Source organism: Ambystoma mexicanum, unplaced genomic scaffold, assembly GCF_040938575.1.
Source record: "Ambystoma mexicanum isolate Mex_15411 unplaced genomic scaffold, UKY_AmexF1_1 Mex_scaf84, whole genome shotgun sequence".
Classification (NCBI taxonomy): domain Eukaryota; kingdom Metazoa; phylum Chordata; class Amphibia; order Caudata; family Ambystomatidae; genus Ambystoma; species Ambystoma mexicanum.
Window position 1 is genome coordinate 705,996 of NW_027182504.1, and position 72,089 is coordinate 778,084.

The window sequence follows — 72,089 nt, forward strand, 5'->3', positions numbered from 1 at the left end:
TAAAATACAGTGAGGTTTCCATTGCAAGAATTCATACATTTCGTATCACATGTAGATCTTGGAACATGGAAAAAAAACTTTTGTCAAATGGACAAATTCTGCAAAACGTCACTGCTTCTCTACTGCAGTTTGTTGATTTTGTGCCAAGAGCATAGTTAAACCCAATTGTTCATGTTTTGTATTTGAAATGATGATATATTTTATTGTTTATTACAGTCCATTGGGTTGAAAAACATTTTAACAGGATCTATTGAAGAGGGGATATGGTTATGAAACAGGGACTTCTTGAACTGCATTCCTACGCTATACAACTGAGTTAAACCCTTGAATGCTGAAAACTGCCCTTTTTTAAAAAGGTATTAGAGTGGGTGACTGTATGGAACTTGTAGAACTAATGACATCAGAGCACTTCTGATCAGCTGTACAAATTAATACATTTCATTAAGGGCATATTATTGGTTTCCACCACAGTTTTATAACATTCATATGAGCTTCCAATGGACTATTTCAAACTAATCATATCACCAGTAGAACTTGGGTGAATGTAAAACACAGCTTCTATCATATGAAGAAATCCTAAACAGCTTAATGGTGTTTACCCTATGTTTCAGGTGATGATCAGGAGTATTTCAAATGTAGAAATGTGTTGCTCATTACATAAAATGCTAAGATTGTAAATGTTTACTTCAATTTATTTAATTAAAAAAATATTTCTACAGGTAACACAGTTGGACAAGGGGGCACCCAGATTTGAACTAGGGACCTTTTGATCTGCAGTGAAATGCTCTAACCCTGATCTATACCCCCATTTCTGAAATGTTCAACTTTACTTATTCAGTAATATGTACAAAGTGGAAGCAACATGCAATCACCATCAAAGCAATGCATTTTCAGCCACCAAACCCACCTTATAAGTATAAGGGGTACAAAAGATGTCCTTTATCTGCCTTGGTAAAATACAGTGAGGTTTCCATTGCAAGAATTCATACATTTCATATCACATGTAGATCTTGGAACATGGAAAAAAAATCTTTTGTCAAATGCACAAATTCTGCAAAATGTAACTGCTTCTCTACTGCAGTTTGTTGATTTTGTGCTAAGAGCATAGTTAAACCCAATTGTTCATTGTTTTGTAAATGAAATGATGATCTATCCTATTGTTTCTTACAGTGCATTGGGTTGAAATACATTTTAACAGGATCTATTGAAGAGGGTATATGGTTATGAAACAGGGACTTCTTGAACTACACTCCTACGCTCTACCACTGACATAAACCCTTCAATGTTGAAAACTGCCCTTTTTTAAAAAGGTGATAGAGTGGGTGACTCTATGGAACTTGTAGAACTAATGACATCAGTGCACTTCTGGCCAGCTGTACAAATTAATACATTTCATTAAGGGCATATTATTGGTTTCCACCACAGTTTTATAACATTCATATGAGCTTCCAATGGACTATTTCAAACTGATCATATCACCTGTAGAACTTGGGTGAATGTAAAACACAGCTTGTATCATATGAAGAAATCCTAAACAGATTAATGGTGTTTACCCTATGTTTCAGGTGATGATCAGGAGGATTTCAAATGTAGAAATGTGTTGCTCATTACATAAAATGCTAAGATTGTAAATGTTTTCTTCAATTTATTTAATTAAAAAAATATTTCTACAGGTAAAACAGTTCAACAAGGGAGCACCAAGATTTGAACTATGGACCTCTTGATCTGCAGTCAAATGCTCTACCACTGAGCTATAGCCCCATTTCTGAAATGTTCACCTTTATTTATTCAGTAATATGTACAAAGTGGAAGCAACAGGCAATCACCATCTAAGCAATGCATTTTCAGCCACCAAACCCTCCTTATAAGTATAAGGGGTACAAAAGATGTCCTTTATCTGCCTTGGTAAAATACAGTGAGGTTTCCATTGCAAGAATTCATACATTTGGTATCACATGTAGATCCTGGAACATGGAAAAAAACTTTTGTCAAAAGCACAAATTCTGCAAAACGTAACTGCTTCTCTACTGCAGTTTGTTGATTTTGTGCTAAGAGCATAGTTAAACCCAATTGTTCATTGTTTTTTATATGAAATGATGATATATCCTTTTGTTTCAATCAGTACATTGGGTTGAAAAACATTTTAACAGGATCTATTGACGAGGGTATATGGTTATGAAACAGGGACTTCTTGAACTGCACTCCTATGCTCTACCACTGAGTTAAACCCTTGAATGCTGAAAACTGCCCTTTTTTAAAAAGGTGATAGAGTGGGTGACTGTATGGAACTTGTAGAACTAATGACATCAGTGCACTTCTGGTCAGCTGTACAAATTAATACATTTAATTAAGGGCATATTATTGGTTTCCACCACAGTTTTATAACATTCATATGAGCTTCCAATGGACTATTTCAAACTTATAATATCACCAGTAGAACTTGGGTGAATGTAAAACACAGCTTGTATCATATGAAGAAATCCTAAACAGTTTCATGGTGTTTACCCTATGTTTCAGGAGATGATCAGGAGTATTTCAAATGTAGAAATGTGTTGCTCATTACATAAAATGCTAGGATTGTAAACGTTTTCTTCAATTTATTTAATTAAAAAAATATTTCTACAGGTAAAACAGTTCAACAAGGGAGCACCAAGATTTGAACTATGGACCTCTTGATCTGCAGTCAAATGCTCTACCACTGAGCTATACCCCCAGTTCTGAAATGTTCACCTTTATTAATTCAGTAATATGTACAAAGTGCAAGCAACATGCAATCACCATCAAAGCAATGCATTTTCAGCCACCAAACCCTCCTTATAGGTATATGGTTGCGAAGGATGTCCTTTATCTGCCTTGGTAAAATACAGTGAGGTTTCCATTGCAAGAATTCATACATTTCGTATCACATGTAGATCTTGGAACATGGAAAAAAAAATATTTTGTCAAATGCACAAATTTTGCAAAATGTAACTGCTTCTCTACTGCAGTTTGTTGATTTTGTGCTAAGAGCATAGTTAAACCCAATTGTTCATTGTTTTGTAAATGAAATGATGATATATCCTATTGTTTCTTACAGTGCATTGGGTTGAAAAACATTTTAACAGGATCTATTGACGAGGGTATATGGTTATGAAACAGGAACTTCTTGAAAAGCACTCCTACGCTCTACCACTGACATAAACCCTTGAATGCTGAAAACTGCCCTTTTTTAAAAAGGTGATAGAGTGGGTGACTGTATGGAACTTGTAGAACTAATGACATCAGTGCACTTCTGGTCAGCTGTATAAATTAATACATTTCATTAAGGGCATATTATTGGTTTCCACCACAGTTTTATAACATTCATATGAGCTTCCAATGGACTATTTCAAACTGATAATATCACCAGTAGAACTTGGGTGAATGTAAAACACAGCTTCTATCATATGAAGAAATCCTAAACAGCTTAATGGTGTTTACCCTATGTTTCAGATGATGATCAGGAGTATTTCAAATGTAGAAATGTGTTGCTCATTACATAAATGCTGATATTGTAAATGTTTTCTTCAATTTATTTAATTAAAAAAATATTTCTACAGGTAAAACAGTTGGACAAGGGGGCACCCAGGTTTGAACTAGGGACCTCTTGATATGCAGTGAAATGCTCTACCACGGATCTATACCCCCAATTCTGAAATGTTCACCTATATTAATTCAGTAATATGTACAAAGTGGAAGCAACATGCAATCACCATCAAAGCAATGCATTTTCAGCCACCAAACCCTCGTTATAACTATAAGGGGTACACAAGATGTCCTTTATCTGCCTTGGTAAAATACAGTGAGGTTTCCATTGCAAGAATTCATACATTTCGTATCACATGTAGATCTTGGAACATGGAAAAAAAACTTTTGTCAAATGGACAAATTCTGCAAAACGTCACTGCTTCTCTACTGCAGTTTGTTGATTTTGTGCCAAGAGCATAGTTAAACCCAATTGTTCATGTTTTGTATTTGAAATGATGATATATCTTATTGTTTCTTACAGTCCATTGGGTTGAAAAACATTTTAACAGGATCTATTGAAGAGGGGATATGGTTATGAAACAGGGACTTCTTGAACTGCACTCCTACGCTCTACCACTGAGTTAAACCCTTGAATGCTGAAAACGGCCCTTTTTTTTAAAAGGTGATAGAGTGGGTGACTGTATGGAACTTGTAGAACTAATGACATCAGTGCATTTCTGGTCAGCTGTACAAATTAATACATTTCATTAAGGGCATATTATTGGTTTCCACCACAGTTTTATAACATTCATATGAGCTTCCAATGGACTATTTCAAACTAATCATATCACCAGTAGAACTTGGGTAAATGTAAAACACAGCTTCTATCATATGAAGAAATCCTAAACAGCTTAATGGTGTTTATCCTATGTTTCAGGAGATGATCTGGAGTATTTCAAATGTAGAAATGTGTTGCTCATTACATAAAATGCTAAGATTGTAAAATTTTACTTCAATTTATTTAATTAAAAAAATATTTCTACAGGTAAAACAGTTGAACTAGGGACCTCTTGATCTGCAGTCAAATGCTCTACCACTGAGCTATGCCCCCGTTCTGAAATGTTCACCTATATTAATTCAGTAATATGTACAAAGTGCAAGCAACATGCAATCACCATCAAAGCAATGCACTTACAGCCACCAAACCCTCCTTATAACTATAAGGGGTACACAAGATGTCCTTTATCTGCCTTGGTAAAATACAGTGAGGTTTCCATTGCAAGAATTCATACATTTCGTATCACATGTAGATCTTGGAACATGGAAAAAAAACTTTTGTCAAATGGACAAATTCTGCAAAACGTCACTGCTTCTCTACTGCAGTTTGTTGATTTTGTGCCAAGAGCATAGTTAAACCCAATTGTTCATGTTTTGTATTTGAAATGATGATATATTTTATTGTTTATTACAGTCCATTGGGTTGAAAAACATTTTAACAGGATCTATTGAAGAGGGGATATGGTTATGAAACAGGGACTTCTTGAACTGCATTCCTACGCTATACAACTGAGTTAAACCCTTGAATGCTGAAAACTGCCCTTTTTTAAAAAGGTATTAGAGTGGGTGACTGTATGGAACTTGTAGAACTAATGACATCAGAGCACTTCTGATCAGCTGTACAAATTAATACATTTCATTAAGGGCATATTATTGGTTTCCACCACAGTTTTATAACATTCATATGAGCTTCCAATGGACTATTTCAAACTAATCATATCACCAGTAGAACTTGGGTGAATGTAAAACACAGCTTCTATCATATGAAGAAATCCTAAACAGCTTAATGGTGTTTACCCTATGTTTCAGGTGATGATCAGGAGTATTTCAAATGTAGAAATGTGTTGCTCATTACATAAAATGCTAAGATTGTAAATGTTTACTTCAATTTATTTAATTAAAAAAATATTTCTACAGGTAACACAGTTGAACAAGGGGGCACCCAGATTTGAACTAGGGACCTTTTGATCTGCAGTGAAATGCTCTAACCCTGATCTATACCCCCATTTCTGAAATGTTCAACTTTACTTATTCAGTAATATGTACAAAGTGGAAGCAACATGCAATCACCATCAAAGCAATGCATTTTCAGCCACCAAACCCACCTTATAAGTATAAGGGGTACAAAAGATGTCCTTTATCTGCCTTGGTAAAATACAGTGAGGTTTCCATTGCAAGAATTCATACATTTCATATCACATGTAGATCTTGGAACATGGAAAAAAAATCTTTTGTCAAATGCACAAATTCTGCAAAATGTAACTGCTTCTCTACTGCAGTTTGTTGATTTTGTGCTAAGAGCATAGTTAAACCCAATTGTTCATTGTTTTGTAAATGAAATGATGATCTATCCTATTGTTTCTTACAGTGCATTGGGTTGAAATACATTTTAACAGGATCTATTGAAGAGGGTATATGGTTATGAAACAGGGACTTCTTGAACTACACTCCTACGCTCTACCACTGACATAAACCCTTCAATGTTGAAAACTGCCCTTTTTTAAAAAGGTGATAGAGTGGGTGACTCTATGGAACTTGTAGAACTAATGACATCAGTGCACTTCTGGCCAGCTGTACAAATTAATACATTTCATTAAGGGCATATTATTGGTTTCCACCACAGTTTTATAACATTCATATGAGCTTCCAATGGACTATTTCAAACTGGTCATATCACCTGTAGAACTTGGGTGAATGTAAAACACAGCTTGTATCATATGAAGAAATCCTAAACAGATTAATGGTGTTTACCCTATGTTTCAGGTGATGATCAGGAGGATTTCAAATGTAGAAATGTGTTGCTCATTACATAAAATGCTAAGATTGTAAATGTTTTCTTCAATTTATTTAATTAAAAAAATATTTCTACAGGTAAAACAGTTCAACAAGGGAGCACCAAGATTTGAACTATGGACCTCTTGATCTGCAGTCAAATGCTCTACCACTGAGCTATAGCCCCATTTCTGAAATGTTCACCTTTATTTATTCAGTAATATGTACAAAGTGGAAGCAACAGGCAATCACCATCTAAGCAATGCATTTTCAGCCACCAAACCCTCCTTATAAGTATAAGGGGTACAAAAGATGTCCTTTATCTGCCTTGGTAAAATACAGTGAGGTTTCCATTGCAAGAATTCATACATTTGGTATCACATGTAGATCCTGGAACATGGAAAAAAACTTTTGTCAAAAGCACAAATTCTGCAAAACGTAACTGCTTCTCTACTGCAGTTTGTTGATTTTGTGCTAAGAGCATAGTTAAACCCAATTGTTCATTGTTTTTTATATGAAATGATGATATATCCTTTTGTTTCAATCAGTACATTGGGTTGAAAAACATTTTAACAGGATCTATTGACGAGGGTATATGGTTATGAAACAGGGACTTCTTGAACTGCACTCCTATGCTCTACCACTGAGTTAAACCCTTGAATGCTGAAAACTGCCCTTTTTTAAAAAGGTGATAGAGTGGGTGACTGTATGGAACTTGTAGAACTAATGACATCAGTGCACTTCTGGTCAGCTGTACAAATTAATACATTTAATTAAGGGCATATTATTGGTTTCCACCACAGTTTTATAGCATTCATATGAGCTTCCAATGGACTATTTCAAACTTATAATATCACCAGTAGAACTTGGGTGAATGTAAAACACAGCTTGTATCATATGAAGAAATCCTAAACAGTTTCATGGTGTTTACCCTATGTTTCAGGAGATGATCAGGAGTATTTCAAATGTAGAAATGTGTTGCTCATTACATAAAATGCTAGGATTGTAAACGTTTTCTTCAATTTATTTAATTAAAAAAATATTTCTACAGGTAAAACAGTTCAACAAGGGAGCACCAAGATTTGAACTATGGACCTCTTGATCTGCAGTCAAATGCTCTACCACTGAGCTATACCCCCAGTTCTGAAATGTTCACCTTTATTAATTCAGTAATATGTACAAAGTGCAAGCAACATGCAATCACCATCAAAGCAATGCATTTTCAGCCACCAAACCCTCCTTATAGGTATATGGTTGCGAAGGATGTCCTTTATCTGCCTTGGTAAAATACAGTGAGGTTTCCATTGCAAGAATTCATACATTTCGTATCACATGTAGATCTTGGAACATGGAAAAAAAAATATTTTGTCAAATGCACAAATTTTGCAAAATGTAACTGCTTCTCTACTGCAGTTTGTTGATTTTGTGCTAAGAGCATAGTTAAACCCAATTGTTCATTGTTTTGTAAATGAAATGATGATATATCCTATTGTTTCTTACAGTGCATTGGGTTGAAAAACATTTTAACAGGATCTATTGACGAGGGTATATGGTTATGAAACAGGAACTTCTTGAAAAGCACTCCTACGCTCTACCACTGACATAAACCCTTGAATGCTGAAAACTGCCCTTTTTTAAAAAGGTGATAGAGTGGGTGACTGTATGGAACTTGTAGAACTAATGACATCAGTGCACTTCTGGTCAGCTGTACAAATTAATACATTTCATTAAGGGCATATTATTGGTTTCCACCACAGTTTTATAACATTCATATGAGCTTCCAATGGACTATTTCAAACTAATCATATCACCAGTAGAACTTGGGTGAATGTAAAACACAGCTTCTATCATATGAAGAAATCCTAAACAGCTTAATGGTGTTTACCCTATGTTTCAGATGATGATCAGGAGTATTTCAAATGTAGAAATGTGTTGCTCATTACATAAATGCTGATATTGTAAATGTTTTCTTCAATTTATTTAATTAAAAAAATATTTCTACAGGTAAAACAGTTGGACAAGGGGGCACCCAGGTTTGAACTAGGGACCTCTTGATATGCAGTGAAATGCTCTACCACGGATCTATACCCCCAATTCTGAAATGTTCACCTATATTAATTCAGTAATATGTACAAAGTGGAAGCAACATGCAATCACCATCAAAGCAATGCATTTTCAGCCACCAAACCCTCGTTATAACTATAAGGGGTACACAAGATGTCCTTTATCTGCCTTGGTAAAATACAGTGAGGTTTCCATTGCAAGAATTCATACATTTCGTATCACATGTAGATCTTGGAACATGGAAAAAAAACTTTTGTCAAATGGACAAATTCTGCAAAACGTCACTGCTTCTCTACTGCAGTTTGTTGATTTTGTGCCAAGAGCATAGTTAAACCCAATTGTTCATGTTTTGTATTTGAAATGATGATATATCTTATTGTTTCTTACAGTCCATTGGGTTGAAAAACATTTTAACAGGATCTATTGAAGAGGGGATATGGTTATGAAACAGGGACTTCTTGAACTGCACTCCTACGCTCTACCACTGAGTTAAACCCTTGAATGCTGAAAACGGCCCTTTTTTTTAAAAGGTGATAGAGTGGGTGACTGTGTGGAACTTGTAGAACTAATGACATCAGTGCATTTCTGGTCAGCTGTACAAATTAATACATTTCATTAAGGGCATATTATTGGTTTCCACCACAGTTTTATAACATTCATATGAGCTTCCAATGGACTATTTCAAACTAATCATATCACCAGTAGAACTTGGGTAAATGTAAAACACAGCTTCTATCATATGAAGAAATCCTAAACAGCTTAATGGTGTTTATCCTATGTTTCAGGAGATGATCTGGAGTATTTCAAATGTAGAAATGTGTTGCTCATTACATAAAATGCTAAGATTGTAAAATTTTACTTCAATTTATTTAATTAAAAAAATATTTCTACAGGTAAAACAGTTGAACTAGGGACCTCTTGATCTGCAGTCAAATGCTCTACCACTGAGCTATGCCCCCGTTCTGAAATGTTCACCTATATTAATTCAGTAATATGTACAAAGTGCAAGCAACATGCAATCACCATCAAAGCAATGCACTTACAGCCACCAAACCCTCCTTATAACTATAAGGGGTACACAAGATGTCCTTTATCTGCCTTGGTAAAATACAGTGAGGTTTCCATTGCAAGAATTCATACATTTCGTATCACATGTAGATCTTGGAACATGGAAAAAAAACTTTTGTCAAATGGACAAATTCTGCAAAACGTCACTGCTTCTCTACTGCAGTTTGTTGATTTTGTGCCAAGAGCATAGTTAAACCCAATTGTTCATGTTTTGTATTTGAAATGATGATATATTTTATTGTTTATTACAGTCCATTGGGTTGAAAAACATTTTAACAGGATCTATTGAAGAGGGGATATGGTTATGAAACAGGGACTTCTTGAACTGCATTCCTACGCTATACAACTGAGTTAAACCCTTGAATGCTGAAAACTGCCCTTTTTTAAAAAGGTATTAGAGTGGGTGACTGTATGGAACTTGTAGAACTAATGACATCAGTGCACTTCTGGTCAGCGGTACAAATTAATACATTTCATTAAGGGCATATTATTGGTTTCCACCACAGTTTTATAACATTCATATGAGCTTCCAATCTACTATTTCGAACTGATAATATCACCAGTAGAACTTGGGTGAATGTAAAACACAGCTTGTATCATAAGAAGAAATCCTAAACAGGTTAATGGTGTTTACCCTATGTTTCAGGTGATTATCAGGAGTATTTCAAATGTAGAAATGTGTTGCTCATTACATAAAATGCTAAGATTGTAAATGTTTTCTTCAATTTATTTAATTAAAAAAATATTTCCACAGGTAAAACAGTTGAACAAGGGGGCACCCAGATTTGGGCTAGCGACCTCTTGATCTGCAGTCAAATGCTCTACCACTGAGCTATACCACCACTTCTGAAATGTTCACCTTTATTAATTCAGTAATATGTACAAAGTGGAAGCAACATGCAATCACCATCAAAGCAATGCATTTTCAGCCACCAAACCCTCCTTATAACTATAAGGGATACACAAGATGTCCTTTATCTGCCTTGGTAAAATACAGTGAGGTTTCCATTGCAAGAATTAATACATTCCGTATCACATGTAGATCTTGGAAAATGGAAAAAAAACTTTTGTCAAATGCACAAATTCTGCAAAACGTAACTGCTTCTCTACTGCAGTTTGTTGATTTTGTGCTAAGAGCATAGTTAAACCAAATTGTTCATTGTTTTTTTTTATATGAAATGATGATATATCCTATTGTTTCTTACAGTGCATTGGGTTGAAAAATATTTTAACAGGATCTATTGAAGAGGGTATATGGTTATGAAACAGGGACTTCTTGAACTGCACTCCTACCACTACCACTGACATAAACCCTTGAATGCTGAAAACTGTTCTTTTTTAAAACGGTGATAGAGTGGTTGACTGTATGGAACTTGTAGATCTAATGACATCAGTGCACTTCTGGTCAGCTGTACAAATTAATACATTTCATTAAGGGCATATTACTGGTTTCCACCACAGTTTTATAACATTCATATGCGCTTCCAATGGACTATTTCAAACTGATAATATCACCAGTAGAACTTGGGTGAATGTAATACACAGCTTGTATCATACGAAGAATTCCGAAACAGCTTAATGGTGTTTACCCTATGTTTCCGGAGATGATCAGGAGTATTTCAAATGAAGAAATGTGTTGCTCATTACATAAAATGCTAAGATTGTAAATGTTTTCTTCAATTTATTTAATTAAAAAAATATTTCTACAGGTAAAACAGTAGGACAAGGGGGCAACTAGATTTGAACTAGGGACCTCTTGATCTGCAGTCAAATGCTCTACCACTGAGCTATACCCCCGGTTATAAAATATTCACCTTCATTAATTCAGTAATATGTACAAAGTGCAAGCAACATGCAATCACCATCAAAGCAATGCATTTTCAGTCACCAAACCCTTCTTATAAGTATATGGGGTGCGAAGGATGTCCTTTATCTGCCTTGGTAAAATACAGTGAGGTTTCCATTGCAAGAATTCATACATTTCGTATCATATGTAGATCGTGGAGCTTGGAAAAAAAATCTTTTGTCAAATGCACAAATTCTTCAAAATGTAACTGCTTCTCTACTGCAGTTTGTTGATTTTGTGCTAAGAGCATAGTTAAACCCAATTGTTCATTGTTTTGTATATGAAATGATGATATATCCTATTGTTTCTTACAGTGCATTGGGTTGAAAAACATTTTAACAGGATCTATTGAAGAGGGTATATGGTTATGAAACAGTGACTTCTTGAACTACACTCCTACGCTCTACCACTGATATAAACCCTTCAATGTTGAAAACTACCCTTTTTTAAAAAGGCGATAGAGTGGGTGACTCTATGGAACTTGTAGAACTAATGACATCAGTGCACTTCTGGTCAGCTGTACAAATTAATACATTTCATTAAGGGCATATTATAGGTTTCCACCACAGTTTTATAACATTCATGTGAGCTTCCAATGGACTATTCCAAACTGATCATATCACCAGTAGAACCTGGGTGAATGTTAAACACAGCTTGTATCACATGAAGAAATCCTAAACAGCTTAATGGTGTTTACCCTATGTTTCAGGTGATGATCAGGAGTATTTTAAATGGAGAAATGTGTTGCTCATTACATAAAATGCTAAGATTGTAAATGTTTACTTCAATTTATTTAATTAAAAAAATATTTCTACAGGTACAACAGTTGGACAAGGGGGCACCCAGATTTGCACTAGGGACCTCTTGATCTGCAGTGAAATGCTCTACCCCTGAGCTATACCCCCATTTCTGAAATGTTCACCTTTATTTATTCAGTAATATGTGGAAAGTGGAAGCTACATGCAATCACCATCAAAGCAATGCATTTTCAGCCACCAAACCCTCCTTATAAGTATATGGGGTGCAAAGGATGTCCTTTATCTTCCCTGGTAAAATACAGTGAGGTTTCCATTGCAAGAAGTCATACATTTCGTATCACATGTAGATCTGGGAACATGGAAAAAAATCTTTTGTCAAATGCACAAATTCTGCAAAATGTAACTGCTTCTCTACTGCAGTTTGTTGATTTTGTGCTAAGAGCATAGTTAAACCCAATTGTTCATTGTTTTGTATATGAAATGATGATATATCCTATTGCTTCTTACAGTGCATTGGGTTGAAAAACATTTTAACAGGATCTATTGAAGAGGGTATATGGTTATGAAACAGGGATTTCTTGAACTACACTCCGACGCTCTACCACTGACATAAACCCTTCAATGTTGAAAACTGCCCTTTTTTAAAAAGGTGATAGAGTGGGTGACTCTATGGAAATTTTAGAACTAATGACATCAGTGCACTTCTGGTCAGCTGCACAAATTAATACATTTCATTAAGGGCATATTACTGGTTTCCACCACAGTTTTATAAAATTCATATGAGCTTCCAATGGACTATCTCAAACTGATCATATCACCAGAAGAACTTGGGTGAATGTAAAACACACCTTGTATCATATGAAGAAATCCTAAGCAGCTTAATGGTGTTTAACCTATGTTTCAGGTGATTATAAAGAGGATTTCAATGTAGAAATGTGTTGCTCATTACATAAAATGCTAAGATTGTAAATGTTTTCTTCACTTTATTTAATTAAAAAATATTTCTACAGGTAAAACAGTTGGACAAGAGGGCACACAGATTTGAACTAGGGACCTCTTGAGCTGCAGTTAAACGCTCTACCACTGGACTATACCCCCAGTTCTGAAATTTTCACCTTTATTAATTCAGTAATATGTACAAAGTGGAAGCAACATGCAATCACCATCAAAGCAATGCATTTTCAGCCACCAAACCCTCCTTATAACTATAAGGGATACACAAGATGTCCTTTATCTGCCTTGGTAAAATACAGTGAGGTTTCCATTGCAAGAATTAATACATTCCGTATCACATGTAGATCTTGGAAAATGGAAAAAAAACTTTTGTCAAATGCACAAATTCTGCAAAACGTAACTGCTTCTCTACTGCAGTTTGTTGATTTTGTGCTAAGAGCATAGTTAAACCCAATTGTTCATTGTTTTTTTTTATATGAAATGATGATATATCCTATTGTTTCTTACAGTGCATTGGGTTGAAAAATATTTTAACAGGATCTATTGAAGAGGGTATATGGTTATGAAACAGGGACTTCTTGAACTGCACTCCTACCACTACCACTGACATAAACCCTTGAATGCTGAAAACTGTTCTTTTTTAAAAAGGTGATAGAGTGGTTGACTGTATGGAACTTGTAGATCTAATGACATCAGTGCACTTCTGGTCAGCTGTACAAATTAATACATTTCATTAAGGGCATATTACTGGTTTCCACCACAGTTTTATAACATTCATGTGCGCTTCCAATGGACTATTTCAAACTGATAATATCACCAGTAGAACTTGGGTGAATGTAATACACAGCTTGTATCATACGAAGAATTCCGAAACAGCTTAATGGTGTTTACCCTATGTTTCCGGAGATGATCAGGAGTATTTCAAATGAAGAAATGTGTTGCTCATTACATAAAATGCTAAGATTGTAAATGTTTTCTTCAATTTATTTAATTAAAAAAATATTTCTACAGGTAAAACAGTAGGACAAGGGGGCAACTAGATTTGAACTAGGGACCTCTTGATCTGCAGTCAAATGCTCTACCACTGAGCTATACCCCCGGTTATAAAATATTCACCTTCATTAATTCAGTAATATGTACAAAGTGCAAGCAACATGCAATCACCATCAAAGCAATGCATTTTCAGTCACCAAACCCTCCTTATAAGTATATGGGGTGCGAAGGATGTCCTTTATCTGCCTTGGTAAAATACAGTGAGGTTTCCATTGCAAGAATTCATACATTTCGTATCACATGTAGATCTTGGAACATGGGAAAAAAAAACTTTTGTCAAATGCACAAATTCTGCAAAACGTAACTGCTTCTCTACTGCAGTTTGTTGATTTTGTGCTAAGAGCATAGTTAAACCCAATTATTCATTGTTTTTTATATGAAATGATGATATATCCTATTGTTTCTTACAGTGCATTGGGTTGAAAAACATTTTAACAGGATCTATTGAAGAGGGTATATGGTTATGAAACAGGGACTTCTTGAACTGCACTCCTACCCTCTACCACTGACATAAACCCTTGAATGCTTAAAACTGCTCTTTTTTAAAAAAGGTGATAGAGTGGGTGACCGCATGGAACTTGTAGATCTAATGACATCAGTGCACTTCTGGTCAGCTGTACAAATTAATTCATTTCATTAAGGGCATATTATTGGTTTCCACCCCAGTTTTATAACATTCATATGCGCTTCCAATGGACTATTTCAAACTGATAATATCACCAGTAGAACTTTGGTGAATGTAATACACAGCTTGTATCATACGAAGAAATCCGAAACAGCTTAATGGTGTTTACCCTATGTTTCCGGAGATGATCAGGAGTATTTCAAATGTAGAAATGTGTTGCTCATTACATAAAATGCTAAGATTGTAAATGTTTTCTTCAATTTATTTAATTAATTAAAACAATATTTCTACAGGTAAAACAGTTGGACAAGGGGGCACCCAGATTTGCACTTGGAACCTCTTGATCTGCAGTCAAATGCTCTACCACTGAGCTATACCCCCAGTTCTGAAATGTTCACCTTTATTTATTCAGTAATATGTACAAAGAGGAAGCAACATGCAATCACCATCAAAGCAATGCCTTTTCAGCCACCAAACCCTCCTTATAAGTATAAGGGGTACAAAAGATGTCCTTTATCTGCCTTTGTAAAATACAGTGAGGTTTCCAGTGCAAGAATTCATACATTTCGTATCACATGTAGATCTTGGAACATGGAAAAAAAAAACTTTTGTCAAATGCACAAATTCTGCAAAACGTAACTGCTTCTCTACTGCAGTTTGTTGATTTTGTGCCAAGAGCATAGTTAAACCCAATTGTTCATTGTTTTTTTATGAAATGATTATATATCCTATTGTTTCTTACAGTTCATTGGGTTGAAAAACATTTTAACAGGATCTATTGAAGAGGGTATATAGTTATGAAAGAGGGACTTCTTGAACTGCACTCCAACGCTCTACCACTGAGTTATACCCTTGAATGCTGAAAACAGCCCTTTTTTAAAAAGATGATAGAGTGGGTGACTGTATGGAACTTGTAGAACTAATGGCATCGGTGCACTTCTGGTCAGCTGTACAAATTAATACATTTCATTAAGGGCATTTTATTGGTTTCCACCGCAGTTTTATAACATTCATATGAGCTTCCAATGGACTATTTCAAACTGATAATATCACCAGTTGAACTTGGGTAAATGTAATACACAGCTTGTATCATACGAAGAAATCCGAAACAGCTTAATGGTGATTACCCTATGTTTCAGGAGATGATCAGGAGTATTTCAAATGTAGAAATGTGTTGCTCATTACATAAAATGCTAAGATTGTAAATGTTTTCTTCAATTTATTTAATTAAAAAAATATTTCTACAGGTGCAACTGTTGGACCAGGGGGCACCCAGATTTGAACTAGGAACCTCTTGATCTACAGTCAAATGCTCTATCACTGAGCTATACCTGTACTTCTAAAATGTTCACCTTTATTAATTCAGTAATATGTACAAAGTGCAAGCAACATGCAATCGCCATCAAAGCAATGCATTTTCAGCCACCAAACCCTCCTTATAAGTATATGGGGTGCGAAGGATGACCTTTATCTGCCTTGGTAAAATACATTGAGGTTTCCATTGCAAGAATTCATACATTTCGTATCACATGTAGATCTTGGAACATGGAAAAAAAATCTTTTGTCAAATGCACAAATTCTGCAAAATGTAACTGCTTCTCTACTGCAGTTTGTTGACTTTGTGCTAAGAGCATATTTAAACCCAATTGTTCATGGTTTTGTATATGAAATGATGATATATCCTATTGTTTCTTACAGTGCATTGGGTTGAAAAACATTTTAACAGGATCTATTGAAGAGGGTATATGGTTATGAAACAGGGACTTCTTGAACTACACTCCTATGCTCCATCACTGACATAAACCCTTCAATGTTGGAAACTGCCCTTTTTTAAAAAGGTTATAGAGTGGGTGACTCTATGGAACTTGTAGAACTAATGACATCAGTGCACTTCTGGTCAGCTGTAAAAATTAATACATTTCATTAAGGGCATATTATTGGTTTCCACCACAGTTTTATAACATTCATATGAGCTTCCAGTGGACTATTTCAAACTGATCATATCACCAGTAGAACCTGGGTGAATTTAAAACACAGCTTGTATCATATGAAGAAATCCTAAACAGCTTAGTGGTGTTTACCCTATATTTCAGGTGATGATCAGGAGTATTTCAAATGTAGAAATGTGTTGCTCATTACATAAAATGCTAAGATTGTAAATGTTTACTTCAATTTATTTAATTAAAAAAATATTTCTACAGGTAAAACAGTTGAACAAGGGGCACCCAGTTTTGAACTAGAGACTTCTTGATCTGCAGTCAAATGCTCTACCACTGAGCTATACCCCCAGTTTTGAAAAGTTCACCTTTATTAATTCAGTAATATGTACAAAGTGCAAGCAACATGCAATCACCATCAAAGCAATGCATTTTCAGCCACCAAACCCTCCTTATAAGTATATGGGGTGCGATGGATGTCCTTTATCTGCCTTGGTAAAATACAGTGAGGTTTCCATTGCAAGAATTCATACATTTCGTATCACATGTAGATCTTGGAACATGGAAAAATAACTTTTGTCAAATGCACAAATTCTGCAAAGCGTAACTGCATCTCTACTGCAGTTTGTTGATTTTGTGCTGAGAGCATCGTTAAACCCAATTGTTCATTGTTTTGTATATGAAATGATGATATATCTTATTGTTTCTTACACTGCAATGGGTTGAAAAACATTTTAACAGGATCTATTGAAGAGGGTATATGGTTATGAAACATGGACTTCTTGAACTGCACTCCTACCCTCTACCACTGACATAAACCCTTGAATGCTGAAAACTGCCCTTTTTTAAAAAAGTGATAGAGTGGGTGGCTGTATGGAACTTGTAGAACTAATGACATCAGTGCACTTCTGGGCAGCTGTACAAATTAATACATTTCATTAAGGGCATATTATTGGTTTCCACCACAGTTTTATAACATTCATATGAGCTTCCAATGGACTATTTTAAAATGATCATATCACCAGTAGAACTTGGGTGAATGTAATACACAGCTTGTATCATACGAAGAAATCCGAAACAGCTTAATGGTGTTTACACTATGTTTCAGGAGATGATCAGGAGTATTTCAAATGTAGAAATGTGTTGCTTATTACATAAAATTCTAAGATTGTAAATATTTTCTTCAATTTATTTAATTAAGAAAATATTTCTACAGGTAAAACAGTTGGACAAGGGGGCACCCAGATTTGAACTAGGGATCTCTTGATCTGCAGTCAAATGCTCTACACTGAGCTATACCCCCAGTTCTGAAATGTTCACCTTTATTTATTCAGTAATGTGTACAAAGTGGAAGCAACATGCAATCACCATCAAATCAATGCATTTTCAGCCACCAAACCCTCCTTATAAGTATAAGGGGTACAAAAGATGTCCTTTATCTGCCTTCGTAAAATACAGTGAGGTTTCCAGTGCAAGAATTCATACATTTCGTGTCACATGTAGATCTTGGAACATGGAAAAAAAAAGCTTTTGTCAAATGCACAAATTCTGCAAAACGTAGCTGCTTCTGTACTGAAGTTTGTTGATTTTGTGCTAAGAGCATAGTTAAACCCAATTGTTCATTGTTTTGTATAAGAAATGATGATATATCTTATAGTTTCTTACAGTGCACTGGGTTGAAAAACATTTTAACAGGATCTATTGAAGAGGGTATATGGTTATGAAACAGGGACTTCTTGAACTGCACTCCTACACTCTACCACTGACATAAACCCTTGAATGCTGAAAACTGCCCTTTTTTAAAAAAGTGATAGAGTGGGTGACTGTATGGAACTTGTAGAACTAATGACATCAGTGCACTTCTGGGCAGCTGTACAAATTAATACATTTCATTAAGGGCATATTATTGGTTTCTACCACAGTTTTATAACATTCATATGAGCTTCCAATGGACTATTTCAAACTGATAATATCACCAGTAGAACTTGGGTGAATGTAATACACAGCGTGTATCATACGAAGAAATCCGAAACAGCGTAATGGTGTTTACACTATGTTTCAGGAGATGATCAGGAGTATTTCAAATGTAGAAATGTGTTTCTCATTACATAAAATGCTAAAATTGTTAATGTTTACTTCAATTTATTTAAAAACATATTTCTACAGGTACAACAGTTGGACCAGGGGGCACCCAGATTTGAATTAGGGACCTCTTGAACTGCAGTCAAATGCTCTACCACTGAGCTATACCCCCAGTTCCAAAATGTTTACCTTTATTAATTCAGTAATATGCACAAAGTGCAAGCAACATGCAATCACCATCAAAGCAAAGCATTTTCAGCCACCAAACCCTCCTTATAGGTATATGGGGTGCGAAGGATGTCCTTTATCTGCCTTGGTAAAATACAGTGAGGTTTCCATTGCAAGAATTCATACATTTCGTATCACATGTAGATCTTGGAACATGGAAAAAAAACGTTTGTCAAATGCACACATTCTGCAAAACGTAACTGCTCCTCTACTGCAGTTTGTTGATTTTGTGCTAAGAGCATAGTTAAACCCAATTATTCATTGTTTTGTATATGAAATGATGATATATCCTATTGTTTCTTACAGTGCATTGGGTTGAAAAATATTTAAACAGGATCTATTGAAGAGGGTATATGGTTATGAAACAGGGACTTCTTGAACTGCACTCCTACCCTCTACCACTGACATAAACCCTTGAATGCTGAAAACTGCTCTTTTTTAAAAAGGTGATAGAGTGGGTAACTGTAAGGAACTTGTAGAACTAATGAAATCAGTGCACTTCTGGTCAGCTGTACAAATTAATACATTTCATTAAGGGCATATTATTGGTTTCCACCACAGTTTTATAACATTCATATGCGCTTCCAATGGACTATTTCAAACTGATAATATCACCAGTAGAAATTGGGTGAATGTAATACACAGCTTGTATCATATGAAGAATTCCGAAACAGCTTAATGGTGTTTAACCTATGTTTCCGGAGATGATCAGGAGTATTTCAAATGTAGAAATGTGTTGCTCATTACATAAAATGCTAAGATTGTTAATGTTTACTTCAATTTATTTAAAAAAATATTTCTACAGGTACAAAAATTGGACCAGGCGGCACCCAGATTTGAACTAGGGACCTCTTGAACTGCAGTCAAATGCTCTACCACTGAGCTATGCCCCCAGTTCTGAAGTTTTCAACTTTATTAATTCAGTAATATGTACAAAGTGGAAGCAACATGCAATCACCATCAAAGCAATGCATTTTCAGCCACCAAACCCTCCTTATAACTATAAGGGGTACACAAGATGTCCTTTATCTGCCTTGGTAAAATACAGTGAGGTTTCCATTGCAAGAATTCATACATTTCGTATCACATGTAGATCTTGGAACATGGAAAAAAAACTTTTGTCAAATGCACAAATTCTGCAAAACGTAACTGCTTTTCTACTGCAGTTTGTTGATTTTGTGCTAAGAGCATAGTTAAACCCAACTGTTCATTGTTTTGTATATGAAATGATGATATATCTTATTGTTTCTTACACTGCATTGGGTTGAAAAACATTTTAACAGGATCTATTGAAGAGGGTATATGGTTATGAAACAGGGACTTCTTGAACTGCACTCCTACCCTCTACCACTGACATAAACCCTTGAATGCTGAAAACTGCCCTTTTTTAAAAAAATGATAGAGTGGGTGACTGTATGGAACTTGTAGAACTAATGACATCAGTGCACTTCTGGTCAGCTGTACAAATTAATACATTTCATTAAGGGCATATTATTGGTTTCCACCACAGTTTTATAACATTCATATGAGCTTCCAATGGACTATTTCAAACTGATAATATCACCAGTAGAACTTGGGTGAATGTAATACACAGCTTGTATCATACGAAGAAATCCGAAACAGCTTAATGGTGTTTACCCTATGTTTCAGGAGATGATCAGGAGTATTTCAAATGTAGAAATGTGTTGCTCATTACATAAAATGCTAAGATTGTAAATGTTTTCTTCAATTTATTTAAAAAAATATTTCTACAGGTGCAACAGTTGGACCAGGGGGCACTCAGATTTGAACTAGGGACCTCTTGATCTGCAGTCAAATGCTCTACCACTGAGCTATACCCGCACTTCTAAAACGTTCACCTTTATTAATTCAGTAATATGTACAAAGTGCAAGCACCATGCAATCACCATCAAAGCAATGCATTTTCAGCCACGAAACCCTCCTTATAAGTAAATGGGGTGCGAAGGATGTCCTTTATCTGCCTTGGTAAAATACAGTGAGGATTCCATTGCAAGAATTCATACATTTCGTATCACATGTAGATCTTGGAACATGGAAAAAAAACTTTTGTCAAATGCACAAATTCTGCAAAACGTAACTGCTTCTCTACTGCAGTTTGTTGATTTTGTGCTAAGAGCATAGTTAAACCCAATTGTTCATTGTTTTTTACACGAAATGATGATATATCCTATTGTTTCTTACAGTGCATTGGGTTGAAAAACATTTTAACAGGATCTATTGAAGAGGGTATATGGTTATGAAACAGGGACTTCTTGAACTGCACTCCTACGCTCTACCACTGACATAAACCCTTGAATGCTGAAAACTGCCCTTTTTAAAAAAAGTGATAGAGTGGGTGACTGTATGGAACTTGTAGAACTAATGACATCAGTACCCTTCTGGTCAGCTGGACAAATTAATACATTTCATTAAGGGCATATTATTGGTTTCCACCACAGTTTTATCACGTTCATATGAGCTTCCAATGGACTATTTCAAACTGATAATATCACCAGTAGAACTTGGGTGAATGTAAAACACAGCTTGTATCATATGAAGAAATCCTAAACAGCTTAATGGTGTTTACCCTATGTTTCAGGAGATGATCAGGAGTATTTCAAATGTAGACATGTGTTGCTCATTACATAAAATGCTAAGATTGTAAATGTTTTCTTCAATTTATTTAATTAAAAAAAAATTCTACAGGTAAAACAGTGGACAAGGGGGCACCCAGATTTGAACTAGGGACCTCTTGATCTGGGGTCAAATGCTCTACCACTGAACTATACCCCCAGTTCTGAAATGTTCTCCTTTATTAATTCAGTAATATGTACAAAGTGGAAGCAACATGAAATCACCATCAAAGCAATGCATTTTCAGCCACCAAACCCTCCTTATAACTATAAGGGATACACAAGATGTCCTTTATCTGCCTTGGTAAAATACAGTGAGGTTTCCATTGCAAGAATTCATACATTTCGTATCACATGTAGATCTTGGAACATGGAAAAAAAACTTTTGTCAAATGCACAAATTCTGCAAAACGTAACTGCTTCTCTATTGCAGTTTGTTGATTTTGTGCTAAGGGCATAGTTAAACCCAATTTTTCATTGTTTTTTATATGAAATGATGATATATCCTATTGTTTCTTACAGTGCATTGGGTTGAAAAACATTTTAACAGGATCTATTGAAGAGCGTATATGGTTATGAAACAGGGACTTCTGGAACTTCACCCCTACCCTCTACAACTGACATAAACCCTTGAATGCTGAAAACTGCTCTTTTTTAAAAAGGTGATAGAGTGGGTGACTGCATGGAACTTGTAGAACTAATGACATCAGTGCACTTCTGGTCAGCTGTACAAATTAATACATTTCATTAAGGGCATATTATTGGTTTCCACCACAGTTTTATAACATTCATATGAGCTTCCAATGGACTATTTCAAACTGATAATATCACCAGTAGAACTTGGGTGCATGTAATACACAGCTTGTATCATACGAAGAAATCCGAAACAGCTTAATGGTGTTTACCCTATGTTTCCAGAGATGATCAGGAGTATTTCAAATGTAGAAATGTGTTGCTCATTACATAAAATGCTGAGATTGTAAATGTTTTCTTCAATTTATTTAAGAAAATATTTCTACAGGTAAAACAGTTGGACAAGGGGGCACCCAGATTTGAACTAGGGATCTCTGCAGTCAAAATGCTCTACCACTGAGCTATACCCCCAGTTCTGAAATGTTCACCTTTATTTATTCAGTAATATGTACAAAGTGGAAGCAACATGCAATCACCATCAAAGCAATGCATTTTCAGCCACCAAACCCTCCTTATAAGTATAAGGGGTACAAAAGATGTCCTTTATCTGCCTTCGTAAAATACAGTGAGGTTTCCAGTGCAAGAATTCATACATTTCGTATCACATGTAGATCTTGGAACATGGAAAAAAAAACTTTTCTCAAATGCACAAATTCTGCAAAACGTAACTGCTTCTCTACTGCAGTTTGTTGATTTTGTGCTAAGAGCATAGTTAAACCCAATTGTTCATTGTTTTTTTTTATATGAAATGATGATATATCCTATTGTTTCTTACAGTGCATTGGGTTGAAAAATATTTTAACAGGATCTATTGAAGAGGGTATATGGTTATGAAACAGGGACTTCTTGAACTGCACTCCTACCACTACCACTGACATAAACCCTTGAATGCTGAAAACTGTTCTTTTTTAAAAAGGTGATAGAGTGGTTGACTGTATGGAACTTGTAGATCTAATGACATCAGTGCACTTCTGGTCAGCTGTACAAATTAATACATTTCATTAAGGGCATATTACTGGTTTCCACCACAGTTTTATAACATTCATATGCGCTTCCAATGGACTATTTCAAACTGATAATATCACCAGTAGAACTTGGGTGAATGTAATACACAGCTTGTATCATACGAAGAATTCCGAAACAGCTTAATGGTGTTTACCCTATGTTTCCGGAGATGATCAGGAGTATTTCAAATGAAGAAATGTGTTGCTCATTACATAAAATGCTAAGATTGTAAATGTTTTCTTCAATTTATTTAATTAAAAAAATATTTCCACAGGTAAAACAGTTGAACAAGGGGGCACCCAGATTTGGGCTAGCGACCTCTTGATCTGCAGTCAAATGCTCTACCACTGAGCTATACCACCACTTCTGAAATGTTCACCTTTATTAATTCAGTAATATGTACAAAGTGGAAGCAACATGCAATCACCATCAAAGCAATGCATTTTCAGCCACCAAACCCTCCTTATAACTATAAGGGATACACAAGATGTCCTTTATCTGCCTTGGTAAAATACAGTGAGGTTTCCATTGCAAGAATTAATACATTCCGTATCACATGTAGATCTTGGAAAATGGAAAAAAAACTTTTGTCAAATGCACAAATTCTGCAAAACGTAACTGCTTCTCTACTGCAGTTTGTTGATTTTGTGCTAAGAGCATAGTTAAACCCAATTGTTCATTGTTTTTTTTTATATGAAATGATGATATATCCTATTGTTTCTTACAGTGCATTGGGTTGAAAAATATTTTAACAGGATCTATTGAAGAGGGTATATGGTTATGAAACAGGGACTTCTTGAACTGCACTCCTACCACTACCACTGACATAAACCCTTGAATGCTGAAAACTGTTCTTTTTTAAAAAGGTGATAGAGTGGTTGACTGTATGGAACTTGTAGATCTAATGACATCAGTGCACTTCTGGTCAGCTGTACAAATTAATACATTTCATTAAGGGCATATTACTGGTTTCCACCACAGTTTTATAACATTCATATGCGCTTCCAATGGACTATTTCAAACTGATAATATCACCAGTAGAACTTGGGTGAATGTAATACACAGCTTGTATCATACAAAGAATTCCGAAACAGCTTAATGGTGTTTACCCTATGTTTCCGGAGATGATCAGGAGTATTTCAAATGAAGAAATGTGTTGCTCATTACATAAAATGCTAAGATTGTAAATGTTTTCTTCAATTTATTTAATTAAAAAAATATTTCTACAGGTAAAACAGTAGGACAAGGGGGCAACTAGATTTGAACTAGGGACCTCTTGATCTGCAGTCAAATGCTCTACCACTGAGCTATACCCCCGGTTATAAAATATTCACCTTCATTAATTCAGTAATATGTACAAAGTGCAAGCAACATGCAATCACCATCAAAGCAATGCATTTTCAGTCACCAAACCCTTCTTATAAGTATATGGGGTGCCAAGGATGTCCTTTATCTGCCTTGGTAAAATACAGTGAGGTTTCCATTGCAAGAATTCATACATTTCGTATCATATGTAGATCGTGGAGCTTGGAAAAAAAATCTTTTGTCAAATGCACAAATTCTTCAAAATGTAACTGCTTCTCTACTGCAGTTTGTTGATTTTGTGCTAAGAGCATAGTTAAACCCAATTGTTCATTGTTTTGTATATGAAATGATGATATATCCTATTGTTTCTTACAGTGCATTGGGTTGAAAAACATTTTAACAGGATCTATTGAAGAGGGTATATGGTTATGAAACAGTGACTTCTTGAACTACACTCCTACGCTCTACCACTGATATAAACCCTTCAATGTTGAAAACTACCCTTTTTTAAAAAGGCGATAGAGTGGGTGACTCTATGGAACTTGTGGAACTAATGACATCAGTGCACTTCTGGTCAGCTGTACAAATTAATACATTTCATTAAGGGCATATTATAGGTTTCCACCACAGTTTTATAACATTCATGTGAGCTTCCAATGGACTATTCCAAACTGATCATATCACCAGTAGAACCTGGGTGAATGTTAAACACAGCTTGTATCACATGAAGAAATCCTAAACAGCTTAATGGTGTTTACCCTATGTTTCAGGTGATGATCAGGAGTATTTTAAATGGAGAAATGTGTTGCTCATTACATAAAATGCTAAGATTGTAAATGGTTACTTCAATTTATTTAATAAAACAAATATTTCTACAGGTACAACAGTTGGACAAGGGGGCACCCAGATTTGCACTAGGGACCTCTTGATCTGCAGTGAAATGCTCTACCCCTGAGCTATACCCCCATTTCTGAAATGTTCACCTTTATTTATTCAGTAATATGTGGAAAGTGGAAGCTACATGCAATCACCATCAAAGCAATGCATTTTCAGCCACCAAACCCTCCTTATAAGTATATGGGGTGCAAAGGATGTCCTTTATCTTCCCTGGTAAAATACAGTGAGGTTTCCATTGCAAGAAGTCATACATTTCGTATCACATGTAGATCTGGGAACATGGAAAAAAATCTTTTGTCAAATGCACAAATTCTGCAAAATGTAACTGCTTCTCTACTGCAGTTTGTTGATTTTGTGCTAAGAGCATAGTTAAACCCAATTGTTCATTGTTTTGTATATGAAATGATGATATATCCTATTGCTTCTTACAGTGCATTGGGTTGAAAAACATTTTAACAGGATCTATTGAAGAGGGTATATGGTTATGAAACAGGGATTTCTTGAACTGCACTCCTACCCTCTACCACTGACATAAACCCTTGAATGCTGAAAACTGCCCTTTTTTAAAAAAGTGATAGAGTGGGTGGCTGTATGGAACTTGTAGAACTAATGACATCAGTGCACTTCTGGTCAGCTGTACAAATTAATACATTTCATTAAGGGCATATTATTGGTTTCCACCACAGTTTTATAACATTCATATGAACTTCCAATGGACTATTTCAAACTGATAATATCACCAGTAGAACTTGGGTGAATGTAATACACAGCTTGTATCATACGAAGAAATCCGAAACAGCTTAATGATGTTTACACTATGTTTCAGGAGATGATCAGGAGTATTTCAAATGTAGAAATGTGTTGCTTATTACATAAAATGCTAAGATTGTAAATATTTTCTTCAATTTATTTAATTAAGAAAATATTTCTACAGGTAAAACAGTTGGACAAGGGGGCACCCAGATTTGAACTAGGGATCTCTTGATCTGCAGTCAAATGCTCTACACTGAGCTATACCCCCAGTTCTGAAATGTTCACCTTTATTTATTCAGTAATATGTACAAAGTGGAAGCAACATGCAATCACCATCAAAGCAATGCATTTTCAGCCACCAAACCCTCCTTATAAGTATAAGGGGTACAAAAGATGTCCTTTATCTGCCTTCGTAAAATACAGTGAGGTTTCCAGTGCAAGAATTCATACATTTCGTGTCACATGTAGATCTTGGAACATGGAAAAAAAAAGCTTTTGTCAAATGCACAAATTCTGCAAAACGTAACTGCTTCTCTACTGCAGTTTGTTGATTTTGTGCTAAGAGCATAGTTAAACCCAATAGTTCATTGTTTTGTATATGAAATGATGATATATCTTATTGTTTCTTACACTGCATTGGGTTGAAAAACATTTTAACAGGATCTATTGAAGAGGGTATATGGTTATGAAACATGGACTTCTTGAACTGCACTCCTACCCTCTACCACTGACATAAACCCTTGAATGCTGAAAACTGCCCTTTTTTAAAAAAGTGATAGAGTGGGTGGCTGTATGGAACTTGTAGAACTAATGACATCAGTGCACTTCTGGTCAGCTGTACAAATTAATACATTTCATTAAGGGCATATTATTGGTTTCCACCACAGTTTTATAACATTCATATGAACTTCCAATGGACTATTTCAAACTGATAATATCACCAGTAGAACTTGGGTGAATGTAATACACAGCTTGTATCATACGAAGAAATCCGAAACAGCTTAATGGTGTTTACACTATGTTTCAGGAGATGATCAGGAGTATTTCAAATGTAGAAATGTGTTGCTTATTACATAAAATGCTAAGATTGTAAATATTTTCTTCAATTTATTTAATTAAGAAAATATTTCTACAGGTAAAACAGTTGGACAAGGGGGCACCCAGATTTGAACTAGGGATCTCTTGATCTGCAGTCAAATGCTCTACACTGAGCTATACCCCCAGTTCTGAAATGTTCACCTTTATTTATTCAGTAATATGTACAAAGTGGAAGCAACATGCAATCACCATCAAAGCAATGCATTTTCAGCCACCAAACCCTCCTTATAAGTATAAGGGGTACAAAAGATGTCCTTTATCTGCCTTCGTAAAATACAGTGAGGTTTCCAGTGCAAGAATTCATACATTTCGTGTCACATGTAGATCTTGGAACATGGAAAAAAAAAGCTTTTGTCAAATGCACAAATTCTGCAAAACGTAACTGCTTCTCTACTGCAGTTTGTTGATTTTGTGCTAAGAGCATAGTTAAACCCAATAGTTCATTGTTTTGTATATGAAATGATGATATATCTTATTGTTTCTTACACTGCATTGGGTTGAAAAACATTTTAACAGGATCTATTGAAGAGGGTATATGGTTATGAAACATGGACTTCTTGAACTGCACTCCTACCCTCTACCACTGACATAAACCCTTGAATGCTGAAAACTGCCCTTTTTTAAAAAAGTGATAGAGTGGGTGGCTGTATGGAACTTGTAGAACTAATGACATCAGTGCACTTCTGGTCAGCTGTACAAATTAATACATTTCATTAAGGGCATATTATTGGTTTCCACCACAGTTTTATAACATTCATATGAACTTCCAATGGACTATTTCAAACTGATAATATCACCAGTAGAACTTGGGTGAATGTAATACACAGCTTGTATCATACGAAGAAATCCGAAACAGCTTAATGGTGTTTACACTATGTTTCAGGAGATGATCAGGAGTATTTCAAATGTAGAAATGTGTTGCTTATTACATAAAATGCTAAGATTGTAAATATTTTCTTCAATTTATTTAATTAAGAAAATATTTCTACAGGTAAAACAGTTGGACAAGGGGGCACCCAGATTTGAACTAGGGATCTCTTGATCTGCAGTCAAATGCTCTACACTGAGCTATACCCCCAGTTCTGAAATGTTCACCTTTATTTATTCAGTAATATGTACAAAGTGGAAGCAACATGCAATCACCATCAAAGCAATGCATTTTCAGCCACCAAACCCTCCTTATAAGTATAAGGGGTACAAAAGATGTCCTTTATCTGCCTTCGTAAAATACAGTGAGGTTTCCAGTGCAAGAATTCATACATTTCGTGTCACATGTAGATCTTGGAACATGGAAAAAAAAAGCTTTTGTCAAATGCACAAATTCTGCAAAACGTAGCTGCTTCTGTACTGAAGTTTGTTGATTTTGTGCTAAGAGCATAGTTAAACCCAATTGTTCATTGTTTTGTATAAGAAATGATGATATATCTTATAGTTTCTTACAGTGCACTCGGTTGAAAAACATTTTAACAGGATCTATTGAAGAGGGTATATGGTTATGAAACAGGGACTTCTTGAACTGCACTCCTACACTCTACCACTGACATAAACCCTTGAATGCTGAAAACTGCCCTTTTTTAAAAAAGTGATAGAGTGGGTGACTGTATGGAACTTGTAGAACTAATGACATCAGTGCACTTCTGGGCAGCTGTACAAATTAATACATTTCATTAAGGGCATATTATTGGTTTCTACCACAGTTTTATAACATTCATATGAGCTTCCAATGGACTATTTCAATCTGATAATATCACCAGTAGAACTTGGGTGAATGTAATACACAGCGTGTATCATACGAAGAAATCCGAAACAGCGTAATGGTGTTTACACTATGTTTCAGGAGATGATCAGGAGTATTTCAAATGTAGAAATGTGTTTCTCATTACATAAAATGCTAAAATTGTTAATGTTTACTTCAATTTATTTAAAAACATATTTCTACAGGTACAACAGTTGGACCAGGGGGCACCCAGATTTGAATTAGGGACCTCTTGAACTGCAGTCAAATGCTCTACCACTGAGCTATACCCCCAGTTCCAAAATGTTTACCTTTATTAATTCAGTAATATGCACAAAGTGCAAGCAACATGCAATCACCATCAAAGCAAAGCATTTTCAGCCACCAAACCCTCCTTATAGGTATATGGGGTGCGAAGGATGTCCTTTTTCTGCCTTGGTAAAATACAGTGAGGTTTCCATTGCAAGAATTCATACATTTCGTATCACATGTAGATCTTGGAACATGGAAAAAAAACGTTTGTCAAATGCACACATTCTGCAAAACGTAACTGCTCCTCTACTGCAGTTTGTTGATTTTGTGCTAAGAGCATAGTTAAACCCAATTATTCATTGTTTTTTATATGAAATGATGATATATCCTATTGTTTCTTACAGTGCATTGGGTTGAAAAATATTTAAACAGGATCTATTGAAGAGGGTATATGGTTATGAAACAGGGACTTCTTGAACTGCACTCCTACCCTCTACCACTGACATAAACCCTTGAATGCTGAAAACTGCTCTTTTTTAAAAAGGTGATAGAGTGGGTAACTGTAAGGAACTTGTAGAACTAATGAAATCAGTGCACTTCTGGTCAGCTGTACAAATTAATACATTTCATTAAGGGCATATTATTGGTTTCCACCACAGTTTTATAACATTCATATGCGCTTCCAATGGACTATTTCAAACTGATAATATCACCAGTAGAAATTGGGTGAATGTAATACACAGCTTGTATCATATGAAGAATTCCGAAACAGCTTAATGGTGTTTAACCTATGTTTCCGGAGATGATCAGGAGTATTTCAAATGTAGAAATGTGTTGCTCATTACATAAAATGCTAAGATTGTTAATGTTTACTTCAATTTATTTAAAAGAATATTTCTACAGGTACAAAAATTGGACCAGGCGGCACCCAGATTTGAACTAGGGACCTCTTGAACTGCAGTCAAATGCTCTACCACTGAGCTATGCCCCCAGTTCTGAAGTTTTCAACTTTATTAATTCAGTAATATGTACAAAGTGGAAGCAACATGCAATCACCATCAAAGCAATGCATTTTCAGCCACCAAACCCTCCTTATAACTATAAGGGGTACACAAGATGTCCTTTATCTGCCTTGGTAAAATACAGTGAGGTTTCCATTGCAAGAATTCATACATTTCGTATCACATGTAGATCTTGGAACATGGAAAAAAAACTTTTGTCAAATGCACAAATTCTGCAAAACGTAACTGCTTTTCTACTGCAGTTTGTTGATTTTGTGCTAAAAGCATAGTTAAACCCAACTGTTCATTGTTTTGTATATGAAATGATGATATATCTTATTGTTTCTTACACTGCATTGGGTTGAAAAACATTTTAACAGGATCTATTGAAGAGGGTATATGGTTATGAAACAGGGACTTCTTGAACTGCACTCCTACCCTCTACCACTGACATAAACCCTTGAATGCTGAAAACTGCCCTTTTTTAAAAAAATGATAGAGTGGGTGACTGTATGGAACTTGTAGAACTAATGACATCAGTGCACTTCTGGTCAGCTGTACAAATTAATACATTTCATTAAGGGCATATTATTGGTTTCCACCACAGTTTTATAACATTCATATGAGCTTCCAATGGACTATTTCAAACTGATAATATCACCAGTAGAACTTGGGTGAATGTAATACACAGCTTGTATCATACGAAGAAATCCGAAACAGCTTAATGGTGTTTACCCTATTTTTCAGGAGATGATCAGGAGTATTTCAAATGTAGAAATGTGTTGCTCATTACATAAAATGCTAAGATTGTAAATGTTTTCTTCAATTTATTTAAAAAAATATTTCTACAGGTGCAACAGTTGGACCAGGGGGCACTCAGATTTGAACTAGGGACCTCTTGATCTGCAGTCAAATGCTCTACCACTGAGCTATACCCGCACTTCTAAAACGTTCACCTTTATTAATTCAGTAATATGTACAAAGTGCAAGCACCATGCAATCACCATCAAAGCAATGCATTTTCAGCCACCAAACCCTCCTTATAAGTAAATGGGGTGCGAAGGATGTCCTTTATCTGCCTTGGTAAAATACAGTGAGGATTCCATTGCAAGAATTCATACATTTCGTATCACATGTAGATCTTGGAACATGGAAAAAAAACTTTTGTCAAATGCACAAATTCTGCAAAACGTAACTGCTTCTCTACTGCAGTTTGTTGATTTTGTGCTAAGAGCATAGTTAAACCCAATTGTTCATTGTTTTTTACACGAAATGATGATATATCCTATTGTTTCTTACAGTGCATTGGGTTGAAAAACATTTTAACAGGATCTATTGAAGAGGGTATATGGTTATGAAACAGGGACTTCTTGAACTGCACTCCTACGCTCTACCACTGACATAAACCCTTGAATGCTGAAAACTGCCCTTTTTAAAAAAAGTGATAGAGTGGGTGACTGTATGGAACTTGTAGAACTAATGACATCAGTACCCTTCTGGTCAGCTGGACAAATTAATACATTTCATTAAGGGCATATTATTGGTTTCCACCACAGTTTTATCACGTTCATATGAGCTTCCAATGGACTATTTCAAACTGATAATATCACCAGTAGAACTTGGGTGAATGTAAAACACAGCTTGTATCATATGAAGAAATCCTAAACAGCTTAATGGTGTTTACCCTATGTTTCAGGAGATGATCAGGAGTATTTCAAATGTAGACATGTGTTGCTCATTACATAAAATGCTAAGATTGTAAATGTTTTCTTCAATTTATTTAAAAAAATATTTCTACCGGTACAACAGTTGGACCAGGCGGCACCCAGATTTGAACTAGGGACCTCTTGATCTGCAGTCAGATGCTCTACCACTGAACTATACCCCCAGTTCTGAAGTTTTCAACTTTAATAATTCAGTAATATGTACAAAGTGGAAGCAACATGCAATCACCATCAAAGCAATGCATTTTCAGCCACCAAACCCTCCTTATAACTATAAGGGGTACACAAGATGTCCTTTATCTGCCTTGGTAAAATACAGTGAAGTTTCCATTGCAAGAATTCATACATTTCGTATCACATGTAGATCTTGGAACATGGAAAAAAAACTTTTGTCAAATGCACAAATTCTGCAAAACGTAACTGCTTCTCTATTGCAGTTTGTTGATTTTGTGCTAAGGGCATAGTTAAACCCAATTTTTCATTGTTTTTTATATGAAATGATGATATATCCTATTGTTTCTTACAGTGCATTGGGTTGAAAAACATTTTAACAGGATCTATTGAAGAGCGTATATGGTTATGAAACAGGGACTTCTGGAACTTCACCCCTACCCTCTACAACTGACATAAACCCTTGAATGCTGAAAACTGCTCTTTTTTAAAAAGGTGATAGAGTGGGTGACTGCATGGAACTTGTAGAACTAATGACATCAGTGCACTTCTGGTCAGCTGTACAAATTAATACATTTCATTAAGGGCATATTATTGGTTTCCACCACAGTTTTATAACATTCATATGAGCTTCCAATGGACTATTTCAAACTGATAATATCACCAGTAGAACTTGGGTGCATGTAATACACAGCTTGTATCATATGAAGAAATCCGAAACAGCTTAATGGTGTTTACCCTATGTTTCCAGAGATGATCAGGAGTATTTCAAATGTAGAAATGTGTTGCTCATTACATAAAATGCTGAGATTGTAAATGTTTTCTTCAATTTATTTAAGAAAATATTTCTACAGGTAAAACAGTTGGACAAGGGGGCACCCAGATTTGAACTAGGGATCTCTGCAGTCAAAATGCTCTACCACTGAGCTATACCCCCAGTTCTGAAATGTTCACCTTTATTTATTCAGTAATATGTACAAAGTGGAAGCAACATGCAATCACCATCAAAGCAATGCATTTTCAGCCACCAAACCCTCCTTATAAGTATAAGGGGTACAAAAGATGTCCTTTATCTGCCTTCGTAAAATACAGTGAGGTTTCCAGTGCAAGAATTCATACATTTCGTATCACATGTAGATCTTGGAACATGGAAAAAAAAACTTTTCTCAAATGCACAAATTCTGCAAAACGTAACTGCTTCTCTACTGCAGTTTGTTGATTTTGTGCTAAGAGCATAGTTAAACCCAATTGTTCATTGTTTTGTATATGAAATGATGATATATTTTATTGTTTCTTACAGTGCATTGGGTTGAAAAACATTTTAACAGGATCTATTGAAGAGGGTATATGGTTATGAAACAGGGACTTCTTGAACTGCACTCCTACCCTCTACCACTGACATAAACCCTTGAATGCTGAAAACTGCCCTTTTTTAAAAAGGTGATATAGTGGGTAACTGTATGGAACTTGTAGAACTAATGACATCAGTGCACTTCTGGTCAGCTGTACAAATTAATACATTTCATTAAGGGCATATTATTGGTTTCCACCAAAGTTTTATAACATTCATATGAGCTTCCAATGGACTATTTCAAACTGATAATATCACCAGTAGAACTTGGGTGAATGTAATACACAGCTTGTATCATACGAAGAAATCCGAAACAGCTTAATGGTGTTTACCCTATGTTTCAGGAGATGATCAGGAGTATTTCAAATGTAGAAATGTGTTGCTCATTACATAAAATGCTAAAATTGTTAATGTTTACTTCAATTTATTTAAAAAGATATTTCTACAGGTACAACAGTTGGACCAGGGGGCACCCAGATTTGAATTAGGGACCTCTTGAACTGCAGTCAAATGCTCTACCACTGAGCTATACCCCCAGTTCCAAAATGTTTACCTTTATTAATTCAGTAATATGCACAAAGTGCAAGCAACATGCAATCACCATCAAAGCAAAGCATTTTCAGCCACCAAACCCTCCTTATAGGTATATGGGGTGCGAAGGGTGTCCTTTATCTGCCTTGGTAAAATACAGTGAGGTTTCCATTGCAAGAATTCATACATTTCATATCACATGTAGATCTTGGAACATGGAAAAAAAATCTTTTGTCAAATGCACAAATTCTGCAAAACGTAACTGCTTTTCTACTGCAGTTTGTTGATTGTGTGCTAAGAGCATAGTTAAACCCAACTGTTCATTGTTTTGTATATGAAATGATGATATATCTTATTGTTTCTTACACTGCATTGGGTTGAAAAATATTTTAACAGGATCTATTGAAGAGGGTATATGGTTATGAAACAGGGACTTCTTGAACTGCACTCCTACACTCTACCACTGACATAAACCCTTGAATGCTGAAAACTGCCCTTTTTTTAAAAAAGTGATAGAGTGGGTGACTGTATGGAACTTGTAGAACTAATGACATCAGTGCACTTCTGGTCAGCTGTACAAATTAATACATTTCATTAAGAGCATATTATTGGTTTCTACCACAGTTTTATAACATTCATATGAGCTTCCAATGGACTATTTCAAACTGATAATATCACCAGTAGAAATTGGGTGAATGTAATACACAGCTTGTATCATATGAAGAAATCCGAAACAGCGTAATGGTGTTTAACCTATGTTTCAGGAGATGATCAGGAGTATTTTAAATGTAGAAATGTGTTGCTCATTACATAAAATGCTAAGATTGTTAATGTTTACTTCAATTTATTTAAAAAGATATTTCTACAGGTACAAAAATTGGACCAGGCGGCACCCAGATTTGAACTAGGGACCTCTTGAACTGCAATCAGTTTGTTGATTTTGTGCTAAGAGCATAGTTAAACCCAATTGTTGATTGTTTTGTCTAAGAAATGATGATATATCTTATAGTTTCTTACAGTGCACTGGGTTGAAAAACATTTTAACAGGATCTATTGAAGAGGGTATATGGTTATGAAACAGGGACTTCTTGAACTGCACTCCTACCCTCTACCACTGACATAAACCCTTGAATGCTGAAAACTGCCCTTTTTTAAAAAAAAGTGATAGAGTGGGTGACTGTATGGAACTTGTAGAACTAATGACATCAGTGCACTTCTGGTCAGCTGTACAAATTAATACATTTCATTAAGGGCATATTATTGGTTTCCACCACAGTTTTATAACATTCATATGAGCTTCCAATGGACTATTTCAAACTGATAATATCACCAGTAGAACTTGGGTGAATGTAAAACACAGCTTGTATCATACGAAGAAATCCGAAACAGCGTAATGGTGTTTACACTATGTTTCAGGAGATGATCAGGAGTATTTCAAATGTAGAAATGTGTTTCTCATTACATAAAATGCTAAAATTGTTAATGTTTACTTCAATTTATTTAAAAACATATTTCTACAGGTACAACAGTTGGACCAGGGGGCACCCAGATTTGAATTAGGGACCTCTTGAACTGCAGTCAAATGCTCTACCACTGAGCTATACCCCCAGTTCCAAAATGTTTACCTTTATTAATTCAGTAATATGCACAAAGTGCAAGCAACATGCAATCACCATCAAAGCAAAGCATTTTCAGCCACCAAACCCTCCTTATAGGTATATGGGGTGCGAAGGGTGTCCTTTATCTGCCTTGGTAAAATACAGTGAGGTTTCCATTGCAAGAATTCATACATTTCATATCACATGTAGATCTTGGAACATGGAAAAAAAATCTTTTGTCAAATGCACAAATTCTGCAAAACGTAACTGCTTTTCTACTGCAGTTTGTTGATTGTGTGCTAAGAGCATAGTTAAACCCAACTGTTCATTGTTTTGTATATGAAATGATGATATATCTTATTGTTTCTTACACTGCATTGGGTTGAAAAATATTTTAACAGGATCTATTGAAGAGGGTATATGGTTATGAAACAGGGACTTCTTGAACTGCACTCCTACACTCTACCACTGACATAAACCCTTGAATGCTGAAAACTGCCCTTTTTTAAAAAAGTGATAGAGTGGGTGACTGTATGGAACTTGTAGAACTAATGACATCAGTGCACTTCTGGTCAGCTGTACAAATTAATACATTTCATTAAGAGCATATTATTGGTTTCTACCACAGTTTTATAACATTCATATGAGCTTCCAATGGACTATTTCAAACTGATAATATCACCAGTAGAAATTGGGTGAATGTAATACACAGCTTGTATCATATGAAGAAATCCGAAACAGCGTAATGGTGTTTAACCTATGTTTCAGGAGATGATCAGGAGTATTTTAAATGTAGAAATGTGTTGCTCATTACATAAAATGCTAAGATTGTTAATGTTTACTTCAATTTATTTAAAAAGATATTTCTACAGGTACAAAAATTGGACCAGGCGGCACCCAGATTTGAACTAGGGACCTCTTGAACTGCAGTCAGTTTGTTGGTTTTGTGCTAAGAGCATAGTTAAACCCAATTGTTGATTGTTTTGTCTAAGAAATGATGATATATCTTATAGTTTCTTACAGTGCACTGGGTTGAAAAACATTTTAACAGGATCTATTGAAGAGGGTATATGGTTAGAAACAGGGACTTCTTGAACTGCACTCCTACACTCTACCACTGACATAAACCCTTGAATGCTGAAAACTGCCCTTTTTTAAAAAAGTGATAGAGTGGATGACTTTATGGAACTTGTAGAACTAATGACATCAGTGCACTTCTGGGCAGCTGTACAAATTAATACATTTCATTAAGGGCATATTATTGGTTTCTACCACAGTTTTATAACATTCATATGAGCTTCCAATGGACTATTTCAAACTGATAATATCACCAGTAGAACTTGGGTGAATGTAATACACAGCTTGTATCATACGAAGAAATCCGAAACAGCGTAATGGTGTTTACACTATGTTTCAGGAGATGATCAGGAGTATTTCAAATGTAGAAATGTGTTTCTCATTACATAAAATGCTAAAATTGTTAATGTTTACTTCAATTTATTTAAAAACATATTTCTACAGGTACAACAGTTGGACCAGGGGGCACCCAGATTTGAATTAGGGACCTCTTGAACTGCAGTCAAATGCTCTACCACTGAGCTATACCCCCAGTTCCAAAATGTTTACCTTTATTAATTCAGTAATATGCACAAAGTGCAAGCAACATGCAATCACCATCAAAGCAAAGCATTTTCAGCCACCAAACCCTCCTTATAGGTATATGGGGTGCGAAGGATGTCCTTTATCTGCCTTGGTAAAATACAGTGAGGTTTCCATTGCAAGAATTCATACATTTCATATCACATGTAGATCTTGGAACATGGAAAAAAAATCTTTTGTCAAATGCACAAATTCTGCAAAACGTAACTGCTTTTCTACTGCAGTTTGTTGATTGTGTGCTAAGAGCATAGTTAAACCCAACTGTTCATTGTTTTGTAAATGAAATGATGATATATCTTATTGTTTCTTACACTGCATTGGGTTGAAAAATATTTTAACAGGATCTATTGAAGAGGGTATATGGTTATGAAACAGGGACTTCTTGAACTGCACTCCTACACTCTACCACTGACATAAACCCTTGAATGCTGAAAACTGCCCTTTTTTAAAAAAGTGATAGAGTGGGTGACTGTATGGAACTTGTAGAACTAATGACATCAGTGCACTTCTGGGCAGCTGTACAAATTAATACATTTCATTAAGGGCATATTATTGGTTTCTACCACAGTTTTATAACATTCATATGAGCTTCCAATGGACTATTTCAAACTGATAATATCACCAGTAGAACTTGGGTGAATGTAATACACAGCTTGTATCATACGAAGAAATCCGAAACAGCGTAATGGTGTTTACACTATGTTTCAGGAGATGATCAGGAGTATTTCAAATGTAGAAATGTGTTTCTCATTACATAAAATGCTAAAATTGTTAATGTTTACTTCAATTTATTTAAAAACATATTTCTACAGGTACAACAGTTGGACCAGGGGGCACCCAGATTTGAATTAGGGACCTCTTGAACTGCAGTCAAATGCTCTACCACTGAGCTATACCCCCAGTTCCAAAATGTTTACCTTTATTAATTCAGTAATATGCACAAAGTGCAAGCAACATGCAATCACCATCAAAGCAAAGCATTTTCAGCCACCAAACCCTCCTTATAGGTATATGGGGTGCGAAGGATGTCCTTTATCTGCCTTGGTAAAATACAGTGAGGTTTCCATTGCAAGAATTCATACATTTCATATCACATGTAGATCTTGGAACATGGAAAAAAAATCTTTTGTCAAATGCACAAATTCTGCAAAACGTAACTGCTTTTCTACTGCAGTTTGTTGATTGTGTGCTAAGAGCATAGTTAAACCCAACTGTTCATTGTTTTGTAAATGAAATGATGATATATCTTATTGTTTCTTACACTGCATTGGGTTGAAAAATATTTTAACAGGATCTATTGAAGAGGGTATATGGTTATGAAACAGGGACTTCTTGAACTGCACTCCTACACTCTACCACTGACATAAACCCTTGAATGCTGAAAACTGCCCTTTTTTAAAAAAGTGATAGAGTGGGTGACTGTATGGAACTTGTAGAACTAATGACATCAGTGCACTTCTGGGCAGCTGTACAAATTAATACATTTCATTAAGGGCATATTATTGGTTTCTACCACAGTTTTATAACATTCATATGAGCTTCCAATGGACTATTTCAAACTGATAATATCACCAGTAGAACTTGGGTGAATGTAATACACAGCTTGTATCATACGAAGAAATCCGAAACAGCGTAATGGTGTTTACACTATGTTTCAGGAGATGATCAGGAGTATTTCAAATGTAGAAATGTGTTTCTCATTACATAAAATGCTAAAATTGTTAATGTTTACTTCAATTTATTTAAAAACATATTTCTACAGGTACAACAGTTGGACCAGGGGGCACCCAAATTTGAATTAGGGACCTCTTGAACTGCAGTTAAATGCTCTACCACTGAGCTATACCCCCAGTTCCAAAATGTTTACCTTTATTAATTCAGTAATATGCACAAAGTGCAAGCAACATGCAATCACCATCAAAGCAAAGCATTTTCAGCCACCAAACCCTCCTTATAGGTATATGGGGTGCGAAGGATGTCCTTTATCTGCCTTGGTAAAATACAGTGAGGTTTCCATTGCAAGAATTCATACATTTCATATCACATGTAGATCTTGGAACATGGAAAAAAAATCTTTTGTCAAATGCACAAATTCTGCAAAACGTAACTGCTTTTCTACTGCAGTTTGTTGATTGTGTGCTAAGAGCATAGTTAAACCCAACTGTTCATTGTTTTGTATATGAAATGATGATATATCTTATTGTTTCTTAAACTGCATTGGGTTGAAAAACATTTTAACAGGATCTATTGAAGAGGGTATATGGTTAGAAACAGGGACTTCTTGAACTGCACTCCTACACTCTACCACTGACATAAACCCTTGAATGCTGAAAACTGCCCTTTTTTAAAAAAGTGATAGAGTGGATGACTGTATGGAACTTGTAGAACTAATGACATCAGTGCACTTCTGGGCAGCTGTACAAATTAATACATTTCATTAAGGGCATATTATTGGTTTCTACCACAGTTTTATAACATTCATATGAGCTTCCAATGGACTATTTCAAACTGATAATATCACCAGTAGAACTTGGGTGAATGTAATACACAGCTTGTATCATACGAAGAAATCCGAAACAGCGTAATGGTGTTTACACTATGTTTCAGGAGATGATCAGGAGTATTTCAAATGTAGAAATGTGTTTCTCATTACATAAAATGCTAAAATTGTTAATGTTTACTTCAATGTATTTAAAAACATATTTCTACAGGTACAACAGTTGGACCAGGGGGCACCCAGATTTGAATTAGGGACCTCTTGAACTGCAGTCAAATGCTCTACCACTGAGCTATACCCCCAGTTCCAAAATGTTTACCTTTATTAATTCAGTAATATGCACAAAGTGCAAGCAACATGCAATCACCATCAAAGCAAAGCATTTTCAGCCACCAAACCCTCCTTATAGGTATATGGGGTGCGAAGGATGTCCTTTATCTGCCTTGGTAAAATACAGTGAGGTTTCCATTGCAAGAATTCATACATTTCGTATCACATGTAGATCTTGGAACATGGAAAAAAAACTTTTGTCAAATGCACAAATTCTGCAAAACGTAACTGCTCCTCTACTGCAGTTTGTTGATTTTGTGCTAAGAGCATAGTTAAACCCAACTGTTCATTGTTTTGTATATGAAATTATGATATATCTTATTGTTTCTTACACTGCATTGGGTTGAAAAACATTTTAACAGGATCTATTGAAGAGGGTATATGGTTATGAAACAGGGACTTCTTGAACTGCACTCCTACCCTCTACCACTGACATAAACCATTGAATGCTGAAAACTGCCCTTTTTTAAAAAAATGATAGAGTGGGTGACTGTATGGAACTTGTAGAACTAATGACATCAGTGCACTTCTGGTCAGCTGTACAAATTAATACATTTCATTAAGGGCATATTATTGGTTTCCACCACAGTTTTATAACATTCATATGAGCTTCCAATGGACTATTTCAAACTGATAATATCACCAGTAGAACTTGGGTGAATGTAATACACAGCTTGTATCATACGAAGAAATCCGAAACAGCTTAATGGTGTTTACCCTATGTTTCAGGAGATGATCAGGAGTATTTCAAATGTAGAAATGTGTTGCTCATTACATAAAATGCTAAGATTGTAAATGTTTTCTTCAATTTATTTAATTAAAAAAATATTTCTACAGGTGCAACAGTTGGACCAGGGGGCACTCAGATTTGAACTAGGGACCTCTTGATCTGCAGTCAAATGCTCTACCACTGAGCTATACCCGCACTTCTAAAACGTTCACCTTTATTAATTCAGTAATATGTACAAAGTGCAAGCACCATGCAATCACCATCAAAGCAATGCATTTTCAGCCACCAAACCCTCCTTATAAGTAAATGGGGTGCGAAGGATGTCCTTTATCTGCCTTGGTAAAATACAGTGAGGATTCCATTGCAAGAATTCATACATTTCGTATCACATGTAGATCTTGGAACATGGAAAAAAAACTTTTGTCAAATGCACAAATTCTGCAAAACGTAACTGCTTCTCTACTGCAGTTTGTTGATTTTGTGCTAAGAGCATAGTTAAACCCAATTGTTCATTGTTTTTTACACAAAATGATGATATATCCTATTGTTTCTTACAGTGCATTGGGTTGAAAAACATTTTAACGGGATCTATTGAAGAGGGTATATGGTTATGAAAAAGGGACTTCTTGAACTGCACTCCTACGCTCTACCACTGACATAAACCCTTGAATGCTGAAAACTGCCCTTTTTAAAAAAAGTGATAGAGTGGGTGACTGTATGGAACTTGTAGAACTAATGACATCAGTACCCTTCTGGTCAGCTGGACAAATTAATACATTTCATTAAGGGCATATTATTGGTTTCCACCACAGTTTTATCACGTTCATATGAGCTTCCAATGGACTATTTCAAACTGATAATATCACCAGTAGAACTTGGGTGAATGTAAAACACAGCTTGTATCATATGAAGAAATCCTAAACAGCTTAATGGTGTTTACCCTATGTTTCAGGAGATGATCAGGAGTATTTCAAATGTAGAAATGTGTTGCTCATTACATAAAATGCTAAGATTGTAAATGTTTTCTTCAATTTATTTAATTAAAAAAAAATTCTACAGGTAAAACAGTGGACAAGGGGGCACCCAGATTTGAACTAGGGACCTCTTGATCTGGAGTCAAATGCTCTACCACTGAACTATACCCCCAGTTCTGAAATGTTCTCCTTTATTAATTCAGTAATATGTACAAAGTGGAAGCAACATGCAATCACCATCAAAGCAATGCATTTTCAGCCACCAAACCCTCCTTATAACTATAAGGGATACACAAGATGTCCTTTATCTGCCTTGGTAAAATACAGTGAGGTTTCCATTGCAAGAATTCATACATTTCGTATCACATGTAGATCTTGGAACATGGAAAAAAAACTTTTGTCAAATGCACAAATTCTGCAAAACGTAACTGCTTCTCTACTGCAGTTTGTTGATTTTGTGCTAAGAGCATAGTTAAACCCAATTGTTCATTGTTTTTTTATATGAAATGATGATTTATCCTATTGTTTCTTACAGTGCATTGGGTTGAAAAATATTTTAACAGGATCTATTGAAGAGAGTATATGGTTATGAAACAGGGACTTCTTGAACTGCACTCCTACCCTCTACCACTGACATAAACCCTTGAATGCTGAAAACTGCTCTTTTTTAAAAAGGTGATAGAGTGGGTGACTGTGTGGAACTTGTAGAACTAATGACATCAGGGCACTTCTGGTCAGCTGTACAAATTAATACATTTCATTAAGGGCATATTATTGGTTTCCACCACAGTTTTATAACATTCATATGAGCTTCCAATGGACTATTTCAAACTGATAATATCACCAGTAGAACTTGGGTGAATGTAATACACAGCTTGTATCATACGAAGAAATCCGAAACAGCTTAATGGTGTTTACACTATGTTTCAGGAGATGATCAGGAGTATTTCAAATGTAGAAATATGTTGCTCATTACATAAAATGCTAAGATTGTAAATGTTTTCTTCAATTTATTTAAAAAAATATTTCTACAGGTACAACAGTTGGACCAGGCGGCACCCAGATTTGAACTAGGGACCTCTTGATCTGCAGTCAGATGCTCTACCACTGAACTATACCCCCAGTTCTGAAGTTTTCAACTTTAATAATTCAGTAATATGTACAAAGTGGAAGCAACATGCAATCACCATCAAAGCAATGCATTTTCAGCCACCAAACCCTCCTTATAACTATAAGGGGTACACAAGATGTCCTTTATCTGCCTTGGTAAAATACAGTGAAGTTTCCATTGCAAGAATTCATACATTTCGTATCACATGTAGATCTTGGAACATGGAAAAAAAACTTTTGTCAAATGCACAAATTCTGCAAAACGTAACTGCTTCTCTATTGCAGTTTGTTGATTTTGTGCTAAGGGCATAGTTAAACCCAATTTTTCATTGTTTTTTATATGAAATGATGATATATCCTATTGTTTCTTACAGTGCATTGGGTTGAAAAACATTTTAACAGGATCTATTGAAGAGCGTATATGGTTATGAAACAGGGACTTCTGGAACTTCACCCCTACCCTCTACAACTGACATAAACCCTTGAATGCTGAAAACTGCTCTTTTTTAAAAAGGTGATAGAGTGGGTGACTGCATGGAACTTGTAGAACTAATGACATCAGTGCACTTCTGGTCAGCTGTACAAATTAATACATTTCATTAAGGGCATATTATTGGTTTCCACCACAGTTTTATAACATTCATATGAGCTTCCAATGGACTATTTCAAACTGATAATATCACCAGTAGAACTTGGGTGCATGTAATACACAGCTTGTATCATACGAAGAAATCCGAAACAGCTTAATGGTGTTTATCCTATGTTTCCAGAGATGATCAGGAGTATTTCAAATGTAGAAATGTGTTGCTCATTACATAAAATGCTGAGATTGTAAATGTTTTCTTCAATTTATTTAAGAAAATATTTCTACAGGTAAAACAGTTGGACAAGGGGGCACCCAGATTTGAACTAGGGATCTCTGCAGTCAAAATGCTCTACCACTGAGCTATACCCCCAGTTCTGAAATGTTCACCTTTATTTATTCAGTAATATGTACAAAGTGGAAGCAACATGCAATCACCATCAAAGCAATGCATTTTCAGCCACCAAACCCTCCTTATAAGGATAAGGGGTACAAAAGATGTCCTTTATCTGCCTTCGTAAAATACAGTGAGGTTTCCAGTGCAAGAATTCATACATTTCGTATCACATGTAGATCTTGGAACATGGAAAAAAAAACTTTTCTCAAATGCACAAATTCTGCAAAACGTAACTGCTTCTCTACTGCAGTTTGTTGATTTTGTGCTAAGAGCATAGTTAAACCCAATTGTACATTGTTTTGTATATGAAATGATGATATATTTTATTGTTTCTTACAGTGCATTGGGTTGAAAAACATTTTAACAGGATCTATTGAAGAGGGTATATGGTTATGAAACAGGGACTTCTTGAACTGCACTCCTACCCTCTACCACTGACATAAACCCTTGAATGCTGAAAACTGCCCTTTTTTAAAAAGGTGATATAGTGGGTAACTGTATGGAACTTGTAGAACTAATGACATCAGTGCACTTCTGGTCAGCTGTACAAATTAATACATTTCATTAAGGGCATATTATTGGTTTCCACCACAGTTTTATAACATTCATATGAGCTTCCAATGGACTATTTCAAACTGATAATATCACCAGTAGAACTTGGGTGAATGTAAAACACAGCTTGTATCATACGAAGAAATCCGAAACAGCGTAATGGTGTTTACACTATGTTTCAGGAGATGATCAGGAGTACTTCAAATGTAGAAATGTGTTTCTCATTACATAAAATGCTAAAATTGTTAATGTTTACTTCAATTTATTTAAAAACATATTTCTACAGGTACAACAGTTGGACCAGGGGGCACCCAGATTTGAATTAGGGACCTCTTGAACTGCAGTCAAATGCTCTACCACTGAGCTATACCCCCAGTTCCAAAATGTTTACCTTTATTAATTCAGTAATATGCACAAAGTGCAAGCAACATGCAATCACCATCAAAGCAAAGCATTTTCAGCCACCAAACCCTCCTTATAGGTATATGGGGTGCGAAGGGTGTCCTTTATCTGCCTTGGTAAAATACAGTGAGGTTTCCATTGCAAGAATTCATACATTTCATATCACATGTAGATCTTGGAACATGGAAAAAAAATCTTTTGTCAAATGCACAAATTCTGCAAAACGTAACTGCTTTTCTACTGCAGTTTGTTGATTGTGTGCTAAGAGCATAGTTAAACCCAACTGTTCATTGTTTTGTATATGAAATGATGATATATCTTATTGTTTCTTACACTGCATTGGGTTGAAAAATATTTTAACAGGATCTATTGAAGAGGGTATATGGTTATGAAACAGGGACTTCTTGAACTGCACTCCTACACTCTACCACTGACATAAACCCTTGAATGCTGAAAACTGCCCTTTTTTAAAAAAGTGATAGAGTGGGTGACTGTATGGAACTTGTAGAACTAATGACATCAGTGCACTTCTGGTCAGCTGTACAAATTAATACATTTCATTAAGAGCATATTATTGGTTTCTACCACAGTTTTATAACATTCATATGAGCTTCCAATGGACTATTTCAAACTGATAATATCACCAGTAGAAATTGGGTGAATGTAATACACAGCTTGTATCATATGAAGAAATCCGAAACAGCGTAATGGTGTTTAACCTATGTTTCAGGAGATGATCAGGAGTATTTTAAATGTAGAAATGTGTTGCTCATTACATAAAATGCTAAGATTGTTAATGTTTACTTCAATTTATTTAAAAAGATATTTCTACAGGTACAAAAATTGGACCAGGCGGCACCCAGATTTGAACTAGGGACCTCTTGAACTGCAATCAGTTTGTTGATTTTGTGCTAAGAGCATAGTTAAACCCAATTGTTGATTGTTTTGTCTAAGAAATGATGATATATCTTATAGTTTCTTACAGTGCACTGGGTTGAAAAACATTTTAACAGGATCTATTGAAGAGGGTATATGGTTATGAAACAGGGACTTCTTGAACTGCACTCCTACCCTCTACCACTGACATAAACCCTTGAATGCTGAAAACTGCCCTTTTTTAAAAAAAAGTGATAGAGTGGGTGACTGTATGGAACTTGTAGAACTAATGACATCAGTGCACTTCTGGTCAGCTGTACAAATTAATACATTTCATTAAGGGCATATTATTGGTTTCCACCACAGTTTTATAACATTCATATGAGCTTCCAATGGACTATTTCAAACTGATAATATCACCAGTAGAACTTGGGTGAATGTAAAACACAGCTTGTATCATACGAAGAAATCCGAAACAGCGTAATGGTGTTTACACTATGTTTCAGGAGATGATCAGGAGTATTTCAAATGTAGAAATGTGTTTCTCATTACATAAAATGCTAACATTGTTAATGTTTACTTCAATTTATTTAAAAACATATTTCTACAGGTACAACAGTTGGACCAGGGGGCACCCAGATTTGAATTAGGGACCTCTTGAACTGCAGTCAAATGCTCTACCACTGAGCTATACCCCCAGTTCCAAAATGTTTACCTTTATTAATTCAGTAATATGCACAAAGTGCAAGCAACATGCAATCACCATCAAAGCAAAGCATTTTCAGCCACCAAACCCTCCTTATAGGTATATGGGGTGCGAAGGGTGTCCTTTATCTGCCTTGGTAAAATACAGTGAGGTTTCCATTGCAAGAATTCATACATTTCATATCACATGTAGATCTTGGAACATGGAAAAAAAATCTTTTGTCAAATGCACAAATTCTGCAAAACGTAACTGCTTTTCTACTGCAGTTTGTTGATTGTGTGCTAAGAGCATAGTTAAACCCAACTGTTCATTGTTTTGTATATGAAATGATGATATATCTTATTGTTTCTTACACTGCATTGGGTTGAAAAATATTTTAACAGGATCTATTGAAGAGGGTATATGGTTATGAAACAGGGACTTCTTGAACTGCACTCCTACACTCTACCACTGACATAAACCCTTGAATGCTGAAAACTGCCCTTTTTTAAAAAAGTGATAGAGTGGGTGACTGTATGGAACTTGTAGAACTAATGACATCAGTGCACTTCTGGTCAGCTGTACAAATTAATACATTTCATTAAGAGCATATTATTGGTTTCTACCACAGTTTTATAACATTCATATGAGCTTCCAATGGACTATTTCAAACTGATAAAATCACCAGTAGAAATTGGGTGAATGTAATACACAGCTTGTATCATATGAAGAAATCCGAAACAGCGTAATGGTGTTTAACCTATGTTTCAGGAGATGATCAGGAGTATTTTAAATGTAGAAATGTGTTGCTCATTACATAAAATGCTAAAATTGTTAATGTTTACTTCAATTTATTTAAAAAGATATTTCTACAGGTACAAAAATTGGACCAGGCGGCACCCAGATTTGAACTAGGGACCTCTTGAACTGCAGTCAGTTTGTTGATTTTGTGCTAAGAGCATAGTTAAACCCAATTGTTGATTGTTTTGTCTAAGAAATGATGATATATCTTATAGTTTCTTACAGTGCACTGGGTTGAAAAACATTTTAACAGGATCTATTGAAGAGGGTATATGGTTAGAAACAGGGACTTCTTGAACTGCACTCCTACACTCTACCACTGACATAAACCCTTGAATGCTGAAAACTGCCCTTTTTTAAAAAAGTGATAGAGTGGATGACTTTATGGAACTTGTAGAACTAATGACATCAGTGCACTTCTGGGCAGCTGTACAAATTAATACATTTCATTAAGGGCATATTATTGGTTTCTACCACAGTTTTATAACATTCATATGAGCTTCCAATGGACTATTTCAAACTGATAATATCACCAGTAGAACTTGGGTGAATGTAATACACAGCTTGTATCATACGAAGAAATCCGAAACAGCGTAATGGTGTTTACACTATGTTTCAGGAGATGATCAGGAGTATTTCAAATGTAGAAATGTGTTTCTCATTACATAAAATGCTAAAATTGTTAATGTTTACTTCAATTTATTTAAAAACATATTTCTACAGGTACAACAGTTGGACCAGGGGGCACCCAGATTTGAATTAGGGACCTCTTGAACTGCAGTCAAATGCTCTACCACTGAGCTATACCCCCAGTTCCAAAATGTTTACCTTTATTAATTCAGTAATATGCACAAAGTGCAAGCAACATGCAATCACCATCAAAGCAAAGCATTTTCAGCCACCAAACCCTCCTTATAGGTATATGGGGTGCGAAGGATGTCCTTTATCTGCCTTGGTAAAATACAGTGAGGTTTCCATTGCAAGAATTCATACATTTCATATCACATGTAGATCTTGGAACATGGAAAAAAAATCTTTTGTCAAATGCACAAATTCTGCAAAACGTAACTGCTTTTCTACTGCAGTTTGTTGATTGTGTGCTAAGAGCATAGTTAAACCCAACTGTTCATTGTTTTGTATATGAAATGATGATATATCTTATTGTTTCTTACACTGCATTGGGTTGAAAAATATTTTAACAGGATCTATTGAAGAGGGTATATGGTTATGAAACAGGGACTTCTTGAACTGCACTCCTACACTCTACCACTGACATAAACCCTTGAATGCTGAAAACTGCCCTTTTTTAAAAAAGTGATAGAGTGGGTGACTGTATGGAACTTGTAGAACTAATGACATCAGTGCACTTCTGGGCAGCTGTACAAATTAATACATTTCATTAAGGGCATATTATTGGTTTCTACCACAGTTTTATAACATTCATATGAGCTTCCAATGGACTATTTCAAACTGATAATATCACCAGTAGAACTTGGGTGAATGTAATACACAGCTTGTATCATACGAAGAAATCCGAAACAGCGTAATGGTGTTTACACTATGTTTCAGGAGATGATCAGGAGTATTTCAAATGTAGAAATGTGTTTCTCATTACATAAAATGCTAAAATTGTTAATGTTTACTTCAATTTATTTAAAAACATATTTCTACAGGTACAACAGTTGGACCAGGGGGCACCCAAATTTGAATTAGGGAACTCTTGAACTGCAGTTAAATGCTCTACCACTGAGCTATACCCCCAGTTCCAAAATGTTTACCTTTATTAATTCAGTAATATGCACAAAGTGCAAGCAACATGCAATCACCATCAAAGCAAAGCATTTTCAGCCACCAAACCCTCCTTATAGGTATATGGGGTGCGAAGGATGTCCTTTATCTGCCTTGGTAAAATACAGTGAGGTTTCCATTGCAAGAATTCATACATTTCATATCACATGTAGATCTTGGAACATGGAAAAAAAATCTTTTGTCAAATGCACAAATTCTGCAAAACGTAACTGCTTTTCTACTGCAGTTTGTTGATTGTGTGCTAAGAGCATAGTTAAACCCAACTGTTCATTGTTTTGTATATGAAATGATGATATATCTTATTGTTTCTTAAACTGCATTGGGTTGAAAAACATTTTAACAGGATCTATTGAAGAGGGTATATGGTTATGAAACAGGGACTTCTTGAACTGCACTCCTACCCTCTACCACTGACATAAACCATTGAATGCTGAAAACTGCCCTTTTTTAAAAAAATGATAGAGTGGGTGACTGTATGGAACTTGTAGAACTAATGACATCAGTGCACTTCTGGTCAGCTGTACAAATTAATACATTTCATTAAGGGCATATTATTGGTTTCCACCACAGTTTTATAACATTCATATGAGCTTCCAATGGACTATTTCAAACTGATAATATCACCAGTAGAACTTGGGTGAATGTAATACACAGCTTGTATCATACGAAGAAATCCGAAACAGCTTAATGGTGTTTACCCTATGTTTCAGGAGATGATCAGGAGTATTTCAAATGTAGAAATGTGTTGCTCATTACATAAAATGCTAAGATTGTAAATGTTTTCTTCAATTTATTTAATTAAAAAAATATTTCTACAGGTGCAACAGTTGGACCAGGGGGCACTCAGATTTGAACTAGGGACCTCTTGATCTGCAGTCAAATGCTCTACCACTGAGCTATACCCGCACTTCTAAAACGTTCACCTTTATTAATTCAGTAATATGTACAAAGTGCAAGCACCATGCAATCACCATCAAAGCAATGCATTTTCAGCCACCAAACCCTCCTTATAAGTAAATGGGGTGCGAAGGATGTCCTTTATCTGCCTTGGTAAAATACAGTGAGGATTCCATTGCAAGAATTCATACATTTCGTATCACATGTAGATCTTGGAACATGGAAAAAAAACTTTTGTCAAATGCACAAATTCTGCAAAACGTAACTGCTTCTCTACTGCAGTTTGTTGATTTTGTGCTAAGAGCATAGTTAAACCCAATTGTTCATTGTTTTTTACACAAAATGATGATATATCCTATTGTTTCTTACAGTGCATTGGGTTGAAAAACATTTTAACGGGATCTATTGAAGAGGGTATATGGTTATGAAAAAGGGACTTCTTGAACTGCACTCCTACGCTCTACCACTGACATAAACCCTTGAATGCTGAAAACTGCCCTTTTTAAAAAAAGTGATAGAGTGGGTGACTGTATGGAACTTGTAGAACTAATGACATCAGTACCCTTCTGGTCAGCTGGACAAATTAATACATTTCATTAAGGGCATATTATTGGTTTCCACCACAGTTTTATCACGTTCATATGAGCTTCCAATGGACTATTTCAAACTGATAATATCACCAGTAGAACTTGGGTGAATGTAAAACACAGCTTGTATCATATGAAGAAATCCTAAACAGCTTAATGGTGTTTACCCTATGTTTCAGGAGATGATCAGGAGTATTTCAAATGTAGAAATGTGTTGCTCATTACATAAAATGCTAAGATTGTAAATGTTTTCTTCAATTTATTTAATTAAAAAAAAATTCTACAGGTAAAACAGTGGACAAGGGGGCACCCAGATTTGAACTAGGGACCTCTTGATCTGGAGTCAAATGCTCTACCACTGAACTATACCCCCAGTTCTGAAATGTTCTCCTTTATTAATTCAGTAATATGTACAAAGTGGAAGCAACATGCAATCACCATCAAAGCAATGCATTTTCAGCCACCAAACCCTCCTTATAACTATAAGGGATACACAAGATGTCCTTTATCTGCCTTGGTAAAATACAGTGAGGTTTCCATTGCAAGAATTCATACATTTCGTATCACATGTAGATCTTGGAACATGGAAAAAAAACTTTTGTCAAATGCACAAATTCTGCAAAACGTAACTGCTTCTCTACTGCAGTTTGTTGATTTTGTGCTAAGAGCATAGTTAAACCCAATTGTTCATTGTTTTTTTATATGAAATGATGATTTATCCTATTGTTTCTTACAGTGCATTGGGTTGAAAAATATTTTAACAGGATCTATTGAAGAGAGTATATGGTTATGAAACAGGGACTTCTTGAACTGCACTCCTACCCTCTACCACTGACATAAACCCTTGAATGCTGAAAACTGCTCTTTTTTAAAAAGGTGATAGAGTGGGTGACTGTGTGGAACTTGTAGAACTAATGACATCAGGGCACTTCTGGTCAGCTGTACAAATTAATACATTTCATTAAGGGCATATTATTGGTTTCCACCACAGTTTTATAACATTCATATGAGCTTCCAATGGACTATTTCAAACTGATAATATCACCAGTAGAACTTGGGTGAATGTAATACACAGCTTGTATCATACGAAGAAATCCGAAACAGCTTAATGGTGTTTACACTATGTTTCAGGAGATGATCAGGAGTATTTCAAATGTAGAAATATGTTGCTCATTACATAAAATGCTAAGATTGTAAATGTTTTCTTCAATTTATTTAAAAAAATATTTCTACAGGTACAACAGTTGGACCAGGCGGCACCCAGATTTGAACTAGGGACCTCTTGATCTGCAGTCAGATGCTCTACCACTGAACTATACCCCCAGTTCTGAAGTTTTCAACTTTAATAATTCAGTAATATGTACAAAGTGGAAGCAACATGCAATCACCATCAAAGCAATGCATTTTCAGCCACCAAACCCTCCTTATAACTATAAGGGGTACACAAGATGTCCTTTATCTGCCTTGGTAAAATACAGTGAAGTTTCCATTGCAAGAATTCATACATTTCGTATCACATGTAGATCTTGGAACATGGAAAAAAAACTTTTGTCAAATGCACAAATTCTGCAAAACGTAACTGCTTCTCTATTGCAGTTTGTTGATTTTGTGCTAAGGGCATAGTTAAACCCAATTTTTCATTGTTTTTTATATGAAATGATGATATATCCTATTGTTTCTTACAGTGCATTGGGTTGAAAAACATTTTAACAGGATCTATTGAAGAGCGTATATGGTTATGAAACAGGGACTTCTGGAACTTCACCCCTACCCTCTACAACTGACATAAACCCTTGAATGCTGAAAACTGCTCTTTTTTAAAAAGGTGATAGAGTGGGTGACTGTGTGGAACTTGTAGAACTAATGACATCAGTGCACTTCTGGTCAGCTGTACAAATTAATACATTTCATTAAGAGCATATTATTGGTTTCTACCACAGTTTTATAACATTCATATGAGCTTCCAATGGACTATTTCAAACTGATAATATCACCAGTAGAAATTGGGTGAATGTAATACACAGCTTGTATCATATGAAGAAATCCGAAACAGCGTAATGGTGTTTAACCTATGTTTCAGGAGATGATCAGGAGTATTTTAAATGTAGAAATGTGTTGCTCATTACATAAAATGCTAAGATTGTTAATGTTTACTTCAATTTATTTAAAAAGATATTTCTACAGGTACAAAAATTGGACCAGGCGGCACCCAGATTTGAACTAGGGACCTCTTGAACTGCAATCAGTTTGTTGATTTTGTGCTAAGAGCATAGTTAAACCCAATTGTTGATTGTTTTGTCTAAGAAATGATGATATATCTTATAGTTTCTTACAGTGCACTGGGTTGAAAAACATTTTAACAGGATCTATTGAAGAGGGTATATGGTTATGAAACAGGGACTTCTTGAACTGCACTCCTACCCTCTACCACTGACATAAACCCTTGAATGCTGAAAACTGCCCTTTTTTAAAAAAAAGTGATAGAGTGGGTGACTGTATGGAACTTGTAGAACTAATGACATCAGTGCACTTCTGGTCAGCTGTACAAATTAATACATTTCATTAAGGGCATATTATTGGTTTCCACCACAGTTTTATAACATTCATATGAGCTTCCAATGGACTATTTCAAACTGATAATATCACCAGTAGAACTTGGGTGAATGTAAAACACAGCTTGTATCATACGAAGAAATCCGAAACAGCGTAATGGTGTTTACACTATGTTTCAGGAGATGATCAGGAGTATTTCAAATGTAGAAATGTGTTTCTCATTACATAAAATGCTAACATTGTTAATGTTTACTTCAATTTATTTAAAAACATATTTCTACAGGTACAACAGTTGGACCAGGGGGCACCCAGATTTGAATTAGGGACCTCTTGAACTGCAGTCAAATGCTCTACCACTGAGCTATACCCCCAGTTCCAAAATGTTTACCTTTATTAATTCAGTAATATGCACAAAGTGCAAGCAACATGCAATCACCATCAAAGCAAAGCATTTTCAGCCACCAAACCCTCCTTATAGGTATATGGGGTGCGAAGGGTGTCCTTTATCTGCCTTGGTAAAATACAGTGAGGTTTCCATTGCAAGAATTCATACATTTCATATCACATGTAGATCTTGGAACATGGAAAAAAAATCTTTTGTCAAATGCACAAATTCTGCAAAACGTAACTGCTTTTCTACTGCAGTTTGTTGATTGTGTGCTAAGAGCATAGTTAAACCCAACTGTTCATTGTTTTGTATATGAAATGATGATATATCTTATTGTTTCTTACACTGCATTGGGTTGAAAAATATTTTAACAGGATCTATTGAAGAGGGTATATGGTTATGAAACAGGGACTTCTTGAACTGCACTCCTACACTCTACCACTGACATAAACCCTTGAATGCTGAAAACTGCCCTTTTTTAAAAAAGTGATAGAGTGGGTGACTGTATGGAACTTGTAGAACTAATGACATCAGTGCACTTCTGGTCAGCTGTACAAATTAATACATTTCATTAAGAGCATATTATTGGTTTCTACCACAGTTTTATAACATTCATATGAGCTTCCAATGGACTATTTCAAACTGATAATATCACCAGTAGAAATTGGGTGAATGTAATACACAGCTTGTATCATATGAAGAAATCCGAAACAGCGTAATGGTGTTTAACCTATGTTTCAGGAGATGATCAGGAGTATTTTAAATGTAGAAATGTGTTGCTCATTACATAAAATGCTAAAATTGTTAATGTTTACTTCAATTTATTTAAAAAGATATTTCTACAGGTACAAAAATTGGACCAGGCGGCACCCAGATTTGAACTAGGGACCTCTTGAACTGCAGTCAGTTTGTTGATTTTGTGCTAAGAGCATAGTTAAACCCAATTGTTGATTGTTTTGTCTAAGAAATGATGATATATCTTATAGTTTCTTACAGTGCACTGGGTTGAAAAACATTTTAACAGGATCTATTGAAGAGGGTATATGGTTAGAAACAGGGACTTCTTGAACTGCACTCCTACACTCTACCACTGACATAAACCCTTGAATGCTGAAAACTGCCCTTTTTTAAAAAAGTGATAGAGTGGATGACTTTATGGAACTTGTAGAACTAATGACATCAGTGCACTTCTGGGCAGCTGTACAAATTAATACATTTCATTAAGGGCATATTATTGGTTTCTACCACAGTTTTATAACATTCATATGAGCTTCCAATGGACTATTTCAAACTGATAATATCACCAGTAGAACTTGGGTGAATGTAATACACAGCTTGTATCATACGAAGAAATCCGAAACAGCGTAATGGTGTTTACACTATGTTTCAGGAGATGATCAGGAGTATTTCAAATGTAGAAATGTGTTTCTCATTACATAAAATGCTAAAATTGTTAATGTTTACTTCAATTTATTTAAAAACATATTTCTACAGGTACAACAGTTGGACCAGGGGGCACCCAGATTTGAATTAGGGACCTCTTGAACTGCAGTCAAATGCTCTACCACTGAGCTATACCCCCAGTTCCAAAATGTTTACCTTTATTAATTCAGTAATATGCACAAAGTGCAAGCAACATGCAATCACCATCAAAGCAAAGCATTTTCAGCCACCAAACCCTCCTTATAGGTATATGGGGTGCGAAGGATGTCCTTTATCTGCCTTGGTAAAATACAGTGAGGTTTCCATTGCAAGAATTCATACATTTCATATCACATGTAGATCTTGGAACATGGAAAAAAAATCTTTTGTCAAATGCACAAATTCTGCAAAACGTAACTGCTTTTCTACTGCAGTTTGTTGATTGTGTGCTAAGAGCATAGTTAAACCCAACTGTTCATTGTTTTGTATATGAAATGATGATATATCTTATTGTTTCTTACACTGCATTGGGTTGAAAAATATTTTAACAGGATCTATTGAAGAGGGTATATGGTTATGAAACAGGGACTTCTTGAACTGCACTCCTACACTCTACCACTGACATAAACCCTTGAATGCTGAAAACTGCCCTTTTTTAAAAAAGTGATAGAGTGGGTGACTGTATGGAACTTGTAGAACTAATGACATCAGTGCACTTCTGGGCAGCTGTACAAATTAATACATTTCATTAAGGGCATATTATTGGTTTCTACCACAGTTTTATAACATTCATATGAGCTTCCAATGGACTATTTCAAACTGATAATATCACCAGTAGAACTTGGGTGAATGTAATACACAGCTTGTATCATACGAAGAAATCCGAAACAGCGTAATGGTGTTTACACTATGTTTCAGGAGATGATCAGGAGTATTTCAAATGTAGAAATGTGTTTCTCATTACATAAAATGCTAAAATTGTTAATGTTTACTTCAATTTATTTAAAAACATATTTCTACAGGTACAACAGTTGGACCAGGGGGCACCCAAATTTGAATTAGGGACCTCTTGAACTGCAGTTAAATGCTCTACCACTGAGCTATACCCCCAGTTCCAAAATGTTTACCTTTATTAATTCAGTAATATGCACAAAGTGCAAGCAACATGCAATCACCATCAAAGCAAAGCATTTTCAGCCACCAAACCCTCCTTATAGGTATATGGGGTGCGAAGGATGTCCTTTATCTGCCTTGGTAAAATACAGTGAGGTTTCCATTGCAAGAATTCATACATTTCATATCACATGTAGATCTTGGAACATGGAAAAAAAATCTTTTGTCAAATGCACAAATTCTGCAAAACGTAACTGCTTTTCTACTGCAGTTTGTTGATTGTGTGCTAAGAGCATAGTTAAACCCAACTGTTCATTGTTTTGTATATGAAATGATGATATATCTTATTGTTTCTTAAACTGCATTGGGTTGAAAAACATTTTAACAGGATCTATTGAAGAGGGTATATGGTTATGAAACAGGGACTTCTTGAACTGCACTCCTACCCTCTACCACTGACATAAACCATTGAATGCTGAAAACTGCCCTTTTTTAAAAAAATGATAGAGTGGGTGACTGTATGGAACTTGTAGAACTAATGACATCAGTGCACTTCTGGTCAGCTGTACAAATTAATACATTTCATTAAGGGCATATTATTGGTTTCCACCACAGTTTTATAACATTCATATGAGCTTCCAATGGACTATTTCAAACTGATAATATCACCAGTAGAACTTGGGTGAATGTAATACACAGCTTGTATCATACGAAGAAATCCGAAACAGCTTAATGGTGTTTACCCTATGTTTCAGGAGATGATCAGGAGTATTTCAAATGTAGAAATGTGTTGCTCATTACATAAAATGCTAAGATTGTAAATGTTTTCTTCAATTTATTTAATTAAAAAAATATTTCTACAGGTGCAACAGTTGGACCAGGGGGCACTCAGATTTGAACTAGGGACCTCTTGATCTGCAGTCAAATGCTCTACCACTGAGCTATACCCGCACTTCTAAAACGTTCACCTTTATTAATTCAGTAATATGTACAAAGTGCAAGCACCATGCAATCACCATCAAAGCAATGCATTTTCAGCCACCAAACCCTCCTTATAAGTAAATGGGGTGCGAAGGATGTCCTTTATCTGCCTTGGTAAAATACAGTCAGGATTCCATTGCAAGAATTCATACATTTCGTATCACATGTAGATCTTGGAACATGGAAAAAAAACTTTTGTCAAATGCACAAATTCTGCAAAACGTAACTGCTTCTCTACTGCAGTTTGTTGATTTTGTGCTAAGAGCATAGTTAAACCCAATTGTTCATTGTTTTTTACACGAAATGATGATATATCCTATTGTTTCTTACAGTGCATTGGGTTGAAAAACATTTTAACGGGATCTATTGAAGAGGGTATATGGTTATGAAAAAGGGACTTCTTGAACTGCACTCCTACGCTCTACCACTGACATAAACCCTTGAATGCTGAAAACTGCCCTTTTTAAAAAAAGTGATAGAGTGGGTGACTGTATGGAACTTGTAGAACTAATGACATCAGTACCCTTCTGGTCAGCTGGACAAATTAATACATTTCATTAAGGGCATATTATTGGTTTCCACCACAGTTTTATCACGTTCATATGAGCTTCCAATGGACTATTTCAAACTGATAATATCACCAGTAGAACTTGGGTGAATGTAAAACACAGCTTGTATCATATGAAGAAATCCTAAACAGCTTAATGGTGTTTACCCTATGTTTCAGGAGATGATCAGGAGTATTTCAAATGTAGAAATGTGTTGCTCATTACATAAAATGCTAAGATTGTAAATGTTTTCTTCAATTTATTTAATTAAAAAAAAATTCTACAGGTAAAACAGTGGACAAGGGGGCACCCAGATTTGAACTAGGGACCTCTTGATCTGGAGTTAAATGCTCTACCACTGAACTATACCCCCAGTTCTGAAATGTTCTCCTTTATTAATTCAGTAATATGTACAAAGTGGAAGCAACATGCAATCACCATCAAAGCAATGCATTTTCAGCCACCAAACCCTCCTTATAACTATAAGGGATACACAAGATGTCCTTTATCTGCCTTGGTAAAATACAGTGAGGTTTCCATTGCAAGAATTCATACATTTCGTATCACATGTAGATCTTGGAACATGGAAAAAAAACTTTTGTCAAATGCACAAATTCTGCAAAACGTAACTGCTTCTCTACTGCAGTTTGTTGATTTTGTGCTAAGAGCATAGTTAAACCCAATTGTTCATTGTTTTTTTATATGAAATGATGATTTATCCTATTGTTTCTTACAGTGCATTGGGTTGAAAAATATTTTAACAGGATCTATTGAAGAGGGTATATGGTTATGAAACAGGGACTTCTTGAACTGCACTCCTACCCTCTACCACTGACATAAACCCTTGAATGCTGAAAACTGCTCTTTTTTAAAAAGGTGATAGAGTGGGTGACTGTGTGGAACTTGTAGAACTAATGACATCAGGGCACTTCTGGTCAGCTGTACAAATTAATACATTTCATTAAGGGCATATTATTGGTTTCCACCACAGTTTTATAACATTCATATGAGCTTCCAATGGACTATTTCAAACTGATAATATCACCAGTAGAACTTGGGTGAATGTAATACACAGCTTGTATCATACGAAGAAATCCGAAACAGCTTAATGGTGTTTACACTATGTTTCAGGAGATGATCAGGAGTATTTCAAATGTAGAAATATGTTGCTCATTACATAAAATGCTAAGATTGTAAATGTTTTCTTCAATTTATTTAAAAAAATATTTCTACAGGTACAATAGTTGGACCAGGCGGCACCCAGATTTGAACTAGGGACCTCTTGATCTGCAGTCAGATGCTCTACCACTGAACTATACCCCCAGTTCTGAAGTTTTCAACTTTAATAATTCAGTAATATGTACAAAGTGGAAGCAACATGCAATCACCATCAAAGCAATGCATTTTCAGCCACCAAACCCTCCTTATAACTATAAGGGGTACACAAGATGTCCTTTATCTGCCTTGGTAAAATACAGTGAAGTTTCCATTGCAAGAATTCATACATTTCGTATCACATGTAGATCTTGGAACATGGAAAAAAAACTTTTGTCAAATGCACAAATTCTGCAAAACGTAACTGCTTCTCTATTGCAGTTTGTTGATTTTGTGCTAAGGGCATAGTTAAACCCAATTTTTCATTGTTTTTTATATGAAATGATGATATATCCTATTGTTTCTTACAGTGCATTGGGTTGAAAAACATTTTAACAGGATCTATTGAAGAGCGTATATGGTTATGAAACAGGGACTTCTGGAACTTCACCCCTACCCTCTACAACTGACATAAACCCTTGAATGCTGAAAACTGCTCTTTTTTAAAAAGGTGATAGAGTGGGTGACTGCATGGAACTTGTAGAACTAATGACATCAGTGCACTTCTGGTCAGCTGTACAAATTAATACATTTCATTAAGGGCATATTATTGGTTTCCACCACAGTTTTATAACATTCATATGAGCTTCCAATGGACTATTTCAAACTGATAATATCACCAGTAGAACTTGGGTGCATGTAATACACAGCTTGTATCATACGAAGAAATCCGAAACAGCTTAATGGTGTTTACCCTATGTTTCCAGAGATGATCAGGAGTATTTCAAATGTAGAAATGTGTTGCTCATTACATAAAATGCTGAGATTGTAAATGTTTTCTTCAATTTATTTAAGAAAATATTTCTACAGGTAAAACAGTTGGACAAGGGGGCACCCAGATTTGAACTAGGGATCTCTGCAGTCAAAATGCTCTACCACTGAGCTATACCCCCAGTTCTGAAATGTTCACCTTTATTTATTCAGTAATATGTACAAAGTGGAAGCAACATGCAATCACCATCAAAGCAATGCATTTTCAGCCACCAAACCCTCCTTATAAGGATAAGGGGTACAAAAGATGTCCTTTATCTGCCTTCGTAAAATACAGTGAGGTTTCCAGTGCAAGAATTCATACATTTCGTATCACATGTAGATCTTGGAACATGGAAAAAAAAACTTTTCTCAAATGCACAAATTCTGCAAAACGTAACTGCTTCTCTACTGCAGTTTGTTGATTTTGTGCTAAGAGCATAGTTAAACCCAATTGTTCATTGTTTTGTATATGAAATGATGATATATTTTATTGTTTCTTACAGTGCATTGGGTTGAAAAACATTTTAACAGGATCTATTGAAGAGTGTATATGGTTATGAAACAGGGACTTCTTGAACTGCACTCCTACCCTCTACCACTGACATAAACCCTTGAATGCTGAAAACTGCCCTTTTTTAAAAAGGTGATATAGTGGGTAACTGTATGGAACTTGTAGAACTAATGACATCAGTGCACTTCTGGTCAGCTGTACAAATTAATACATTTCATTAAGGGCATATTATTGGTTTCCACCAAAGTTTTATAACATTCATATGAGCTTCCAATGGACTATTTCAAACTGATAATATCACCAGTAGAACTTGGGTGAATGTAATACACAGCTTGTATCATACGAAGAAATCCGAAACAGCTTAATGGTGTTTACCCTATGTTTCAGGAGATGATCAGGAGTATTTCAAATGTAGAAATGTGTTGCTCATTACATAAAATGCTAAGATTGTTAATGTTTACTTCAATTTATTTAAAAAGATATTTCTACAGGTACAAAAATTGGACCAGGCGGCACCCAGATTTGAACTAGAGACCTCTTGAACTGCAATCAGTTTGTTGATTTTGTGCTAAGAGCATAGTTAAACCCAATTGTTGATTGTTTTGTCTAAGAAATGATGATATATCTTATAGTTTCTTACAGTGCACTGGGTTGAAAAACATTTTAACAGGATCTATTGAAGAGGGTATATGGTTATGAAACAGGGACTTCTTTAACTGCACTCCTACCCTCTACCACTGACATAAACCCTTGAATGCTGAAAACTGCCCTTTTTTAAAAAAAAAGTGATAGAGTGGGTGACTGTATGGAACTTGTAGAACTAATGACATCAGTGCACTTCTGGTCAGCTGTACAAATTAATACATTTCATTAAGGGCATATTATTGGTTTCCACCACAGTTTTATAACATTCATATGAGCTTCCAATGGACTATTTCAAACTGATAATATCACCAGTAGAACTTGGGTGAATGTAAAACACAGCTTGTATCATACGAAGAAATCCAAAACAGCGTAATGGTGTTTACACTATGTTTCAGGAGATGATCAGGAGTATTTCAAATGTAGAAATGTGTTTCTCATTACATAAAATGCTAAAATTGTTAATGTTTACTTCAATTTATTTAAAAACATATTTCTACAGGTACAACAGTTGGACCAGGGGGCACCCAGATTTGAATTAGGGACCTCTTGAACTGCAGTCAAATGCTCTACCACTGAGCTATACCCCCAGTTCCAAAATGTTTACCTTTATTAATTCAGTAATATGCACAAAGTGCAAGCAACATGCAATCACCATCAAAGCAAAGCATTTTCAGCCACCAAACCCTCCTTATAGGTATATGGGGTGCGAAGGGTGTCCTTTATCTGCCTTGGTAAAATACAGTGAGGTTTCCATTGCAAGAATTCATACATTTCATATCACATGTAGATCTTGGAACATGGAAAAAAAATCTTTTGTCAAATGCACAAATTCTGCAAAACGTAACTGCTTTTCTACTGCAGTTTGTTGATTGTGTGCTAAGAGCATAGTTAAACCCAACTGTTCATTGTTTTGTATATGAAATGATGATATATCTTATTGTTTCTTACACTGCATTGGGTTGAAAAATATTTTAACAGGATCTATTGAAGAGGGTATATGGTTATGAAACAGGGACTTCTTGAACTGCACTCCTACACTCTACCACTGACATAAACCCTTGAATGCTGAAAACTGCCCTTTTTTAAAAAAGTGATAGAGTGGGTGACTGTATGGAACTTGTAGAACTAATGACATCAGTGCACTTCTGGTCAGCTGTACAAATTAATACATTTCATTAAGAGCATATTATTGGTTTCTACCACAGTTTTATAACATTCATATGAGCTTCCAATGGACTATTTCAAACTGATAATATCACCAGTAGAAATTGGGTGAATGTAATACACAGCTTGTATCATATGAAGAAATCCGAAACAGCGTAATGGTGTTTAACCTATGTTTCAGGAGATGATCAGGAGTATTTTAAATGTAGAAATGTGTTGCTCATTACATAAAATGCTAAGATTGTTAATGTTTACTTCAATTTATTTAAAAAGATATTTCTACAGGTACAAAAATTGGACCAGGCGGCACCCAGATTTGAACTAGGGACCTCTTGAACTGCAATCAGTTTGTTGATTTTGTGCTAAGAGCATAGTTAAACCCAATTGTTGATTGTTTTGTCTAAGAAATGATGATATATCTTATAGTTTCTTACAGTGCACTGGGTTGAAAAACATTTTAACAGGATCTATTGAAGAGGGTATATGGTTATGAAACAGGGACTTCTTGAACTGCACTCCTACCCTCTACCACTGACATAAACCCTTGAATGCTGAAAACTGCCCTTTTTTAAAAAAAAGTGATAGAGTGGGTGACTGTATGGAACTTGTAGAACTAATGACATCAGTGCACTTCTGGTCAGCTGTACAAATTAATACATTTCATTAAGGGCATATTATTGGTTTCCACCACAGTTTTATAACATTCATATGAGCTTCCAATGGACTATTTCAAACTGATAATATCACCAGTAGAACTTGGGTGAATGTAAAACACAGCTTGTATCATACGAAGAAATCCGAAACAGCGTAATGGTGTTTACACTATGTTTCAGGAGATGATCAGGAGTATTTCAAATGTAGAAATGTGTTTCTCATTACATAAAATGCTAACATTGTTAATGTTTACTTCAATTTATTTAAAAACATATTTCTACAGGTACAACAGTTGGACCAGGGGGCACCCAGATTTGAATTAGGGACCTCTTGAACTGCAGTCAAATGCTCTACCACTGAGCTATACCCCCAGTTCCAAAATGTTTACCTTTATTAATTCAGTAATATGCACAAAGTGCAAGCAACATGCAATCACCATCAAAGCAAAGCATTTTCAGCCACCAAACCCTCCTTATAGGTATATGGGGTGCGAAGGGTGTCCTTTATCTGCCTTGGTAAAATACAGTGAGGTTTCCATTGCAAGAATTCATACATTTCATATCACATGTAGATCTTGGAACATGGAAAAAAAATCTTTTGTCAAATGCACAAATTCTGCAAAACGTAACTGCTTTTCTACTGCAGTTTGTTGATTGTGTGCTAAGAGCATAGTTAAACCCAACTGTTCATTGTTTTGTATATGAAATGATGATATATCTTATTGTTTCTTACACTGCATTGGGTTGAAAAATATTTTAACAGGATCTATTGAAGAGGGTATATGGTTATGAAACAGGGACTTCTTGAACTGCACTCCTACACTCTACCACTGACATAAACCCTTGAATGCTGAAAACTGCCCTTTTTTAAAAAAGTGATAGAGTGGGTGACTGTATGGAACTTGTAGAACTAATGACATCAGTGCACTTCTGGTCAGCTGTACAAATTAGTACATTTCATTAAGAGCATATTATTGGTTTCTACCACAGTTTTATAACATTCATATGAGCTTCCAATGGACTATTTCAAACTGATAATATCACCAGTAGAAATTGGGTGAATGTAATACACAGCTTGTATCATATGAAGAAATCCGAAACAGCGTAATGGTGTTTAACCTATGTTTCAGGAGATGATCAGGAGTATTTTAAATGTAGAAATGTGTTGCTCATTACATAAAATGCTAAAATTGTTAATGTTTACTTCAATTTATTTAAAAAGATATTTCTACAGGTACAAAAATTGGACCAGGCGGCACCCAGATTTGAACTAGGGACCTCTTGAACTGCAGTCAGTTTGTTGATTTTGTGCTAAGAGCATAGTTAAACCCAATTGTTGATTGTTTTGTCTAAGAAATGATGATATATCTTATAGTTTCTTACAGTGCAGTGGGTTGAAAAACATTTTAACAGGATCTATTGAAGAGGGTATATGGTTAGAAACAGGGACTTCTTGAACTGCACTCCTACACTCTACCACTGACATAAACCCTTGAATGCTGAAAACTGCCCTTTTTTAAAAAAGTGATAGAGTGGATGACTTTATGGAACTTGTAGAACTAATGACATCAGTGCACTTCTGGGCAGCTGTACAAATTAATACATTTCATTAAGGGCATATTATTGGTTTCTACCACAGTTTTATAACATTCATATGAGCTTCCAATGGACTATTTCAAACTGATAATATCACCAGTAGAACTTGGGTGAATGTAATACACAGCTTGTATCATACGAAGAAATCCGAAACAGCGTAATGGTGTTTACACTATGTTTCAGGAGATGATCAGGAGTATTTCAAATGTAGAAATGTGTTTCTCATTACATAAAATGCTAAAATTGTTAATGTTTACTTCAATTTATTTAAAAACATATTTCTACAGGTACAACAGTTGGACCAGGGGGCACCCAGATTTGAATTAGGGACCTCTTGAACTGCAGTCAAATGCTCTACCACTGAGCTATACCCCCAGTTCCAAAATGTTTACCTTTATTAATTCAGTAATATGCACAAAGTGCAAGCAACATGCAATCACCATCAAAGCAAAGCATTTTCAGCCACCAAACCCTCCTTATAGGTATATGGGGTGCGAAGGATGTCCTTTATCTGCCTTGGTAAAATACAGTGAGGTTTCCATTGCAAGAATTCATACATTTCATATCACATGTAGATCTTGGAACATGGAAAAAAAATCTTTTGTCAAATGCACAAATTCTGCAAAACGTAACTGCTTTTCTACTGCAGTTTGTTGATTGTGTGCTAAGAGCATAGTTAAACCCAACTGTTCATTGTTTTGTATATGAAATGATGATATATCTTATTGTTTCTTACACTGCATTGGGTTGAAAAATATTTTAACAGGATCTATTGAAGAGGGTATATGGTTATGAAACAGGGACTTCTTGAACTGCACTCCTACACTCTACCACTGACATAAACCCTTGAATGCTGAAAACTGCCCTTTTTTAAAAAAGTGATAGAGTGGGTGACTGTATGGAACTTGTAGAACTAATGACATCAGTGCACTTCTGGTCAGCTGTACAAATTAATACATTTCATTAAGAGCATATTATTGGTTTCTACCACAGTTTTATAACATTCATATGAGCTTCCAATGGACTATTTCAAACTGATAATATCACCAGTAGAAATTGGGTGAATGTAATACACAGCTTGTATCATATGAAGAAATCCGAAACAGCGTAATGGTGTTTAACCTATGTTTCAGGAGATGATCAGGAGTATTTTAAATGTAGAAATGTGTTGCTCATTACATAAAATGCTAAAATTGTTAATGTTTACTTCAATTTATTTAAAAAGATATTTCTACAGGTACAAAAATTGGACCAGGCGGCACCCAGATTTGAACTAGGGACCTCTTGAACTGCAGTCAGTTTGTTGATTTTGTGCTAAGAGCATAGTTAAACCCAATTGTTGATTGTTTTGTCTAAGAAATGATGATATATCTTATAGTTTCTTACAGTGCAGTGGGTTGAAAAACATTTTAACAGGATCTATTGAAGAGGGTATATGGTTAGAAACAGGGACTTCTTGAACTGCACTCCTACACTCTACCACTGACATAAACCCTTGAATGCTGAAAACTGCCCTTTTTTAAAAAAGTGATAGAGTGGATGACTTTATGGAACTTGTAGAACTAATGACATCAGTGCACTTCTGGGCAGCTGTACAAATTAATACATTTCATTAAGGGCATATTATTGGTTTCTACCACAGTTTTATAACATTCATATGAGCTTCCAATGGACTATTTCAAACTGATAATATCACCAGTAGAACTTGGGTGAATGTAATACACAGCTTGTATCATACGAAGAAATCCGAAACAGCGTAATGGTGTTTACACTATGTTTCAGGAGATGATCAGGAGTATTTCAAATGTAGAAATGTGTTTCTCATTACATAAAATGCTAAAATTGTTAATGTTTACTTCAATTTATTTAAAAACATATTTCTACAGGTACAACAGTTGGACCAGGGGGCACCCAGATTTGAATTAGGGACCTCTTGAACTGCAGTCAAATGCTCTACCACTGAGCTATACCCCCAGTTCCAAAATGTTTACCTTTATTAATTCAGTAATATGCACAAAGTGCAAGCAACATGCAATCACCATCAAAGCAAAGCATTTTCAGCCACCAAACCCTCCTTATAGGTATATGGGGTGCGAAGGATGTCCTTTATCTGCCTTGGTAAAATACAGTGAGGTTTCCATTGCAAGAATTCATACATTTCATATCACATGGTGATCTTGGAACATGGAAAAAAAATCTTTTGTCAAATGCACAAATTCTGCAAAACGTAACTGCTTTTCTACTGCAGTTTGTTGATTGTGTGCTAAGAGCATAGTTAAACCCAACTGTTCATTGTTTTGTATATGAAATGATGATATATCTTATTGTTTCTTACACTGCATTGGGTTGAAAAATATTTTAACAGGATCTATTGAAGAGGGTATATGGTTATGAAACAGGGACTTCTTGAACTGCACTCCTACACTCTACCACTGACATAAACCCTTGAATGCTGAAAACTGCCCTTTTTTAAAAAAGTGATAGAGTGGGTGACTGTATGGAACTTGTAGAACTAATGACATCAGTGCACTTCTGGGCAGCTGTACAAATTAATACATTTCATTAAGGGCATATTATTGGTTTCTACCACAGTTTTATAACATTCATATGAGCTTCCAATGGACTATTTCAAACTGATAATATCACCAGTAGAACTTGGGTGAATGTAATACACAGCTTGTATCATACGAAGAAATCCGAAACAGCGTAATGGTGTTTACACTATGTTTCAGGAGATGATCAGGAGTATTTCAAATGTAGAAATGTGTTTCTCATTACATAAAATGCTAAAATTGTTAATGTTTACTTCAATTTATTTAAAAACATATTTCTACAGGTACAACAGTTGGACCAGGGGGCACCCAAATTTGAATTAGGGACCTCTTGAACTGCAGTTAAATGCTCTACCACTGAGCTATACCCCCAGTTCCAAAATGTTTACCTTTATTAATTCAGTAATATGCACAAAGTGCAAGCAACATGCAATCACCATCAAAGCAAAGCATTTTCAGCCACCAAACCCTCCTTATAGGTATAAGGATGTCCTTTATCTGCCTTGGTAAAATACAGTGAGGTTTCCATTGCAAGAATTCATACATTTCATATCACATGTAGATCTTGGAACATGGAAAAAAAATCTTTTGTCAAATGCACAAATTCTGCAAAACGTAACTGCTTTTCTACTGCAGTTTGTTGATTGTGTGCTAAGAGCATAGTTAAACCCAACTGTTCATTGTTTTGTATATGAAATGATGATATATCTTATTGTTTCTTAAACTGCATTGGGTTGAAAAACATTTTAACAGGATCTATTGAAGAGGGTATATGGTTAGAAACAGGGACTTCTTGAACTGCACTCCTACACTCTACCACTGACATAAACCCTTGAATGCTGAAAACTGCCCTTTTTTAAAAAAGTGATAGAGTGGATGACTGTATGGAACTTGTAGAACTAATGACATCAGTGCACTTCTGGGCAGCTGTACAAATTAATACATTTCATTAAGGGCATATTATTGGTTTCTACCACAGTTTTATAACATTCATATGAGCTTCCAATGGACTATTTCAAACTGATAATATCACCAGTAGAACTTGGGTGAATGTAATACACAGCTTGTATCATACGAAGAAATCCGAAACAGCGTAATGGTGTTTACACTATGTTTCAGGAGATGATCAGGAGTATTTCAAATGTAGAAATGTGTTTCTCATTACATAAAATGCTAAAATTGTTAATGTTTACTTCAATGTATTTAAAAACATATTTCTACAGGTACAACAGTTGGACCAGGGGGCACCCAGATTTGAATTAGGGACCTCTTGAACTGCAGTCAAATGCTCTACCACTGACATAAACCATTGAATGCTGAAAACTGCCCTTTTTTAAAAAAATGATAGAGTGGGTGACTGTATGGAACTTGTAGAACTAATGACATCAGTGCACTTCTGGTCAGCTGTACAAATTAATACATTTCATTAAGGGCATATTATTGGTTTCCACCACAGTTTTATAACATTCATATGAGCTTCCAATGGACTATTTCAAACTGATAATATCACCAGTAGAACTTGGGTGAATGTAATACACAGCTTGTATCATACGAAGAAATCCGAAACAGCTTAATGGTGTTTACCCTATGTTTCAGGAGATGATCAGGAGTATTTCAAATGTAGAAATGTGTTGCTCATTACATAAAATGCTAAGATTGTAAATGTTTTCTTCAATTTATTTAATTAAAAAAATATTTCTACAGGTGCAACTGTTGGACCAGGGGGCACTCAGATTTGAACTAGGGACCTCTTGATCTGCAGTCAAATGCTCTACCACTGAGCTATACCCGCACTTCTAAAACGTTCACCTTTATTAATTCAGTAATATGTACAAAGTGCAAGCACCATGCAATCACCATCAAAGCAATGCATTTTCAGCCACCAAACCCTCCTTATAAGTAAATGGGGTGCGAAGGATGTCCTTTATCTGCCTTGGTAAAATACAGTGAGGATTCCATTGCAAGAATTCATACATTTCGTATCACATGTAGATCTTGGAACATGGAAAAAAAACTTTTGTCAAATGCACAAATTCTGCAAAACGTAACTGCTTCTCTACTGCAGTTTGTTGATTTTGTGCTAAGAGCATAGTTAAACCCAATTGTTCATTGTTTTTTACACGAAATGATGATATATCCTATTGTTTCTTACAGTGCATTGGGTTGAAAAACATTTTAACGGGATCTATTGAAGAGGGTATATGGTTATGAAAAAGGGACTTCTTGAACTGCACTCCTACGCTCTACCACTGACATAAACCCTTGAATGCTGAAAACTGCCCTTTTTAAAAAAAGTGATAGAGTGGGTGACTGTATGGAACTTGTAGAACTAATGACATCAGTACCCTTCTGGTCAGCTGGACAAATTAATACATTTCATTAAGGGCATATTATTGGTTTCCACCACAGTTTTATCACGTTCATATGAGCTTCCAATGGACTATTTCAAACTGATAATATCACCAGTAGAACTTGGGTGAATGTAAAACACAGCTTGTATCATATGAAGAAATCCTAAACAGCTTAATGGTGTTTACCCTATGTTTCAGGAGATGATCAGGAGTATTTCAAATGTAGAAATGTGTTGCTCATTACATAAAATGCTAAGATTGTAAATGTTTTCTTCAATTTATTTAATTAAAAAAAAATTCTACAGGTAAAACAGTGGACAAGGGGGCACCCAGATTTGAACTAGGGACCTCTTGATCTGGAGTCAAATGCTCTACCACTGAACTATACCCCCAGTTCTGAAATGTTCTCCTTTATTAATTCAGTAATATGTACAAAGTGGAAGCAACATGCAATCACCATCAAAGCAATGCATTTTCAGCCACCAAACCCTCCTTATAACTATAAGGGATACACAAGATGTCCTTTATCTGCCTTGGTAAAATACAGTGAGGTTTCCATTGCAAGAATTCATACATTTCGTATCACATGTAGATCTTGGAACATGGAAAAAAACGTTTGTCAAATGCACAAATTCTGCAAAACGTAACTGCTTCTCTACTGCAGTTTGTTGATTTTGTGCTAAGAGCGTAGTTAAACGCAATTGTTCATTGTTTTTTATATGAAATGATGATATATCCTATTGTTTCTTACAGTGCATTGGGTTGAAAAATATTTAAACAGGATCTATTGAAGAGGGTATATGGTTATGAAACAGGGACTTCTTGAACTGCACTCCTACCCTCTACCACTGACATAAACCCTTGAATGCTGAAAACTGCTCTTTTTTAAAAAGGTGATAGAGTGGGTGACTGTATGGAACTTGTAGAACTAATGACATCAGTGCACTTCTGGTCAGCTGTACAAATTAATACATTTCATTAAGGGCATATTATTGGTTTCCACCACAGTTTTATAACATTCATATGCGCTTCCAATGGACTATTTCAAACTGATAATATCACCAGTAGAACTTGGGTGAATGTAATACACAGCTTGTATCATACGAAGAAATCCGAAACAGCTTAATGGTGTTTACCCTATGTTTCAGGAGATGATCAGGAGTATTTCAAATGTAGAAATGTGTTGCTCATTACATAAAATGCTAAGATTGTAAATGTTTTCTTCAATTTATTTAAAAAAATATTTCTACAGGTGCACCAGGGGGCACTCAGATTTGAACTAGAGACCTCTTGATCTGCAGTTAAATGCTCTACCACTGAGCTATACCCGCACTTCTAAAATGTTCACCTTTATTAATTCAGTAATATGTACAAAGTGCAAGCAACATGCAATCTCCATCAAAGCAATGCATTTTCAGCCACCAAACCCTCCTTATAAGTATATGGGGTGCGAAGGATGTCCTTTATCTGCCTTGGTAAAATACAGTGAGGTTTCCATTGCAAGAATTCATACATTTCGTATCACATGTAGATCTTGGAACATGGAAAAAAAAACTTTTGTCAAATGCACAAAGTCTGCAAAACGTAACTGCTTCTCTACTGCAGTTTGTTGATTTTGTGCTAAGAGCATAGTTAAACCCAATTGTTCATTGTTTTGTATATGACATGATGATATATCTTATTGTTTCTTACACTGCATTGGGTTGAAAAACATTTTAACAGGATCTATCGAAGAGGGTATATGGTTATGAAACAGGGACTTCTTGAACTGCACTCCTACCCTCTACCACTGACATAAACCCTTGAATGCTGAAAACTGCCCTTTTTTTAAAAAAAGTGATAGAGTGGGTGGCTGTATGGAACTTGTAGAACTAATGACATCAGTGCACTTCTGGTCAGCTGTACAAATTAATACATTTCATTAAGGGCATATTATTGGTTTCCACCACAGTTTTATAACATTCATATGAGCTTCCAATGGACTATTTCAAACTGATAATATCACCAGTAGAACTTGGGTGAATGTAATACACAGCTTGTATCATACGAAGAAATCCGAAACAGCTTAATGGTGTTTACACTATGTTTCAGGAGATGATCAGGAGTATTTCAAATGTAGAAATCTGTTGCTCATTACATAAAATGCTAAGATTGTAAATGTTTTCTTCAATTTATTTAAGAAAATATTTCTACAGGTAAAACAGTTGGACAAGAGGGCACCCAGATTTGAACTAGGGATCTCTTGATCTGCAGTTAAATGCTCTACCACTGAGCTATACCCACAGTTCTGAAATGTTCACCTTTATTTATTCAGTAATATGTACAAAGTGGAAGCAACATGCAATCACCATCAAAGCAATGCATTTTCAGCCACCAAACCCTGCGAAAGATGTCCTTTATCTGCCTTCGTAAAATACAGTGAGGTTTCCAGTGCAAGAATTCATACATTTCGTATCACATGTAGATCTTGGAACATGGAAAAAAAACTTTTGTCAAATGCACAAATTCTGCAAAACGTAACTGCTTCTCTATTGCAGTTTGTTGATTTTGTGCTAAGAGCATAGTTAAACCCAATTTTTCATTGTTTTTTATATGAAATGATGATATATCCTATTGTTTCTTACAGTGCATTGGGTTGAAAAACATTTTAACAGGATCTATTGAGGAGCGTATATGGTTATGAAACAGGGACTTCTGGAACTTCACTCCTACCCTCTACAACTGACATAAACCCTTGAATGCTGAAAACTGCTCTTTTTTAAAAATTTGATAGAGTGGGTGACTGTATGGAACTTGTAGAACTAATGACATCAGTGCACTTCTGGTCAGCTGTACAAATTAATACATTTCATTAAGGGCATATTATTGGTTTCCACCACAGTTTTATAACATTCATATGAGCTTCCAATGGACTATTTC

At 35.5% G+C, this 72,089-nt stretch overlaps 10 non-coding genes across 10 annotated transcripts; all 10 read right to left on the minus strand.

Moving 5' to 3' along the window:
• Positions 1 to 11,172: 11,172 nt before the first annotated feature.
• Positions 11,173 to 11,244, minus strand: TRNAC-GCA (transfer RNA cysteine (anticodon GCA)). Its single transcript has one exon. It is a non-coding gene; the product is annotated as a tRNA-Cys (tRNA).
• A 2,788-nt stretch (positions 11,245 to 14,032) lies between these two features.
• TRNAC-GCA (transfer RNA cysteine (anticodon GCA)) lies at positions 14,033 to 14,104 on the minus strand. Its single transcript has one exon. It is a non-coding gene; the product is annotated as a tRNA-Cys (tRNA).
• A 5,647-nt stretch (positions 14,105 to 19,751) lies between these two features.
• TRNAC-GCA (transfer RNA cysteine (anticodon GCA)) lies at positions 19,752 to 19,823 on the minus strand. Its single transcript has one exon. It is a non-coding gene; the product is annotated as a tRNA-Cys (tRNA).
• Positions 19,824 to 21,651: 1,828 nt separating this feature from the next.
• TRNAW-CCA (transfer RNA tryptophan (anticodon CCA)) lies at positions 21,652 to 21,723 on the minus strand. The gene has a single exon. It is a non-coding gene; the product is annotated as a tRNA-Trp (tRNA).
• Positions 21,724 to 24,506: 2,783 nt separating this feature from the next.
• On the minus strand, positions 24,507 to 24,578 carry TRNAC-GCA (transfer RNA cysteine (anticodon GCA)). The gene has a single exon. It is a non-coding gene; the product is annotated as a tRNA-Cys (tRNA).
• Positions 24,579 to 30,220: 5,642 nt separating this feature from the next.
• On the minus strand, positions 30,221 to 30,292 carry TRNAC-GCA (transfer RNA cysteine (anticodon GCA)). The gene has a single exon. It is a non-coding gene; the product is annotated as a tRNA-Cys (tRNA).
• An 11,675-nt stretch (positions 30,293 to 41,967) lies between these two features.
• On the minus strand, positions 41,968 to 42,039 carry TRNAW-CCA (transfer RNA tryptophan (anticodon CCA)). Its single transcript has one exon. It is a non-coding gene; the product is annotated as a tRNA-Trp (tRNA).
• An 8,828-nt stretch (positions 42,040 to 50,867) lies between these two features.
• TRNAW-CCA (transfer RNA tryptophan (anticodon CCA)) lies at positions 50,868 to 50,939 on the minus strand. Its single transcript has one exon. It is a non-coding gene; the product is annotated as a tRNA-Trp (tRNA).
• A 6,933-nt stretch (positions 50,940 to 57,872) lies between these two features.
• On the minus strand, positions 57,873 to 57,944 carry TRNAW-CCA (transfer RNA tryptophan (anticodon CCA)). Its single transcript has one exon. It is a non-coding gene; the product is annotated as a tRNA-Trp (tRNA).
• Positions 57,945 to 69,490: 11,546 nt separating this feature from the next.
• On the minus strand, positions 69,491 to 69,562 carry TRNAW-CCA (transfer RNA tryptophan (anticodon CCA)). Its single transcript has one exon. It is a non-coding gene; the product is annotated as a tRNA-Trp (tRNA).
• Positions 69,563 to 72,089: the final 2,527 nt, after the last annotated feature.